A 67929-nucleotide genomic window follows, 5' to 3' on the forward strand; every position below is an offset into this window, starting at 1 on the left:
AGCATCTTCACACTTATATACGCAGAGGCACACATGCACTGCACCTCTATCACATGCATGCACACGCCAAACTGCATTATAAATGGACCATGTCCTGTTTTTTTCTTCTGCTCTTTGTTCTCTTGACTTCCCCTCATCATCAACTCCTCCATTTAACACAGCGAGGATATTGTGCTCTGTGAAGAGAGGTTGATGGTCCAGTGCTTCTTCTGAGGCTGTGCCAGACAAAATGGGGTGGGTGTTTGCTGTCTAGAACCACGAAGACGTCATGCCGAACCAGCTTCACACAAAAACCCAGAGCCCCTTCTGTCTGTTGGCGTAGCACCCTGCCACACCTTTATGAGAGACAGAAAACAACATGACACACATAGATGCTTTAAAGCTGATCAGATAACATCTCACATGGGGATAAATGACGCTAAAGTGTCCTGTGGTCATGGTGACGGGGTTTATTCTGTTGTCGTCTTGCTCAATATTTTTATTATTCTTATGGAATTAATTGCAAGCTGACAGTGATGAATTTCCTTGTGTTGTCATTCATAATCTCATAATTAAAAACCTTTGCAAAATCTAATTCTGCAGTAAATTAATAGAAGTGTGCTGTGATTGGCTTCTCTTTAGTGGGCAGAGGAGACAACAACCACAGCAAAGTGGTGGTGGTGTCTGTGCTCGTTGGGGCTGTTTTGTGTGGACCGAGGTGACTATTTGCCCTCTTCCTCATCCTCAGAGATGGATGAGAACACTCAACCCTCTGGTCCTCCAAGCTTATGGCCGTGCACTAGGATTACCAAGGATACTTCTTGAGTGTTCCCTTATTCCATCCTTTTAAATGGGACCTCATCTCATCTCAGATGTTACCTGGTGTGTCTGTGCATTACGGCTGGTGTTTGCATTGGGCCACTTTATCATTCCTCGGGCCTTGGCTTTGTTTGAGGCCGTAATAGAAAACAATTCATCACAGTTGTCCGCCTTGCAGGACTTTCCACCCATTTATGGGACAGTGGGATGCAAACATGTCAGCGGATATTTAACAGCGGCTCTCGCTGTACCTGCCGTCTCCTGAATGATGGCGAAGCTGCTTAGTCACTTGAGCACCGGAGCAAATCTAACTAATGATCTTAGCTGTCAGAGATAAATTCCACCATCGGGCACCGGGCCCTGCCGCTGCCACTGCTGCGGCTGGCAGACTGTATCTCCCAGACACGCTGTCTCAAAGCCTGCTACTTGGTATCATCTCACACTGGCTGCGCTGAGAGCGCAACGGTGCCGCGGACCGGGATGAGTCACGACTCATCTCTTATCCGTTGGATCACAGGTAGTTCATCACGTGTGGAGCATATCAGCGTTTACACAGGCCGTCCGCAGCCGTCCAAATGAATGTGTGTTGCATTATTCACAGGTCACTGCACTGAGTCTGGGCCTGCTGCTGTTTCTACTGCACCACAGCCTCAGTCCTCGAGAGGTGTTCAGTCCACTCAGTTGCTGTTGACAGAGATGACGGTGGTAGCAGTGACATGCAGTGAATTGAAACAAAAAAAAATTCAAGATGGCTGCCTTACACGCAACCATCTGACATGATAAAGGGACAAACAAAGTGTGGAATTTTAACCAGAGTGAACATTTCAAAATATGTTTGCTTTTTACACAGATTCTTTTCTTGGCTTTTTGCTTTTATTTTTAGAATAACTGTTGGGTTTCCTGCAGATATTAAAAATGTCAAAAATCACTTGGCATACCTAAACATTGGCTTAACCCTTTAATGCCTGAAATAACATCTCCAGTAAATCCAGAGTGAGTGAGTGAGTGAGTGAGTGAGTGAGTGAGTGAGTGAGTGAGTGAGTGAGTGAGTGAGTGAGTTAGTTAGTTAGTGCTGATGCGCCCGTTTCAAAAGATTTGATATCACTGTGCTCTCAGATTGGGATTTTTATCTGTGTCAAACTATGACATTTATAATTTGGACGAAAATCCTGCTTTAAAACATTTCCAAGAATAAAGAACTCTTATATGTGTTTGGTACACATAGTACTGATACTACAACTGTGACGAGCCTGAAATCAAAATGCACGGAGATACCGAACAACTAACTGGAGTTGTAGTATTTCAAATGTGATCCAAGTTGAACAAACTAGTAAAATTGTAGTGAACAAAAAGAAAGCCTATGTTCAGAGTGATAAGTGAGTTATTTTGGGACCTTATATTAGCTCAACCCAACAAGAAAGTTACAATTGTATACTGTATGGGAGGAAATGGTCAAATTGCTCACAGAAATATAAATACAAAGGGCATACAGAATTATCACAAGTAGCCACAAAACTATCAGGAAAATCCTAATTTACAAAACAATACACACAAACTGATGAGAAGTTGGCACAAAGTAACCAAAACAGAGGCCAATACCACACCAAATATGCATAATTATCCACCAAAAGATGTACAATGACCACAAGAAGACCAAAAAACAGCAACACACAGTCAGATATTAAAGAAAACATTACTTTTTTATTGTTAATCTCGCAGCCACGGGCGGATATCATGATCAGATAAAACTGATATTACTGTAATTTGATTTTAGGGGATCAAACAAGAGACATCATAGCAGTCTGGCTGTCCGGGAAACCGCCCAATATAGACATGGACTCTGGTTATAAACCCCATACAGCCACTGGTGTTCAGTCAAGTGATCGAGTCGTGCCAAACCTCCAGTCCGAATCGCACCAGTTAATTTACATGTTGTGAAGGGAAAACTGCTGACATTGATATTCATCAGTGGATATTTTACCCAATAGACAATAGAGACCAATAACAATAACAGATCAGACCATATGATGATCTCTAAGATCATAAACTGTAAGGACATTCACAGCTTTCCTATCAGTGCAGATGCTGTGGTGTTAATATAATTGACTAATATCTGCATGTGTGTGAGATTACTTTACAATACAACACATTTTCTGTTTTCCACTTCTTTTCAGTTGAACTTTTTTGATCTAGTCTGTGAAGTTGCACCTGCATCTCTCCCTCTCTCAACATCTGGTTTCTTTTACACACATGCACACATATAAGTGTGTAATAGTGTGCAGTGTCCTTTTTCTTTCTTTCTTTCTTTCTTTCTTTCTTTCTTTCTTTCTTTCTTTCTTTCTTTCTTTCTTTCTTTCTTTCTTTCTTTCTTTTGTATGCGTGCACGGACACACACACACACACACACACACACACACACACACACACACACACACACACACACACACACACACACACACACACACACACACACACACACACACACACACACACACACACACACACACACACACACACACACGCGTTTTCTCTTTCTCTGTAATTACAGGCTTCTTATCTACTTCCTACGTTATGTGCTGCAGCCATTGGCCTCCTCCATGTTTCCTCCTCTACCATTTTAGTGTCACAGATCTTCCGCTGCATCTCCCTCTAAGAGAAACACAGGAACCGAAACACACAATATGCTTTTTAACATAGAGAAAGCGAGAAAGCGAGAAAATGTAGGCTTTGGCAAGGATGGTGAGTTGGTGTATAAGTGTTTGTGTGCGTCCAGGAGTTGTAAAGTTTGATTTAATTATTCATGTGGAAGCAGTAACATTGCTTCCCAAACTAACAAATGAAACTCCATCTTGCCAAGGAACTCACACAGGTCACAGCAACCAATTACTTAATGAAAATGATCAGGTTTCTAATGCAGCCTTGGCTGGAGCTCGACTCCAAATTCCTGCAGTACTTCACATCACTATTAAACAGTGTCCCTCCGTTTTCTTCCAGGGAATAGGTAAAGTGCGCCACCACTGCAGTCTTTAAACCCATCAAAAGTCCAAAAGGCTGAGCCAGCTTTAAGGAAGGATTATTACTTATTAGGAATGGCTGATGTATGATGTAAAAGTTGGCGCCCGAGCTCCGTCATCTCTTTCCCCTCCTGTCTCTTCAGCTAAGTTCCAACTTCTCCACCGTGTACTCAAATTTTATGTTTGTGTTCCTTGTGTCGTTTTTTTAAACCCTTCAAAAGTATGTAAAAGTATTGATAAGGACATCAAGTATGGGTCACTGCATTGAAAGACATGCCATTTTTTGCACACATTTGAAAAAAATCCACGCTAGAGAAGCTTTGCATTAAAATGGGGGTGCAAACTTTCAACTCTTGTTAGTTAGATAGTTAGTTAGTTAGTTAGTTTCTTCCTTCCTTCCTTCCTTCCTTCCTTCCTTCCTTCCTTCCTTCCTTCCCTTCTTTCTGTCTTTCTTTCTTTTTCCTATGGTTTGAGTCGATTTTTGAACAGTGGCCAACTGTATTAAAAGGCTTCCTTGCAAACTAGAATAAGTCATGCTTGACCATTTATTGTTTTTCTTCCATATTAAATAATGTGATGCCTCTGTCCTTTAGCTATTATGGTCTTTATATACTGAAATCCGAACTTTCCATCACTACCTTTGGAAGAAAACTTTATTTGATTATATGGACATATAATCGTCTTTCATAGAGGATTATAAAGTACATTTAATCCAACTTTTCAATTATTACATGCATGTAATGATACTCCAGTAGTGAAGAATGGATAGTCTTCACTCCAGGAGCAGGATTTGATGGACAGCTGTCTGTCCTCTGGCTGCTTGACTTGATCTATTTTGATAATGTGCGTCTTCGCTCCCTCCGTGCTCCCAGCCTCCCTCTGTCTCCATCTAGCCTGCTTCCAGGCTGCTGTGACAGGAAAGTCTTCACCATCTTACCCAGAGAGATGCAGCAGCGGCAGGCAGCGGATCTCTCACAGCAGGCTGCGCGCCGAGCGCACACTCTGCATGCAGCAGCCTTTCAAAATATTTCTGCCTGGTAATACAAAACCAGGCATATCAATTATTAAAAAACCTTATACTGCAAGGCTTTAGCTGCGTGTCATGAGGTAATCCTTGCAGTCCTTTAGATTGCATGACTTTCTACTGCTGCGGGCCAACAAGTGGAAGTGTGTCTTGCATATAGAGCTTTTTTTAAAAAAAAAAAAATTTTATTCTTCCTCCTGTGGCTTTTAAAGTGCTGACACTTTGGGGTTTTTCAACAAGAGAGAAAAGTAATCATTCAGAGTCGGCCTTGAAGAATAGTGAGAATGTATTTGGGCGCAGCCTCATGTTTGACAGGCCAGGGGATCTGTTGAGGTGACGTAGCAGTAAAAGTGATTTCTGATTATGCAGGGTGGTTATGGCAACATCGGCAAACTGGATGTATTAGGTCCGCAGTGGATTAAGATGATCGACCATGCGCGCAAGATTGAAACACCTTCCTGCTTCTCGTGTAATCCCAACACCCTGAAGGAGCGATCGATCCGCTGCAACCTGTGCGCATGGCAGGCAATGGACCGATATTGAGTCGAAGGCGGTGTTTTGGCTGCACAGTGACGTTTTAAGGCAGGTCCTGGTCAAACCTACCAATGATACAAGTCGGTCCTATTCTGCTGGGACTGATCGCAATGAACGGGTGTCGGAGCTCTGCACGGCAAAGGAGCAACCACAGCGAGACGAGGCGATCAGGGGGATGCGGCATCGGTACGCGGGAGCTGTCCATCAGCACCAGAGCCCCGACGACAAGCAAGCGAGCAGCAAGCAGAGCCGAGAGCAAGTCGCTCCTGTTTTCAGCCTGCCGCCCCCGCCCTCTTCTCACCACCGAGACCGCACTCCGACCACCGCCGCTCACCGCCAGAGCCTCCAGGAGCTCCCCTGTGTGAGCCAGCCCTCACGGAGACCTGTTCGCAGCGGCGACCCTCTGCCTCTGGCGAGCTACGACACCATCCAGCGACCTTCACACCGGGGCGCTGAACCCGGCACCGGGCAGCCGGCGCACCTGCAGCAGGATCCCTGGGCCCCGGCCGGCTCTCACCAGCAGCCGCCGCCACCGCAATCAGAGAAACAGCCCGTTTTTCCGAGCTGCCACTGCAGTTTTTCTGAGCAGGAGGCGAGCCTTTCTCAAAATCAGCCCCATCCTGTCGACCGTCTCCCACCGCAGCCCTCCCCACTTTACCCACCGCCTATACCGCCGCCGCCAGCATCGTCCTCCTCTCTGCTCTTCTCCCGGGAGTCTAAAAGGGAGAATCGCCTCCGGAGGAGCGACAGTAATTACCAACAGGCGAGCATCGTGGAACGCTGCAGGGGAGGAGGAGGAGCAGGAGCGCACCGAGACCACAGGCAGTTGTTGCAGCAGCAGCAGCAGCAGCAGCAGCAACAGCAACAGCAGCAGCAGCAGCAGCAGCAGCAGCAGCAGCAGCACTGTCATTTAAGACTCCAACAGAGGGACCCCTCCCCTGAAGGAATCCGTGCAAACTCCCAGAAAGGGCGCTCTTTAAATGTATGTGAGTCAACCGAGGCTAGGAGAACATTCGAGTCTCAGACTCAGAACCTGCAGCAGCAGCAGCAGCAGCAGCAGCAGCAGCAACAGATCCCTCAATTACGGGCGCAGCAACAGCTCCTGGTGGGGAGCAGCTTGCCTATCAACTACTGCGCCAGCGGCTCAGGAGAGCTATGTAGGACTCACCAGGCTCCACTGCTGCAACAGCAAGAGCAGCTGCAGCAGCAGCGGCAGCAGCAACAGCAGCAGCAGCAAGGCGCACCGGGGCTCTGTCCCCAGCGTCCGCAGCACTGTGAACAAGACCGCAATAAGTCTGGGAGGATCGCCGCGCCAAGCGACCAGGCGCAGCCACACGGCCACGACTCCCGTCTAACACAACAGGCATACGTGGGGAACTCGTCTGCGACTGGCAGCAACAGCAGCAAAGACAGCCCCAACTACGGCTCCAGCTATCACCTGTGGCCCGAGAGCCCGCATAAAGCAGAGGAGAGGATCCGCATCGACCCCCATAAGGTATATTTTTCCACATATTTTCTCATGTGATTAGTCTCCAATGACACCCACAAACTGGCCTTAACATTTTTACTCAATGACCACGCCTGTCATATGATTTGTCATAGAGCTTTTTTTTCCCCTTTGCTTATGTGCGCGCCCTCGCGCGCGCGCGTGTGTGTGTATGTAAAGGAGGGGGTATTTGAGTCGTCATTCAGTGTTTTGGTGGTAGCTTTGCCAAAACGCAACGATGGAACTATCATCGTGCATGTAAGCCCGGTCATTGATATTTCTTATCTAACCTGGTGTTTGTTTCATTTGGTCGTACCAGCACGCGCATGCAGTGCATGCATTACAGGAAGGAAAAAAAAAAAGAGAGAGAAAAAAACCTCGCGACGGTGGAGACATACGCATGCCCGCTCCCACGCGCGCACACACACCTGTTCCATGTTGCAGTGTTGTTTCAGGTGCTCCCACTGAACATCTTCTAATGACGCTGCGCGGAGACTGAATTAGAGAAGAAGCGTTTGTTGCTTCCACAGAACAGAGGGGTATCTGAGCGGGGAGGATTTTTTAATATTTTGCCTTCCAGACAAGCGACAGAGCGCCTCATCATATGATGAGGCCTGTACCTGCCAGTGTGAGCATCCCTACTCATCAAACTCACTTCATACAGTGATGTGTTTCAAGCTGTGCATGGAATGATGCCCTTTCCCTGCTAACAGGAGACACTCCACCATAGCAGACACGCAACACGTACAGTCCTTAAGTGACAGTGAAAACCTCACAAGGGCTTTTACATTTGACCAAAGGAAATCCAACGGAACACGTCGGATTCTTGTGACATATTCTAGAGGGGTAAAATGAGTAAATCCCGCCCTGTACAAAATTGAATCATAGGTGTGATGACAGGTGGAGAGGTGTGCATGTGTCAGCATGTGTTAAAAGAGAAAAACAAAGAAGAAAACGCTCTACCGGGGGAAATGTTAAGCAGTCTGCTTTCATTCTCAATCCAATGAGCTCTACTGTATTTTCACTGGCAATAAGTGATATGAGAAAGTGTTACTGAGCTCACCATGTACATTTTGTTCTATCTTTTTAGAGGTGATTGGTTCACATTCTACATAAGGATGGAGAGTAAATTGTTTCAGTATAATTGGAGTCGAAGAGATAAGAGATACTAGAAAAATACAGAATCAAATGGCAAGGATATTGCAGAAAAAAAACAAAACATCACAGCACGCTGAGTGCAAAACCACCAGCTATCCCCTATAAAGAATCTGTTTAGTGAAACATAGCTAATTATTACTCATACCGATGGACAGATGGGCATTTGAACAGATGTTTATTTTGGGTGTGAAAGCTGTATTTTGAATATTTTACAGGATGGATTGTTTCGTTGCCATTGTTATTGTTTTTCCCTCCCTCCGTGTTTCGCTCCCTGTGCAGTCAAGATGAAGTTTTTATGTCACCGGATGAGAAAATAAGAAAAGAACGGGAGGCATTGATGAAGGTGCAGCATCTAAATAAGAGCACTGGACTCCTTTTTAACATTCCACCACTGTTTTCAAGTGGCTGAGCTGGCACTCGGAGTAAAAGGTGACACATCGAACCACCTTGACATGCCCGCTCTGAACTTGGCACAATTCTGGAGCATCAGCAAAAAATCAAAATGACACAAGATAATAAAACTTTTTTTCCTCTTTTTGTAACTCAAAGCTTGTTTTAGCAGGTTTTGTTCCAAAGGCGTTGTAGAAACTTAAACAAAGATTTTTGTGGCAGATTCAAATATTATGCAAACTTACAGATGAAAATGAAAGGATGAGTTTATCATTTGCAGGCTTTACATTTGTTATTATTTGCTGTATATATTGAGCTAAAGGTAAAGATGTGGTGCAGGACTTTTGCTCTAGTGAGTTTAAAAATCAAAGAAAGCATGCTGCCTGTTAGGAATATGTCATACTGTTATCTCATAAATTACAGCCCATGTTGTCATAATTATAGTGTTATCATACCATTATGAAGAGCCTCAGATCAACTGGGAAATAGTCAGAATACATACTGTTTAAAGCAGTTGGAACTTTTAACAAGCTTTATAAATTAATGGAAGTTTTCTATTGTGTCTTTTCCAAGGTGATCTGATGGTTAAATTGAAATGAAAGACTGGAAAATGGTGTTGAGATGTCAGGCCACAGCAGCATATCAGTGATCCTGACAAACATCTTGTGAATTTCAAGCGGGATTATGATGGCAAACTCTTACACATGAACAAAATGGAGTTACTGCCTTTCCTTTGTGTAGCAGCTCAGTTGGCACTATGACCAAGACATTTATTTACCACAACTATTACATAAAGCTGTTTCAAACAAGAAACTGGAAATCTGAAGAGAGAGAGAAAAAAAAAAATCTTACGAGTCCTCCCGTGACACAGTGCCTGAGTATCAAACGTGCTTCACTCGCTCAGTTCTGGCTGTGCCAAGTATTTTGATACGGCGAGACATGCTTATCTATTCATGGATATTTGTGGGATCGTGGTTACATCTTATTGACTCGCCTTTAATGAGACAGCCCCCTACCCCCGCTCCCGTTTGAAATCCCTTAAACAAAACACTTGTGACAGAACAAGCCTGATAAAGTGTATACGATTACAGTATCCCACAGCACGCCCTGCAACTCAATAGCTAGCCCACTGAACTGATGGCAGGTAGTACGATATTGTGTCCTGCCTCAATAACATTGTGCTTTGAAAGGTGCATTGCTGCCTCTATTGTGATAGGCTGTGTAAGTACTCTAATGCCTGCCACTTACTGCTATGGTGATATCCCCTGCAGGGACACTGTCGTACATAAACACTGGTGGATTTGCTCTCGTTTAACAAGGCAGATTTTTGAGGATACACAGACGTCGTGTCTGTGATGAATCACGTTACACACGGGCAGATTTGATGCCAAATCTTAACTTTGAAAGTCAGGAAAATACGTGCAAAACATAAACGTAGAGACAAGAAATAAGCGGGCTCTTTACCCTTTGGCATGTTTATGATTTGAAGGGGAATCAGACAATTTGAATTTGAATCAAACTGTAGCGGTTTCACATGTGGTGATCTTCAGATTATATGACAGATATGTTTTCAATAAGTTTTGGCTTTGTTATAAATTGTTCAACATATATTATTACAATGAATAATGTAAAATCATCCAACTGTTTTCTATACCAGCTTTATCTTACTTAGGGCCATGTGGCGCGAGAACTGATCCAAGCTGCACGCATGGGCGCACAAGTATAAGGGTGATCTCAGAGTTACCTTGAACCGCATGTATTTAGTTATATGTTGAGTTAAACATTTTGAGAAAACCCACTCATGCACATGCTAACTCTACACAGGAAAACTTGGAGCCTGGGATCGAACCAGGGTTTTACACAGTGAGGGCAAATGTGCTATGAAACGAAGTCATTCTGTTTAGAAAATTATGTTTTTTTTTTTTTTTTAATCCAATAAATAAAACCCCCAAATTATATTTGTAACTTAAGACAAATACAAACGAAATCAAGTCCCATCAAAAAGCCGGACTGAATAATTATATTGTGAATAACATAAATTATATTACATTTTAGAAATAATCCTAATATCTGGAACATTCAGCTCACAGCAAATGGAGAAAGCATATCTTCAGTTAAAAGAAGAATAAATGTGCCGTCTATCTCTACAACCTGTCACTTCGTTTGTGCAGTGCAACAGGCCTCTAAGCCGCTTTGCAGCAGCTCGGTGTGTTAATGTGTGTGTGTGTGTGTCGACGAGTGTCAGCCCACCTTTCGGGAGAACATAAGGTTGTATATGTCAGTGCAGAATGAATGGCTTCAAAGTGGAGCAAAGCTATTACGGTAAAGCATTTTGTGCAGCTCCTGCCAAACTGCAGTCCAACATGCGTATAATCACCCCATATGATCTGGGAAAGGTCAACTCAGCATATATCAAAGTGGCACTTGCAACCAACTTAATGTCTCGCCGATGCTGTCTGGAGGATTTAGCGTAGTTGAGTTTAGTGCTGGTTGTGAGTGGAAAAAAAAACAACCCTGTTTTTTAAATAGTAAATTAACTTGTTGGCAGTTTATTTTATTCACTGAAATCTCTGTGTTTAGTATTTTATTTTTATTCTTTTCCGTGGTTAGTTTCAAGTTGCGTAATTTACTTAAAGTGAGCCCTATCAGAGCACATGTGTCTTTTTAGCTGTCTTAATTGTCTAAATGAAGGAAAAAGCTGAGGTAATTGGGCTGCTGGCTCTCTTTAAAAGGAGGCAGTTTGTCTTATCAGTTGGGTGTTTGTGTTGGATCCATAATCACGCTGATGTAAAGTTGAATGCTGGAGCTTGGAACAATCATTGTAGACAGATCTGCTTACAGCAATATGATTTACAAGTGGGCCCGTGCCAGGAGAAACATTATGTTGATTTAAACTTTCTCTATCGGTCATCTCTCCGCTGATCTTACAGGGCCTCCGTTTTGTTTTTTCTCTCATTAGGCGTCCATGTTTCCACTGCCTTCTGCATTTGAGAATGCGAGGGCAGCCAACACCTTCAAAGTAAACACATCCCACTGAACAATTAAATGTCAGACAAGGGGCAGATCTCGGCTCACATCCTTCGTATGTGACGAAGGCGTGCCGCTGATGTAAATCTCTGATAACAAAGTCCATGTAGAGGTGTGAGCTCTAGGACCCTCTCAGTTTTGACTCCAGCCGGCAACGCGCAGGCTGTAAGTATGAACATGAAGCTCTTTTAATAATTGATTGCTGTTTTCCCTATTTTTATTTCTTTCTCCTTTTGATCTGCTGTGTTTAAGTGCTATGTTGCACCGCTGCTCTGAAATAGATTTGTGTTACCACGTGTGTTGCTATGGAGAGATCACCCTCTCTCACACTCTCTCTCTCTCTCTCTCTCTCTCTCTCTCTCTGGGGTGTTGAGTTTGGTCAAGGAACGATGTGTGGAACAAGATTATATTTTGGATTTACAAATCATTCTGTACTTCTACCTCTAACACGTTTAGAAGTACACACACACACACACACACACACACACACACACACACACACACACACACACACACACACACACACACACACACACACACACACACACACACACACACACACACGCCACCAGGCAGCCCTCACAAACACTGATATTACTGTAAGTGGTATTCAAATAGTGCTCCACTTGATATAGTTCACTCGCTTTGCGTTTCATTTGAGTGAGCCTGCACAAGGAGAGGTGTATTGAATTACTTGTGGTCCAGTTGAATACAAAGAGTGGAAAGAAAGCGTGTTGGGGGTTTCCTCAGTTGCTGCGAGCCTCGCCGCTTACTTACTCCAGACGTAGAGTCATAGCATGTTTTTACTCTGTCAGCAGTTCATGCGATTTGTAACTTGGCTGTTTGACCTTTTACAATGTTTCCCTTTTTCTAACGTGTGTTGTTTCATTTTTTAACTTTCTATAGCTTGCCAAGTCTCCACAATGGCTCTTTGCTTAATAAATGCCCGTAGTTCATTTATATGGTAATTCCTTCAAGATGCTGGCCAAGTGATGCCAGGCATATAATGTATCACTGCAATGCATATGCTTTATGGCTAATTAGGTTATTGATCTGAGGCTGTTCCTGCGTTAGGGCATGAGCACAACACAAAAGAGTATGTGAGTATGAGTAATGCAGCTGTAAGCAGATATTTGTCATTCATTATAGTGCTGGAGACACTCAGACATACAGTAATGGCTTCATATTGGTGTGCGCGCGCGTGTGTGTGTGTGTGCGTGTGTGTGTGTGTGTGTGTGTGTGTGTGTGTGTGTGCGTGTGTGTGTGTGTGTGTGTGTGCAGGTGCGCAAACATGCAAAAAAATTGTCGACATGCGAACTGACAGCCATTTCAAAATTGCCTGCTGGCTGTTTTCAAATATTTGTTGAACACAGTGTTTGGGGGCGTGGAGAGTGCAGTAATGAGATGTGAGACATGTGTGATTTCATCATACTTTTATCACACAATCGACTAACGCTTGGCTTACAGCCTGCCCTTTAAATTTCAAGCTTTGAAAGCCTCCCTTACCATTGTGAAATTTTGTACAGAGAGCGTTTGTTTTGTGTGGCAGTGTGTGTGCGGTACTCATGCATACAGTGTGTGTATGTTCATGATGATGATGATGATGATGAGGATGATGCAGTGCCACTCTCATTGGATATGCTGTTAGCTCTTTTTCTCATCAGGTCTTCCTATCCTCAGTTCAGAGTTTGACTGCTGATCCCCCGAGTAGCTGTACTACTTAATTTACTCAATCAGCCTCCTTTGGCCACTGATACATATTCAGCGAAGAATTAAAAGCCTTTAGATGATCTGCTGCTTGTGAGCCTTTCAGCTTTTTATAGAAAAAACAGTGTCGGTACTATTTATAAAGAATAAAGAAATGATCCCAGCATCTGATCAGAATGTATGTGTGTTTCTCTAATGTATGCAAATTACCACTGCATGTGCGTGTGTTCGTATCTCCAGCTATAGTGGCTCTTTGCCAGCACACAAGCTTTGCGAATCGAAACAGGACACGAGTTGAATGAAGCTGCTTTTCTCCGGCTTTGTCGGGCCGCCTTCGTTACCTCAAATCACCTAGCTGGAAAGAGTAAAAATAGCTATCAGTGACAATGCAGCAAAAGTGTGATCCGCCACCCGTCACCACACTGAAAGAGACAAGAGTGGCCGATTGTTGAGGGGTGTTCAAACATCCCATCTTTATGCTCATTGTGCCCCGAAAGGCTTTTACACTCTCTTTACACAATGTTGCTTTTTTTGTTTTCTTCTCGATGTGATTTTTTTTTTTCTCCAACACATTTTCTTTTCAACAGATGTTTTTGTTTCCCATGTAAAATATATTGTTATTCAGCATTTTGTGGAGCAAAGCCACCCCACTTTTAGAGTGAGCAGAAGAGAAGTCGTGTAAGACTGCAAGTGGAAAACCTCTGGGTAAACTTGTGTTTCTGGGTCTTTATCACCCTCCGAGGGTTCTCCAGCTTGGAGGGGAGCTTCGGCTGTATGAGGTGATGAGTTTTCCTCTCTCCTTCTCACCTTTAGGAATAACCGGGCAGTGTGGTGGCCTACAGATTAGATGAGCGAGCTTATGTTTGGAGTTTGCACAAAAAAAGCATGTAAAAGCAGTATGGTTTGTACCTTTGTATTCAGAGACCGTCAAAATATGTTTACTCCTTATGTATATTGGTTTTACTCCTTATGACACAGAGTTAAGAGTAATAAAAGCCAGATAGGTACCAGTTGATCGGAGAAGAAAGGATATTATGTGGATGGTTAAAACAAAGGATTTTTAAACAAGGAAACCATTGTTTGGTGCCTCACATGAAAAATGTCAGTTTATCTTGATTCTCATATATTGTATATACTTTATCTCAAAGTGAAGGCCTTGAGGCTTGTGAGACAAGCTTGCTAACTTTGTTGCTTTGAATGTCACTGCAGGTTCTTTCACCACCAAGTTGCAATTCAGCCACGACATTGTACAAAACGTCAAGTACAAAAACCAACTCGTGTAAAACGCTTCAAAAGATATCTTCTCAACCCTTCTCAAATCACACCAAAGTGTGGCTGGTTCACAGCATTAACCATCATGGTCATGTTGTTAATGCTGATCCTGTGGAGCAGTGGGACCTGTGTGTGTGTGCGTGCGTGCGTGCGTGCGTGTGTGTGTGTGTGTGTGTGTATCTACATTTGGTTACACTGTAATGTTTTAGCCAGTGTGGTATAAGTACGACAGGCTGCAGCGTTTCTCAGAAACAACCCGTGGATTTTCCGATGCAGGTAAAAATGCTTATATATACTATGATTCAGGGAGTCAGCGTAAATCATCCCGTAGCAATGTTTGAGGATTGTCACGGGTCCAGTTTTGGTGACTAACCTGCTGAGCATTATGCAAGATTGCTAAATGGTGCAGTAGCTGCAGACCAATAACATGTTTCATTAGATGTTTCGAGGTATGTCATCTGCTGCATGTGTTTTTTCTACCTGTATCAGCTGTTCATGATCATGTGGATGCGGCAGTCATGTCTGCAGCTGGGAAAGGTCACAATAAGTCTTTTTGGAAGACCTTCTGTAGGAATCCTCCACTGAATCACTGTAGGAAAGATTTGTTGTTTGAGACATAACATCTGGAACGATTCTGCAGCCGCACTAGTGTTTACACAGAAGTGTGTGTGTGTGTGTGTGCGTGTGCGTTTTCTGGGATTTATTCTGGAAGTCAACAGATAAGAAAAGATTTGAACATTATTGATACGAGGAAGCTGCAGCAGTTTTCCCTCCTCACAGACTCAGGTTGATTGTGGTTTCTGTGGTTCTCTGTGTGCTGCAGTTCTTTCATAGCTGCTTCAGCCTCCATTATCATCCTCCCTCTGACTGTTAACCCCTTAATCGTCCAACGGTCTGTGCGGTTCCCCTTTTGTCACTACCATTTTCTCTTTAACGCTTTCGTGAACAAATCGGCTTCCCAGCTCTCTCCTGTCTCTTTCTTTGAGAGTCCATTTTCAATCACTTGTTTCTGCTCCCTAGCCACCCCTTCTTCTCTGTCAGACTGAAAAAAAGCTTTTTTAAATAGAATCAATTTACACTAAAGGGCCCAGGGGGTATTAGAAAAGGCTGCACTTAATTTCGTAACCCAAAAAAAAGAAAAGAAAAAAAAAATTCACAAAGGAAAACTGCCGTAGCTTGAGGCCATTAACACAATTCTGGGAACTTTTATCTTGACTGTAGTACAGTATAGAGTGGGGTCTAGTTATGGTTCACCTCTCTGAAACTAGAGCAATAAAGTACAGTATGTATGTGTGCGTGCTCCAGCTTCTCTGGAAGGGTCTGTTGGTGAATATAAATGTGACGCTTTTCCTACCGGCCTCGGTTTCACTTCACCACAGGGAAAAAAAAGGAGAGGTAGTCCATTGCCAGATAAGGATATTCAATTAGCTGGAGTCAATGGAAGACCGCTGCAGCAGTCAGAGCGTGTTGGAGCCAGGCGACATACGGTAAGGGCTCTCTGTTAGAGTGGAGCAGCTATGAAACCTGATATCTGCTCATTTCATCTTGTCACTGTTTCAGTAACGTTCCTGCCGGAATGTCATGCAGGCGCATACGGTCTGCTTCGGTCGATATGATTTTTTCCCCGTTTCTACTCATCTCAGAGAGTAAATTGGAAACTATGCGAGAATAAACCTGTTTTCAGATCAACACAGGCTGGTTGTTATCGATGTGTATTTGCCCGAAGATTCACAAGCCAAAGCCTGTTAATGTTTTTCATCTGTGTTTAAAATGAATCCTTTACACAGAAGACGTGAGTTGAGGATTCATTTTGACCCAGAAATGTGAAGAAATGACACTTCCTCAGCTTCCCCATCACTCCGTCTTCCTGTCCCTTCTTGTCCTCTAGCTCCTCTTGTTGGCTTGTGTCCTCCTTCCATCATAAATCTCAAGGCGGATGTTTCCAGGCAACTCTCCAGTCAATCTTTACTGAGTTTGTTGTGCTATCGATCTGTCCTGTGCTATAGGTTGTCCTGGCTTCTCTCTTCACTATTGATGTTTTTGCCTCAGGGAAAGAAAGAATCTGCCTGTGCCTGAATTTACCGTGTGCTCGTTTTCAAATGACTTACAGTCACCTCACAAATGAAAATAGACATCGCCAGGCGTTGGCGTTTATACATTGACAGTGTTGTTGGCTCACATAGTGTCGACTGTAGTTTGATAAGAGGTGGAGGCGGAGACTGAAGGAATGTAGTTTAGGTTATAAGACGGGCTGAAACCACTTGAATGGTTGATCAGGCCAGTCATTCACTGGATGTTTCACGTTTGCATAAACTCTGCATATATTGGGTTTCCAGTAAGAATATTTCATCTTCTTTAATAAAAGACATAACCATCTAAGAGAGGGGTGTCCAACCTCGGTCCTCGAGGTTTAGCTCTCTCCCAGTTGCAACACACCTGATTGCAATGAGGGGCTCGTTATTGGGCTCTTTCACAACCTTGGTGATGACATCATCATTAGATTCAGGGATGCTTGAAGCAGGGAGGAACTAAAACATGCAGGACAGGGTCCCTTGAGGACCGAGGTTGGGCGCCCCGGATTTAAGAAATAACATTTCAGTCCAGTATAGGGATTCATTTCAAGACTTGAACGAGGACAATCTTCTGCTCCTCTTGCTCACGTTTTTTGTTTTTTTTCTTTTTCTCTTGATCAAAACAAGTGAAAATAACAAGCGAAAATGTCATTGCTGTTAAATTATAATGAGAAGGAGAAGCTTCTGTGCTGTTACAGAACAATGCATAACAATAGGAACCATTTTATTCTGTTTCCTAGGGCTATGTAGACATTTTATAGATTATATTATAGATCAATTACACTTGTTCAATTGTGTTTTTAACTTGTTAATACCAAACCTTTTTTTTTTATGTTTGAACGTGAGTATTTTATACCGGTCTTATTCTGATCTGTGGAGTCTTTTATTCAATTCGTAGTGTGTGTGTGTGTGTGTGTGTGTGTGTGTGTGTGTGTGTGTGTGTGTGTGTGTGTGTGTCATAAAGTCTCTCAACACTGTCATCTAAACATGACAAATGGGTTAAAGCAATGGCTACATGGATTTTGGTATTCTGCATTTCATTTAGTTGTGTTTGTAAGTAAGCGAAACTGGCATTATATATTCTCCTAGCTGAGGTTCTCATGTTTATCACGGAGTCAAATCATATGTCAAAAATGCTTACACTTACAATGCCATCTTTGTACATAAATGGATGCATTTGCAACTTTGTGAAGATGATGGATTATGTATTTTGAGTTGAGGTAAACTGACCTTCACTAAGTAGCTACTTCACAAACAGTCACTTAAAAGAACCAGGCTGTACTTTTGAGTGACATTTGTTTGAACACCAGAAGTGTAATTCCAAAACAGACTAGTGTTGTTTTATATACAAAAATACTTTTGCATTTGCACATCTTAAAATAAATATTTCCAGCTTTTGCATAATTAAAATAGGTTTCAAGTAACATTCTTGTTTTACTGTTTGTGCAATGACTGCTGTGGTGTTATCTTATTGATAATCTTAATAAAAAGGCAGATTTGTTTAATTAGTTGTCTAGTGGCTTTCAAAGGGATCTATTTGAGGAACCCCCAAAAGTCCTCTTCAGACACTTTTCTCTTCATTGTGCCTCGAACAATAAAATAAAAAATGTTCTTCTTTCATCCAGTAGTTTAAGTGTCGGAGGTTTTCATCTTCCACTCTCAAGGTTGATGGTTCCACCCCAGCCAACTCACTCTGTCTGCTGTTTATGTGTCATTGGGTAAGACATTAAACCCCAGATTGCTGCCAGGAGAGGTTAGACGCCTTGCTTGGCACCCAGTTCCATTGTTGTGTGCGTGAATGGGCGAATGTGACAGTCCCACCTTGAGACCGCTGAAGTGGTGAAAATCCATCGACCTGCCAGGCCAGAAACTTACATGGGAGGACTCACAAGAAATATTTCGAGGGTAGCATTGCGGTAGCCATTGTGGTCCTCTAGGAGGACACTAACATGGTCCTCTGAGCACACATAAGGTGAAACAGACAATCTTCTATGGTTTTAATGAGCTTGTGTATGTTCCCTGCTGGTATTTTGGATAAATAAGAAGAGAGATGCTGGCAGTGAGGGACCATTTAGGTCATAAATCAGCCAATGAGATAATGTTACATGATGTCAACACAGTACTCTCTCTCTCTCACACACACACACACACACACACACACACACACACACACACACACACACACACACACACACACACACACACACACACACACACACACACACACACACACACACACACACACACACACACACACACACACACGTGAGCGAAAGCTTGGAAAGTTAATTGTAACTGTAATAAACAGTGAAGTGGCGACTGTCAAAACTTGACCAGACCGTTTGTAAATATTTTCTCTCTCTCTCTCTCTCTCTCTCTCTCTCTCTCTCTCTCACTCTCTCGCTCTCTCTCTCTCTCTATATATATATATATATATATACGTTAAAACATTTTTGAATATTACAGTTAAAGATTACTTGATTTAACTGTTCATTTAATCGTGGTTATCTCCTTTTTAACTGCATGAAACTGAAAGTCAGATTTGGGCTGAGGCTGAAAAAAACTGAAAAAGAAAAAAACAAAAAACGCTAAATGATCTGTCACAAAGTCTAGTGTGTGGGACAAATAGGATCAACTGGAGAGATTAAGAAGAAGGGGTGCAACTCAGAACATACATCCCAATAAAGTCCGCAGAAAGAAGTCGTGGAGGGGCAGCTGAGGGAATGCTTGGCACCAACATGACTGCTTCTTTTAAAAACAGATCCATCATAAACAACACAAATGTTTCCTGACACGGTAAATCTCATTGCACATTGGTGTACACGCACTTCATTGATTGCTTACCGTGTGCAAAATCAAGTTCATATTGGAAATTAAATTCTGGTTTTGTTTAATGTGCCTGGGCTTTGTTCTTGGTCTATGGGCTTAAAAGAGTTAAAGAATGTTAAGAAATTGATAAAAGTTGATATCAATTTACTTTTTTTCATGTTACAGGTTGCATTTAACTCTGATGATCTGAGCTGAACCTCTTTACAAAGTTGACAACAGAATCTTGGGGACAAATGTATTTCAGGTTGTAGTTATATAAATAGTTTAAGGGACTAAATGAGGTTTATTCCCAGTGTGAAGCTTGTGTTCAGATTTGCAGGGTGAATCTGTTTATGGGATCAGGCTGGATAAAATCCTTTTGAAACGCAGAACTCATTTTAAAACTTCAAAGTGAAATCCAGAATTGAAATTTATCATTTCATTTATGAAGCGTCATCATCACTGGAGTCCCAAGCACATAGAAAATAGTCTGTGCATTAACATGAGCATGTGCCTGGAGGCTCCTGTTACGTAGATCTGCTCCAGTTTCTTTTGTTGTTTGAGCTCATTCACTGGTAACGTCAGAATGATGCGTTGGATGCTGCTGAGTATAACCCGGCTAAAATGTTTTCATACTAATTCAAACGGTGTGTTTATTCTCAGTAAATTTGGAGTAGAGTCAGTGTGTAATATGCTGTTATCGTCAGTAGAAATAGTTTGAATTCCTCACCTTTTGTCTAATTTGAATTAATTCCAAAATCGTTGTTTTCATCTTTCTAAACACAACACGCACACAAAAAAAATGAAGGATTGCTCTTTGAATGAATAGATGAAATACAAATCTTTATTTTTCACATAATCAAAATGTAACAAAGAAATTGTGAATGTAAATGTAAAGTTTTGTGAAAGATGAAGCTTGGCTGAAGCTTGGTTTTGGAAACTTGTCTGTGGTCTAAATTGCTGATCTCATGTACAGTGTGCTGTTGCTATATTCAGCCACCCCAACTGCTGCATGCAAGAGTAACACTTCTCAAAGAAAGTAACGTCTACTCTCAGGAATTAATCAGAATTTCATCTCTGCATAGGTGAGAGTCAGAGCCTGCTGTGGAATATCAGGTGCTTTAGTTTCACATAGCAGCCTCATAGGATAGCATATTCCCCTCTCGGTTGTGATACCTTTAGGGAATGGCCAAATGGTTGTCCTCGCCTTGGCCCACACAGCAGGTGCTCACTAGATGCGATATCCCACTCAGCGAGGCTCTGGGGAATCGGCCATGTGGCAGCTGTGCTTGCCGATCCTTACATGGAAGATTCATAATGGCGACTATCATCTGATCTGAGGTACTTAAACTATCAGTGTTCTGCCCACGCTTGCCCACCTGAAAGCTGTGCATCCACTTACTGCTGTTTAGAACATCTAAAAAGCCCCCCCCTCTCCACCGGTAGGCTCTGACTCTTATATCCCCTGGGGGGTGAAGTTAATGCCCCTCTGCCCCTTAAAACAGTGTTTTATATGCATTTGTTTTCCAATTAATCAAATTCTCAGATGTTTTATTTGTATTGTTTTATATTTTATTATGTATTCTCTAATATTACTGTCATCTATCTATCTATCTATCTATCTATCTATCTATCTATCTATCTATCTATCTATCTATCTATCTATCTATCTATCTATCTATCTATCTATCTATCTATCTATCTATCTATCTATCTATCTATCTATCTATCTATCTATCTATCTATCTATCTATCTATCTATCTATCTATTTTTGTTTCTTTGTTTCTTTGTTTCTTTCTTACCAATCTTATTTCAAGTAATAGTAGCTCCCAAAAAACCTTTAAAAATAATCATTCAGTAAATCTAGAGTAGAGTCAGTGTGTTATGCTGTTATCTTCAGTAGAAATAGTTTGAATGCACTCACCCTTTGTCTAATATGAATGATTTCCCAAATCTTGGTTTTCATATTTGTAAAAACAAAACAAACAAAATCTGAAGGAGGATTTCAATTTGAATGAATATATAAGGTACAAATCTTTATTTTTCACATAATCAAAATGCGACAAAGAAATGTTGAATGTGAATGTGGAGGTTTGTGAAAGAGGCAAATATGGCCTAAATCACTCAAAGCTTTTAGTTTGTGTTGGAATGTGTGAAGTACAGGATCTACCTCTTTGTAAGAAGGTTATGAGCACAAATCCAGCATTAATCAAGCAATCACTCATAAAGGGACAAGATTTAGAGGCAAATGGGGCAATACCGTTGATTAGCTGAAATCTAAAGGACAATTTCAAGTGCTAATTAGTTCAACAATGAATGCTCTCCCAGTCCTGTTTCCATGAACAATGTCGGATAACAAGGAGTAGGCTTTATGGAGGCATGGGACATTAACATCGACCCTGAGAACATCAGGCGGGACACATTCGTCTTATTTACCTTCATTCATCTCACCTGGAATTCAAACCACGGACAAGAAAAGTTCACTTTCTGAATGACATTTTCTCTGTTCTTTCAGTCTGTTACAAACATGTACTTGCCACCTTTCTGTAGTGATTCACACTCCTTGATCACAATGAGAACTTAGTGGTTCTAGTGCAGACTTGGTGGCCTTTCTGTGAAGTGTTTGCATGTTCTCTCTGTGCATACATTCATTGTTTTCTGCTTACTCCAGGTTGAAATCATACATAGGTAAACTGTACTAAGTTGTGCCGCAGATGTGAATGTGTGTCTCAAATCACTACAACCAGTTCATCAAAAGTGATTCATTCAGAAAGTTTTACAAAACTGATCAGAGCATGATTGGACTTCCAGTCCTGAATTTCCACTGACTGAACTTTAACAAAGTCCCACAACACAACTCTTATTTGTGATGTGGGAGACAAAGAAGGTTTCGCTTGGCTGGACAAAATATTTAAAAACCTTTTACTTTGAACATAAAAAAAAAATGCTTGGTTTAAAATGAAGCAATGCATATTATTGGAACATCACTATTTTTTTTTAAATTTTATTTATTGAAATTTCACAGGTAGAATTGTTCAGTTGTCATGGTCTGTGATCATTTTTTTCTTTTTTTTAGATAAGAAAACAAAAACAGCAAACTAATAAAAACAAAAAAGGAACAAGCATAACCAGACAAGATTACTTAAAAAAGAAGTGAAAAGACTGAAGTGGAAGTAAGTAAAAGAAAAAACAAACAAACAAAACAAAACAAAACAAAACAAAACGTAAAAAGAACAAAAAAACCACACGCACGCACGCACGCACGCACGCACGCACGCACGCACGCACGCACACACACACACGCACACAAAAACAACAAAAAAAAATCTCCCAAAACATCAAAATCCATCCCTATGCCTAAGGGATCCCTATCCCTAAACATACAGGGGAGGGGGTTTGGTGTCTGCTCATAGTAGTCATTGTCTGCTCAATTAGTTGTCAGATTCTATGGCCCCGTTTACACGACAACGTTTCACATGACAACGCCTAATCCGTAAAAAAAAAGAAAAAAGGAGTGTGTTTACGCTGCAGCAGTGGACACAGGGACAACGATGTAGTTAGTATGCCGGGCCACAGGAGGGCGCTGGCTTGATTTTGTTATGAAACTACACAGACGTGTGTGCAGAGAACAACACACTATAAACGTGAAAAAAATGGAGAGAACACGACATCCGCATGGACTGATGACGCATCGGATGCTATCAGCGGTGAGTCTCAACTGTTAAACTACTGATCTGGACAATAAAACTAGAATACGGACCGTGAGTCGTACCACTACCTGCCGCCATGTTTGTTTACACCTGGATGAGCAGAAGGAAGGGGAGAGATATGCGCATGCGTAAGACCACTCCGTAGCTTCTGTCTCTGCAGGAGGGAATAGTGACCGTGAAAGAATCGTTCCACCTTGGGATCTGGATTAAAAACTTTGCGGATACAGTGGATCCACACACCGGTGTCGTGTAAACAGACCCCCCAAAAAGGAAGGAAGTTTTGCGGATACGCACGTATGTGTTGTCGTGTAACCGGGGCCATCATTATTTTACACTGATTATAGCATTGGAATTAAATAACTGCATTAGCTCCAAAGTATTATTTAGGCCATTATAGGAGAGTGATAGTTTCTGTTTAAGCCTACCAGGATAAGGTGTGGTACACATATGCACACCTTTTTAAATAGGATGAATGAATAAAAGAACATGCAACATCAAAATTAATATGTTGTTAGTGTTTTTGTTTTTTTTGTCCCTGTGTTGGTTTGTATAAAAAAACAGTAGTGATTGTATTTTTTTTTTTAAATTTCTGCATAAAATCCAGTATCCACAAATGTGAGGGTTCATGTTCAGTTTTACATACACTGAACGACTTAACTGAACATGCAGTGTCTCTTGTCTTCGGCTCTTATTAACAGGGTATTGCAGGTATCACGACATGCGGAGTGAGTGGAGTGCATCTCTGCACATTTACCTGCCTGAGAGCTCAGCTGAACAGGGAGATTCGTTCTGGAACGAAACAGCACTGACTCATGCATCACTGAGCTATGCTTAAGAAGCTCTCTTGCATATAAACACGGCTACACTTTCTTTCACTATTGTGTCATTTATGAGTGTTGTTTTTGTTGGGTTTTTTTCTTGCCAGAAGTGAATGTACAAAACACTTAAAGAGTTCTGAGTGGCCCTGCAAGCCCATTTTCTTTGGGCATCCATCTTTAGTTAAGTGACATTTACCAGTCGTGAGTCCTGCAGATGCCTTCATTTTAATCATTTAATGACCACATTTCAATGACACTGTGGCTTCATTAGAAAACACTGCCACAACTCAGCCATCATGTGAAGAGATTGATGTGGGTCTATTTTTGTCAGAAGTTTTGCTTGTGGTGATTGGATGATGAATGGGCTTTAATGGGAATGTCGTGTATTTTGTAACCCTTTTGTCTGATTGCTATTATTCAAGAGCTTTCAATGTCTGACATGGGGGTCACTTCCCTCAGACAAAGCTGAGCCTCCTGCTCCTTTCCTCAATCTTCTTATGCTTCATTGGGAATGTGAACAGGAGCATCTTAAGCCTTGGTCTGTTTACATTTCGTCATCCTGGCAGCAATGTACATCTGCTTCGTTAGCTTTATGATGTTGATTTCTGGATATGTTGAAATGGAAACAAGAGAAAATGATGATATACGCAGCCTGTGATGGTCACGTATCATGTCTGCTTATTCAAATTGTTCTCTGTTACGAATCTTTGTACGAATACAGGTGTGTGGTTTAAATATTCCCTTAACTGTAATAGTTCGGAAAATCATACATCAGCCTTTCTTTGAGACAACATGAAAGAGTTCCGGGAGAAGAAAAAAGGCTATAAATTACTGTTCTACATAATTAAATTACCAGGATTTGCTTGTCAATAGAAGGTAGCTTTATTTCTTTGTTTAAGTTGTGAAGCACAGTTTCAGGAGACAGGCCCCTCAAGACATTACAGGATGCAGGGGGTTGTTAAGTTTGTGATATTATTGGGAGGCAGTGGTTCTGTTGGTAGATCAGGTTATCTTCCAATCGCAAGGGTCTCTTCCATCAACTTACGCCGTAGATATATTTTTACTTGTGTCTTTCTTTTTTTTTTTTTGTGACTCCTCAATTCCACATTTCCATCTCGCCAAGCTTTCTGAGAATCCATGATCATCATAGGTGTCTTTCTTTATTTTCAATGAGTCTTTCAAAAATTGTTGTCCTCACAATGGTTGCATTTTATCTGTCACCGATGGCTTTTATGAATGGGTTAATAGTGTATACTGCTTATAGTGTATACTGATTACCGAAGCAATGAAAAAATGCACCTCTCTGTCAGTGGAGTAATTAAGATGTGAAAAGAAAAAAAAAGAAGTCTTCATTTCCCTTAGTTGGGAAATATGCAACTATAGTTTGGGTCATCTGAGAAGGAAAATTAATAAATTGCAGTTGAAGTGTTTTTGTAACACATCACACAACACATCTGAACAAAAAGTGGAAGCTGTTAAATAAACACCAAGGAGTTAAGTCATAAGTATTAAGTTAAAAAAAATCTTTTACCATTGAAGTATACAGAAAGTAATCCTGTAAAAACTGTACTTATAAGTTCATAACGAGACTAAATGTGGTTATTTTAGTTTCACTTTTATCTTGAATGCACTGCAGTTTATGTGGGTCAATGTGATTTCCATACAGCCAGTTTAAGGTGCAATTTGTTCACCATTATATTGGGATCAGCCCATCCTTTATGGTCTCGCCTCAATCTACAAATCAAGTTTCTAACAACCCTCGCCTTTAATTTGCTGGAAATTAAAATTGTTCCTAATGAGGCAGTAGGCGTCCCGGAGGGAAAGTAACCCCCGCATCAGTTCTAGCCCCAATCTCCCCAGGACCTAGTTTGGAAGACACACACTCATGCCTGCACATGCGAAATAACCTTGTTGGGTCCTAATTATAAAAGCATTGTGTGTCTGTTCAGCATGGTGCATTATTAGTCTGAACAATAACATGTTCCCACCGGCACGTACCTGTGTCCTTCTGTGTCCACTGAGGTTTGCTCTTGTTTTTGGTTAATTTTTGAAACGAAAAGAAGAAAAAGAGGGCCAGTGTGGAAGGGAACAAGGCTGAGTAATTGTCTCCATTATCAAAACTACCATCTTCTTTTAACTGCAGGTTGTGTGAAGAGTGACTGTGACACATATTTCCTTTGATACTAGACGTCTATAGTAACTGTAGCCACATACCCGGCATTAATCATGCATTATTCGCTTGCTGTGAGGAGAGAAGCTTTCCTGTTTTTAATCTGATGTGCGAACAGTTGTAATATCCTCCTCCTCATTCTCCTTACTTTGCTTTTCTCTTCTATTACAGTATATTTTTATGTAAATAAACAACATCCAGCTAATTGTGGCCACATTATGTTTTAGATGATTCACAGGAACAGTAAATGTGTTTTTTAAATGGCGCCAGCATGGAGCTTAATGCTCTGAGCCAGTGTGATTGTTCTGTATCCTATATGTGTTGTTTTTCTTGCCTCATTAAAGGTTATAGTATCCCAGAGGCAAGTGCAGTGGTAAACCTTAGGTTGTCACCCTTTATTGTGCATAGATTTTATGTCAACAAATAATAATGGCAAAGATTTCAACGGACCTGGACTGCACCGTTAACCTTCACAGTTTGTCTTCACTCAGTGGAATTTTATTCTTACTTTATGGTTTGAGATGGCGGTCGTGATGGGTGAGGTTTTTAAACACGGTTATATTTCAAACTGTGTGGGTATTTCATCTGGTGGCAGAGAGAGAGAGAGAGCGAGGGAGCGAGTGAGAGAGAGAGAGAGCGAGGGAGCGAGTGAGAGAGAGAGAGAGAGAGAGAGAGAGAGAGAGAGAGAGAGAGAGAGACAGAGAGACAGAGAGACAGAGAGAGCAGATGGGAGTGACTCGTTTTTATATATATATATATATATATATAGTTATGAGGATATTTGAGCACCTTGAGAAGCAAAGCTTGGTAGAAGCCAGTTTTCATTAGTCAAAAAAACAACAATGGTCTATTTTAATCGAGCAGACAAAGTCCCAGTCTCACGCTTTGAAATACAGTGAAATTCAAATTCAAACCAATGTCTAAGGTCAAAGATGAGGTCTTATTAACTATTGATTAGTCAAGATTATCCCTCAGCATTTATAGACATTAACGTTTATTAAAAGAGGAGAGTTTAAACATAACCAAATTGATGTTGGAAGGTTGACTAAGTGTTACCAGATGCTCTTAAATCTCCCACCCTCATGTAATGTAACTTACAATGAGCACATGTTATGAGTGATTGTCTAAATGGAATCATGTAGATTTGGGTTAGAAGCACTTAGAGTGCAGTGTCCTTATATGGCGAAATGTTAACATGTGAAAAAAAACACGTTAAAACTCCTGCTGCCAGCTGTTATAATATATACTATTACTAGACCTGAAATAAAATCTTGCCCCGCCAAGTATACTATAATACCATACCATAATATGTGACATAACTTCTGTCTGTTGAGCTTAGCAACACAATACATGTGGGATTATTGTGATGTGATTTTCAAGAACTCACAGACGATCTGTAAAATGGAAAATGAGGACAATAGTCTCTTTGCCTGCCTCCTTTTTTTTCAAAGGTCGCCACCAGGGGCTTTTCGATATATAAATACTTGGTGGGGCAAGACTTTACTTCAGGTATAGTGACACCACTGAATGCCAAAGGGAAGTGGGTGCACAACTGTTTTGCCACACCATTATGACAACAATAAAAGTGCTGATCCCGTGAGAAGGTTGTGCACCGGAATTAGGCGATCCCCCCAAAATTTTTTATTAAATTAAAACCAAAAAATAAAAAATCAAGGAATTGAACCCGGGTCTGCTGTTTCAAAGATGAAAGCATTCTAAAATGAAAGCATTTTAGAAGGCTTTGAAAGAAACCTAAAAAAAAAGAAAAAAAAGAAAAAATTACCTGACATGCTAACTACATTGTTTGTTTGTTTTTTTTTTTTGCATTTTTGCTGTTTCCGTGTAAACTGACATTGTTTTCAACATGCTGCTTTGTGAATTGTACAACTTTTCTGAAACAACATACAAACACAAAGCTTTCACTGAAATTGTTGTGTAAACGTGGCCTTAGAGGGACACAACCTGAGGATGGTAAAAATCACAGATCACATTAAGTCTCGTGTCACACTATTAATATTGAAAGCTGTATGCATGTAGGATGCTGTAGCGGCACAGCTACTTGACTCTAAAAATACGCCACAAGGACCTTGAATGGGCTGATGGATGTGATCTGCCAACTGTAAGAGATGTAAGCCATCACTTTGGCCTGTTGCAGCCTTCATAATGTTTCCCACTGAACAATATGCACAGCCAGACATGAGTAGTTGTGGGACTGAAAGTGTCTGAATAAATGCATGAAGGGAAAACACACTTGGCAATGTACATTTCATGCATTTCGGCACGTATACGAGATTCAGGGCTTGTCCCAGACATATATGAAATGCTCACTTCAGTGCACATCAAGCTGTTGTCCTTACATTTGCTGATCGCACCACTCGCACAGTCAGTGAGATCAGCTGGGGAGGAGTGAAGAGAGAGCAATGAGACGGGAAGCATCGCGCCGCAACATACATAAATGTGGTCTTACTCTGCAGCAACCAGAATCCTGAAAATAACACAGTACTGTCGCCTTTTTGCAGACTAACCTATTGGCCTAATAAACTATTCTAATATTCATGCATTTCAACAGTGTACAACTTGAAAAATGACAAAACAAATAACTCAATCCCCAAAAACTGAGAACCAGTCTCAGTACTCCGCGAAAGAATATCTGAATGATTGAATATTCAGGACCAGCCCGGCCGAGAAATTTCTGGGTGTTATGTGAAAATTTTAAACATGGCCTTTGATTTCAATTGCTGGGATTGCTGTGTCTTCATAAAACACTTTCCATAGTTCGAGCTTATCCCAGACAAGAGTAGAAGCAGCCATTATTTCACAACAGACATCCCGACAGAGATATAAGGGTGTGAAGTATAGTGCGATAAGACCGGGCTCAAAGAGGCTCACCTTTCCTGCAAGATGACAAGTTTTAAATGATGGTGTTATTTCTCAAACTTGGTACATGTGAGGTGGCAACTTGTTTTTTTGTACACTTGATGCTTCAATAAAATTAAGCATCACATGTCGTATGAGATGGAGGGTTTTTCTTAATGAATGTGGGGGCTGCTGCAGCCACTGGTTTTCCCCTCCCTCTGTCTTTACCAGACCTGAGTAATGATCCGCATGCTGGTCAGGGATGGACGGAAGAGCCCCTGATGCCTACTGGCCTGTCAGAGAAATGTGACAGTGTCTCGTGTGCCGGGACAAACTGGAGAGTGTAGCCTGCAGCTCTCAATCACTCCGGGGGCTGGCAGAGACACCTCCAGGGAGCTGTCCTCCCTCTGTTTCATGTCTCTTTCTCCTTTCACCTCTCTATCCCTCATGTTGCCTCAGTTTCTGGATCCCTGCCTTGTTTTTGCTGCTTTCTTTCTCTTTTGTGATCTTTCATGTCAGCATCTGTCTGCCACTCATAGATTTCACGCACACTTTCTCCCCATGCTTGTCTCGCTGTGGCACGCTGTCTGCATCGATATCCGACCTAATCCAGAGTCTGGCTGAAGCTCAGCTTGTTCAGCAAGTTCACACACACGCACGCACGCACGCACACACACACACACACACACACACACACACACACACACACACACACACACACACACACACACACACACACACACACACACACACACACACACACACACACACACAAAGTCAAACTTTGGAACACCGTTCCACTTTTAGAGTATTTAAACCATCCAAACTGAATCACAGTATCCCAGAACAACCCTAAAAAAAAGAGGATTTCTATTAGATTTGAGCCGGCTGAAAAGTGAGACAGTGAGAGAGAGAGACAGGGAGAGAGAAGCAAGACGGAGAGTTGCCTTAATTTAAATTGTTCTGCACTGAGGCTTTTCAATTTGATTATGAGTCTCCATTTCATACAGCCTGGATGCACCGTGCTATTCAGAATGAAATTGAGCCGTTTGTTGGCTGGACAGGCAGCCTCCCTGTGTCCCTTCTGTGGAGGCACCAGGGACGACAAGGGCAGGCTGGCCCACCGTACCCTTCCACCACGCTGGTTTAGTCTGGTTGCAAGGGAAATGCATAAAGCTAAGAAGCTTGGGTAGCTGGCTAAGTGGGCGAGAGTATGGAATTGATTGAGTGCTTTGAGGTTTTGAAAAGTGATGTGAGGACTGCTGTAAAGTCTGTGAAGGACTCTTTCGTCACACAGAGGAAAAGTCAGGCATGGATTTCATACTTTGTAAGTTGTGTCTCTCGTCTTTTCCTAATTTTTCCTCGGCCAATGCCAGCTCTTACTACTTGAGCATAGAAATGCAGAAAGTTATGGGATCACACAAAGAGACTGCTGTCCACGTTTGGGTCTGTCCTGACCTGGTTGAGTGATGAACGATCACCGGTAACGAGGTAACTAAAGCTGAGCTTGTAACAGCAACCCTGCACTCTCAGCGTTCCTCAGTAATCCCGCTCATTTGCCTTATTGAAACAAGCCTTCCTGGGCTGTTCTCCTTTTACGTCTCAAGCTCCGGGGTAAGTTCCATGACTGTCACAGCATGGCTATATTACTCTGATGTATTGTTTTGTAATTAGGCATTGGAAACCAAATTACAGGTCCATTTGGGGTGTTATTTTTCAATGTGTCTGATCTAATACCTGAGGGTTTCTCAGGAATAAAGAAACGAGATCTTAACCCAAAGATAATTTTCGACTTTGTCCATTTTATAATCATATTTGAAAACGTCTGAAGGCAAGATGTTGTCAGGTCTCTGCGTCTGCCGCTGTGCGTCTCACCTCATGTTTCCTATTAGCCAATGGCCTTCTCCCTCTGTGTGCACCCATCGTTGAATTCCACCTGTGTCCACCCCTTCCCAGTGTATTTAAGACTCCTGTTCTCTGTGTAGGTTCATTTCGTCAACCTGTCTCGTCCATGTCCCTGTCCCAGCTCCCCAGTGTTACCCGTTTGGTTTTTGGACTTTTATTTCTTAAAAAAACTCAGTTTTTTGTACTACCTAACGAGTCTGTGTTTGGGTCCACCTGCAATCCCTGACAGATTTAGATATTGTAAAGCAGCTTTTAACAGGTGACTTCAGATTGAAATAATTGAGGCAAGCAGTAGTGTGTTTGACCAGTCAAGTGATTGACTCATTGGTCAAATTTTGTCATACCAATGAATCCACGTTTTGAACAAACATAAGCTGGTGTGTTCCAATGTCATTTTTTCTTAAGAACATTAAATCTTTTGACTATTCAATTGGATGGTACTGTATAGTGGTTAATACATGCTATATATTCTACTGACATCCTATGTTGTGAAGTGTGCATACATCACAGATAGTGGAGTCACTGCATTGCTAAGGTGTGTCCACTGTAATAGTGATTGGTGCCAAATTAAAGAAACAAACAAAGTGTTTCAGTAATGTGTTTTCAGTGCCTGTTGACGTTGAGCTTCCAAGTTTCTTAAGCTCTCTGGGAGAGATAAACACCAGTCTTTCAAAAAATATTCTCTCTTTTTGTTTGTTGATTACTGTGGTGGAGAGTACCCTCCAACCTGTGCATTGGACGGGGGTATCGTACCATCTCATGTCAGCAGAAAGCCCCCCCCCGTAACAAAACAAGGCCATTGGAGTTTCTTCCTTCAACCTGTCACTGGGAATTTATCATATTTTTTAAATAAAAAAAGAAAAAAAGTTTTAATTTGATCTTCTGGGATGTATTTTTTTAATCCGTATCTCAGAGCAACACTATACCAGAAATCTCAAAGTTCAGCTCAGTTGGTCCAATATTTAAATGAAATTATTTAATAAGAATTTAACATGAACTTTGCTCTTGGTGTTTGGATGTGTGTGACCTACAAATATAAATGGACTTCAACCACAGTAGTTTCTGACAATCCAGAGTCGAACTGTCCTCTCAAATCTCCAGTAAATTAGACCAAGCATTGTTCAAAGAAGTGTGTGTGTGTGTGTGTGTGTGTGTGTGTGTGTGTGTGTGTGTGTGTGTGTGTGTGTGTGTGTGTGTGTGTGTGTGTGTATATTTACATATCAAGCATCTCAGAGACTTTGACTTAGACTAAAAATACATCAAGCTCCAAACAGGACTTCAGAGTTCTTCACTTCATCCACAAAAGTAGGAACTTCTCTTTTGAAAATGAGTGACATTGTGTTGTGACACTCAAAAACCAAAAGAAATAATCACATTTTACAGCGGCTCAGTCCCCGTTATAGTGAAGATCAAAAACATTCAAAAGACTGACAGGCTAATCATTTGTTGATAAAACAAGCCTTTGGGAACACTGACTGAAACACAGTCACAATTGTTAAGACACAGCTTGTAGTTGGTTGAGATTGTGTTCAGATTATTTATCAGGATATTTGGCCGCTTAAAATCTTCCATCTTAAAATCTCTATCCATTCTTCCATAGTGCTTCCGACTTGGGGTCAACTTATTGTTACAGGTCACTGGAGACATTGGTATACTCTGAACAGGTCACCAGTCCATGGCAGGGAAAACACAGACAAATAGTCTCAATCCCACTTAAACATTTGAAAGTTAACATTAGATGTATATTTTGGGACTGTGGGAAGAGAGCAGACTGCCTGCAGAGGACTCCAAACTGGGAATCGAAATAGGGTCCTTGCAAAACGAGGCAAGACTGCTGACTACTACACCAATATGGAACCTGACCAGTTGGGATAAAAAAAAGGCCACCCTATTGAAAACAATGGCAACATGTTCAAACAAAGCATTTGCATTGATTGTAATAATTCTGATTTGATTTGTAGATTTCTTACACACACAGATTCTTCACTTCATTTGTTATGAATTAAGAGCGAATAATTACATTCCTCTTTGGGAATGACAGATGTCGCCTTTCTGATCAGAACCTCTGACATCGAGTGTCTGCTCTTGTCTTTGAAGTGTTCCGTGTCATCACGTCAAGCTCTGAAGAGCTCTTTAACCACTCCAAAATATCTCCAAATAATCAGACAGAAATCATTCTGCTGCGAAGAGAATCATCTACCAGTTGTGTCGATTTCAAACAACTGCTGGTTTGTCCTGGGTCGGCTTCCCAAGAGTGGATGTCTGAAGACAAACAAAGTGTCCTAACTCTCTCAGCGATTGAAGGTTAATTGAATGTGTCCACAATCAAATATAACAATAGAAACAAAGACCGGATCTTAAGGATTGATCTTAAGAGCATACAGTTTGTTTAAAGCTTTGATAAATGACTATAGTTAATAGTTAAACCAATAAAAATCAAAAATAAAATCAAAAATTTACACAGAACTGCCTCCGGCTTTGTATGGTGGTGAAATAATTATTGTTGTAGGGATTCTGATTATTGGTGCCAAAAAGTTGTAAATCACTAGATTTAATTATAAACTCAACACAACAAACTTTAATCCAGGCAGCCTCTATGGCAAAAGCATATTGTTATCTTAATTTGCTGGACTGAAATCAAATTAGGAACATTCTGATCTAATTTTATCCTCTCGCAAAGCAAAGAATCTCGACTATTGTTGACGTATCAGCATCTACAGTATTTCTGCAGCCTTTCCTGTCATTCAAACCTAAAGTTCACTCACTGCATAGTCTTCAAAAGTGTAGAGGGGTCCTAATGGCACAGATTAAAAAGCAATTTAATACAGAAAAGGGGATTAGAAACACTATGGGCTGCACTAATCCTTAACCTTTAGTCCTGTTCTCATGGAGCCACAATGCGCAAGACGATAGCATCACAGGACTGGAGTTAGTAAATTTCCATTAGGGCTGCCCTTCTGTATTCCCACCAGCACATTTAAAGGCATTAGGCATGCTTTGTCAAGGCTAATAAAAAGGGCCAATAGTGCTATCACATCCCCCTCCCCGACTTGTTTCTGAAAAAGCACTGTTCCATGTGAAGTTTTCATAACCCATTATGATAATCTTGGTGAGTCTCTGAAGGGCAGGGGATAGACAGGCAGATAGATGCTTGTGGGGGGACGGCTCTGCAGCCTCTGCATGGGCAGAACATTTTCTGTCTGCATTACTGGAGCAGAAACTCACTCCTATCTACCAAGAACAGCAGAAGTGATATATGACTCAGGGAAAGAAGAGACGTGTCTCTTGGCAGACAAATGTGCAGGTGATTAGAAAGCGAAGGAAGAATAATGTTGTTTTCTCCTATTCCACTGGATGTGCTGCAGGTTATTGGTGGGATGTCATACTTACTGTGTATGCCAACGTGCTTGTCTTAATGTGTACTTGCCCTTGACTTCATCTGACACGAGATATACAGTACGCTCTATCCTTTGAGTCTTTTGTTTTTCCCTTTAAAATAATGGGAAGCTCTTTGGTACGCCTGATTTGAGAGCGCCCACATTTTTGTCCTCTGTTATCTCTTTTGGGGCACAAGCTTCTCGTCTCTGCAGGGGGAAGAGCATTTGTCTGACAGGAAACAGGGTCATACCAACCATTAATCATTCATATCTGAATTTGTGCCGCGCAAAGATTCAATTTTCTGCACTTTGTAGGGTCCACTATTTGTTATATGGTTTTATTTATACATCAAACCCCATTCATAATTCATTTGTTTTTGAGCTACCAAGTTCTGATGCATTTTTCTGGGGGGAAATACTGCAACATACTGTATGTTATGCACCATCTTAAAAACCACCATAAAGGAGATTTTGACAGTTTTTCTAACAGAGGAATTCTGTTTTTCATCTTTTACAAAAAGGCTCAAATTGCTATTAATAAACATCCAGATCTCTGCTTAGAGGAAGAGATTCAGTATTTGGGGTTATCAAAGAAGAATTCTTCCATTTTTGATTCATACTGTATGTTTGGACACATGTCCTGCTGAGCACTAAATCTGTCCGCTTTTATAACCAAAATTGTTTTGCAAGATCCTTCCCTCTCTGTGCCCTCTCCAGAGCTACAGAGATGCTACTCCCACATCAATGCTCTATTTAAAGTCCAAACCCGTGTGTGTTTCTTCAGCCTACTGACAGTTTTTACACCCTTTTTTCTTGTTGTGATAGTATTGTGTTTCTTCTTTTCCTTCCTGTTCACAGGCCACTACTGAGCAGAAGAAGCTGAGCCATGCTGGATCCAAGCCCTCCCTCTCTGAGAGCTGTGGCCGACTCCCTCAGATAGCCATGAACACCTGCAAGTACAATGGCGGAGTGGTGAGACCACTGGTGGGCAGCCTGGCGTCCTCGTCGCGCCCCAACCTTGCGGAGCTCGACTCGGAGACGCAACCCTTGCAGACACTACACAGCTCTGGCCTGGAGGTGGTGGTGTCCAAGGGCAACGGCGGCGAAGACCCCAGCAAGGCATCCAACGAGAGCCTGGTCAGAGAGGGCAGCCGGCGCAGTGGAGGCAGGGCACCTCAGAAGAAGAACAGGGACATTGGCTATAAGCTCGGCCATCGGAGGGCGCTGTTCGAGAAACGGAAGCGGCTAAGTGATTACGCACTCATCTTTGGGATGTTTGGGATTGTTGTCATGGTGACAGAGACGGAGCTGTCATGGGGGGTTTACACTAAGGTGGGTTGTTGGTGTGTGTGATGCATGAGTGGGAGTGCTGTTTGTTGTCATCGCCATTGTTACGGTTTGAGTTGTGTGGGATTGGCAGCTGTCGGTTTTATGAAGAGTGATTATTAGCACAGACACTGACGTACATTATCTAACAAAGCTATTGGGGATATTGTTCAAACACAAATAAAAATACATGTCATGTGATCTGTGCAGTGACTAATAGTCGCTTTATTCTGTTAACACCGATTCTGCCTTTTCTACTTTTTCATTTAGTAATTTCAGTCAAATTTTAATTACGGCCTCTTGATTTTAACATACCGAAAGGACTGACCCCACTAATGGTGTTATTGTGGCATGGAGGATGGAGCACCGAGCCAAAAAGAGGATTAAAAAAAAAAAAGAGCCAAAGACATTAAGATATTAAGGAGAGATGAAGAGAGAGGTCTGTGAAAATGAAATGCAGCAATAAAGTTCTAGATGTCTCAGACTCTAACATTCAATAAAATCCTAGTGGAAATGATGCACAGGCCTCTGTAAAGAGGCACCCTTGAGCAAGGACAGGTAGTTTTGGCTGCAGGGTCACTTTGACCACCTCACCTTCCCTTGACTTTTCTATCAACCAGTCATTTCTGATGTGTCATACTTCAGGGAAGAGCATCCTTCACTCTTCACACTCAAGGCATTTCATGTCAGCGTTTACTGATGACACATGCTGTATGGCAATATATGAAAAGGGGTCTATCTCTGGAGTGAGCAAAAACTCAATGAGAATGAGTATTTTTCACGTTTAACTTTATAGAACAAGTACTAATCACTGTGGGTTGAAGCACAGCAAGGAAACTACATTGTGACGTATTAAGTTGTCATGAAATGCACAAAGCATATAGAAATTAAATTTACATTACAACTTGTGTTTTCACTGTCCAATGGATGTTTATCAATTTGTCAATATCTCTTTTCTTGAGCTAGTGAACAATATTATTGTTTCTCCAGCCTGTATTTGACATACACATTATATAAACATGCATGTAAAATATGAGCGGAGACAGACTTTGGTCCTAGTGATCCTACTTTGGATAAAGCAAGTATAGCCGATGGATAAATGAATGTAAAGATGGTTTGCTAACAGCTAATTATACTTCACACAATAGTGAATGATTTCAGGCACAACTATTGAGGTGAACTTCGTGGCTCATCTGCCTAACCAAAGGTTAAAGAGTAAGAAACATTGCTGAGTCGGTTTTTCATCGCTGCAGGTTTCTAGCTGCATTTGTAAAGGCCTTGTAATTGCTGCAAAATTCATTTTAGGTGTGTTTTGACTTCCCCTGGTTTATTTTACTCTTCTACAAAATGGGACTAGGGAGTTCCCTGAGGTGAACTGAGGATTCAAACTGTGACAAAATGAGGTCAAACCACAACAGGAAAACAAGTAATACGACTCAGAGGTTTGTGGTGCACCGCTAGACAAAAGATTACCGTGCTAATAATCTTTTTGTAAACCACTAAAACAGGTTTTGATTATTTTACAAGCTTCCTCTTGTGAAAGCATGTTTTTGCCGTGTGTTTGCTGCCAGTCTTCAAATGATGCTTTTCATGGAGGGATTTTTAAAACATTGATTCTTTCATTGATTTCAGTGAAGTTCAGTCTTGACAATGTTTACTGACTCAAACAAACCTTTAAAGTTTTGGGTGTAAAAGCTTTTACTGAGTCTCACGAAAATCCCCAGCAATTCTGTGGAGCAGCTGCGAGCGGCGGGCTCACAAGCCTGCTAGTAGTTCCTTTCACTTCGATTTTCTTCCGCCTGATTCTTCTGCATTTCTAAACGTGCTTTTGATTACATATGTGTGAGTGCGTCTGCAAGATATAGTGAGTTAGTGGGGCAATCTATAGGATGATTTATGGGGTTTTAAGAAAGTCAATAGATTTGTCTGTGACTGTTACTGAGTGGGCCTCAGTCCATTCATCAAGCTGCCCTCAGCTGGAATGGAAATGACCTGCCGCCTCTGAGTGGCACCGCACCCCTCCCACATCACACCGGCAGCATGTGCTTAGGGATGGTCCTTTTTCCAGCTCACGTCACATCACAGAGCAGACACTCGAGGCTCAGTCAAGGTTTTCTGAGCCCTGAAGGAGAGAAATGCGTTAAGAGGCAGTGAGCTCTGGGACTGAAAAATCCTTGAACCTCTGGCAGGTGGATTAATTGGTTTACTCAATGTTATTTCACCAGAGACTTCTCAAAACAATTTAAGACATTAGAATGTCTTGAGAACATGTGGCCGACCTGAGGGGCAAAGCAATCTAGTTGACAGCTAAAAATAAATTTTTAATGTGGACCAACAAAGGACGGAGTATTATTAACGAGCTCTGACTGTCATCTGACTGATGATTATCAACAATATTTCAACTCTGTGTTTTTAGCATTTGTTGTTATTGCAATGGAAAGCATATCATCGTTAGCCTACTGCGGAGCAGCATTTTAACAGCGCGGTTGTTAAATCGATTTATCAGCTGGCATTTTATCAACATAGAGAGGGGATTTGAGTAGTACAGGATTTCATTTCCGAGATCTATGGCCCCCGTTTACGTACACACGCACACAATCACACCCATGAACAGCCGTGCGATGCAAACATCCAGCTGGTCTATTTATCACGGGCAATGCTCCGTGTGGTGGCCCCCCCTTTGTTAATGCTAGTGTTGCCTTTTTTTTGGCACCTACCATTAAGTGGAAAGTCCTCCTGTTAGTGCTGGGGTTTGATTAATTGGTAGTTTAGATTATAGGGAACAGAGTCCGTAGATAATTTCAGGTTGCACCTACACCTACATTGTTTGTGTGTAAAATCCCAATACGCGCTCTGTGGTTAAACCTAAACTCAATAATATGTGTGTGCAAGTGTGCATGTGTGCATGTGTGCAGATGCACATGCTTTACTGTCGATGTGCACACATGGTTATTTTTTCTAATATATTTTTTTAATGTCCTTTTGTCTTACCGCAGGAATCTTCATACTCATTTGCACTGAAATGCCTTATCAGCCTTTCCACTGTTATATTGCTTGGACTTATAATAATGTACCATGCCCGGGAAATCCAGGTGAGTTTGCTGCTGGGAAAAAAATGCTTTATTTGGGTTATTATATAAGAGAGATGATGATAACATCACTGTGGAAAGAAGGAAAGAAACAGGGCTATTGGGGGGGATAAAAAGGTTTACTACGAGAAAGAAATGTAAAATATTTGATCAATTAGGCTTGGAAGAATCAAAACTTGGCTATCCCACAGATTACATACAAAAGAAACATGACTTTTTGTTGGACTACTAAGAATGAGACAATGTATTGTAGTATTGTTTTCATTAATTATTTACTTGTTGAGACAAAATGCAAAGAGAAAAGTATGGTGGGACGGGAGGTCAGGGGGATCCCATTTTCAAAGAGGACTTTTTTTTCTTTACAAGCTGAAAATAAATTCAATTCAATTCAACTTTATTTATATAGCACCAAATACAACACAGTCATTTCTAGGTGCTTTTAACAGAGAAAAGAGAAAAACCCAACAGGTTATGATTAAAAGAAATAAATACAGGCTGAAACTAGGATTTCATTAAAACATGTGTTTTTAGAACCAAATGTTTCTCCAGCTAGCGTCAGACAAGTTCAAATGATTAAATAAGATTAATTCCAAAAACAGAGGTGTAGATTGTATATACAGAATTTAAAAAAACCCCGTTGAAATTCATAACTTCCTACTCGTAGGAAGAATTCTGATTTAATGATAAACTGTGAAATCAACATGTCCTTTTCCCTCGTCTGTTTTGCTTCAGCTGTTTATGGTCGACAATGGTGCGGACGATTGGAGGATAGCCATGACTTATGAGCGAATCTTCTTTATCGTGCTGGAGCTGCTGGTGTGTGCCATCCATCCCATCCCGGGTCAGTACGTCTTCACGTGGACGGCGCGGCTGGCCTTTACCTACACGCCGTCGGTGGCTGATGCGGACGTGGACATCATCCTCTCCATCCCCATGTTCCTGAGACTCTACCTGATCGGCAGGGTCATGTTACTCCACAGCAAGCTGTTCACGGACGCTTCGTCCCGCAGCATCGGCGCCCTCAACAAGATCAACTTCAACACACGCTTTGTCATGAAGACCCTCATGACCATCTGTCCAGGAACTGTTCTGCTGGTGTTCAGTATATCCTCCTGGATCATTGCTGCATGGACTGTGCGTGTCTGCGAGAGGTAAACACGGGGTTGTGAATAATGGATGTTGTTGGGTTCAAACTGACAAACAAAATGGCCGAGGCACCAGTGTGCATTCTGGATTACGAGACACCTTTTCTTCTATCACTTTTGTCTCTGTTGTTGTCCCATGCTTCTCAGTGTCGCTTTGTTTTCTGTCGCTCACCTGCAACCATCCACAGAAAAATGCTGAGTCAACAGAACAGGTTACATGTAGATACTCTACACATGCGTGCAGGGAAGCATACATCGATATTCCCACATACTGTACCACTGCTTGAGTCTTTAAAAACACCACGACATACGTTTCATTAGCGCAGCACTCGCTTCACGACTTCTCACTCCTTCTTTTTATTGCTATTTTAGATGGCTTGTCCATAATTCATGAGTGTCTAATTGTTTGTTTGCTGAATGGTTTGTTTTGGTAATGCAGAGCAGCCCCCAGGATCCCCTAACCCGTTTTCTACCCAAGACTGCGCATCGGGCTTGGTCTCAAGGGGGCAGCAATGATTCTCACTGAAAATGAAAGAGGCAGGGAGGAATGAAAAGCTTTCTCTTTCTTTCTCGTTTTGCATTTGCATAGGGAAATGAGCCGTTAATGCTAGCTTTGATGTTTTAAAGTCATTTTTTGCATACTTGGTGTGGAAGGGGGACTTGACTAGGGCGGGTGGAGGGCAGAAGATCTATAGCGGCAAAGCTTTTCGGACCCAATATGCTACTGTACGTACTACATCGTAAAAGTGGAGCATCAGGTCAGAGGAAAGCTTTTCTTTCACCCTTTTGGCCAGGTCCTGGCGACAGATTCATAATATTCTCCCTTTGCCTGCTTTTACTAAGGACCCCCTCCCCATTCCTCCCTGTATCCCTCCTCTTAACTCCCCCCATGTTAACATGTCACTAACCTCCCCTTTTCACTCCTGACCCTGGATCCCGTCAGACCTTCAGCACCTCCAAAAGATTGGCTGATGGACTTAAACCTTATGAAGGGAATCAGCCCATTTGACATAATAAAGTATAACAGGCGTGAGAGTGTAGAACCAATACGGTGGCAGGTTTTAATCTCTTTTAGGCCTCGTGGCCTTAAAGTCAACTATCCGACGGGCTAAACTGGCTGAAAAGTTGCCTTATTATCATCAGTTGGGCCTATTAACTCAAAAAACAGGAATGCAAAGAAACAGTAGCAATGAACATGTGAAAACTGCACATGCCAAACTCAGTATATGCTGGGTTCAGTCTGGAACTCAGAATCTATGTAGACTTTCCATGATTGGTGCATGTTTAGACATTTAGCTTCAGTTTCAGGATGACGTGTCCATTTTGGCAGATTTTTGTTTGTACGTTATGTGCGTTACTTTGGATGGGCGCATGCACGCACATGTGAATGTGTGCGTGCATGTGTGCGTGTGTGTGTTTGTATAATGTTTTGTTGTACTTTCTATTTCCCCACTATGCTGCTCCATAGGGATACCATGTGAGTCCTCGTTCTCTAGCCGTGGAAAAACCAACTTACCATTTTTTCACTGAGCTGGCGCCACTGCTGCCTTGAGTCGGGTTGGAGGGCGGGGGTGGTAGTGGGGAGAATGGGCAGCCCCGCTGAAACAAATTCACAGATGAGTCCTTTTCAAACTTGGAAGGGCCAAAACAGAATGAGGATGTAGGCCCTGGAGGTGGCGTCAAAGTGCCGCCATTCTTCTGCTGAGAAACCAGATTTTTAGTGGCTGTAGGAGCACAGCAGAGATCGACGGTGTGAACAGCACTTTGAAGCAAGCGTCTCTTTGCTCACGGTTGTGCGTCAGGTTGGTAGAAGCTGGAGGAAGAGGAGGAGGAGGAGGAGATTTGTACTAAAATGGAGCAACTCCTTCAAGTCTCCTTCACGAGTCTGCCAGAGGGCAATTTGTCTTTTCTCATTTTTTTCCCTCTCCCTCTCCTTATGCAATTGTTATAGATCCATAGTCTTTTTAGCTGCAACTCCAAAGATTTTTGAGGAGCAAAAGCCTTTCTGTCCTTTGTGTTCACACATTACCATCTCATTATGTGTCTCCCTTTACAAAATTAATTGAACAGTGTTATAATGGTTTCCCGCAGACTTTTGTTGCTTCTACCTAAAAGAGCTTTCTCTGAAGATGAAGACAGTTTGTTTTTTTGTCTCCAAAAGAGGGTCTGGGCATCCAAGAAGAGAACAATTTTGTGTAGTAGATGTGGTACTAGTGAAGGTCAGTATGATCCGGAGTGTGGATAACTATTTAGCACAGCGTTCGATACATATACGTAAGTAGTCTTTAAAGTTAGGAAGGTAAATGAGAGCATTGTTCTCCCTCGCTGCACACTTAAACGGAGACACCTTTGAAACAGGAGTTTTTTGTTCTGTGTTGAATGCAGTGTCTATAGTTTTCGTTTGCATCCATAAGCCTATTGTCACCCCCTTCCCTCTTCCTTTAGTAAACACTGAAACCGCATGCAAGTGTTCATGTTTACTTTTCAATCCCATCATTTCAATTTACCAAAATAAAACAACCAAAAAAAAACAAAGAAATGGAGAAAATAAAGAGGCGCTTGTTTCCTAAAGTGCTGTGTGTGACTTGTATCTCCCGTTAAATGCGCCGTTACACTGTCACATTGACCACGCTCCTGGCTAAATCAAAGGGCAGTACGGTGTGAGATTGGACGAACACGGCGTCTACCTGGAAAATGCCTAGATGGGGGGAATGAAAGACACACAACCAGGGAGACAGAGACGGGTGGAGGGAGGGTGGAGATGGGGAAAAATGGTAATGTTACAGTACATGGATTGAACACTGGTCACTGCCCCCCTTTTCCCTTCGTTCTTGATACAGCCAATCTTCAGAGCTAACCTACCTCAACTAAGCTCCTTAACTAAGCTCTTTTGGCTTCTCCCTCACTACCAAAAAGCTCCCTCCCTCTCTCTCTCTCTCTTACTCCTGACTGATCCTGTGATCCTGTGCAGATCTCCTACTGTACCCATCTAACGTGGCATGCTTTGCAGTTTCTCCTCATCCACTACTGATTCCCTGTCCCTTTGCCTTTCTTTATCCATAACAAGCAGGCCTAATCCAGCTCAAACTCCGTTACACACTTGCATGCATGCCTTGCCTGTCTCCCTGGTTTTCTCGCTCCTTTTTTCCCTCTTTAACTGTTATCTAATTCTCTTCCTCTCCTGTTGTGACTCTGTTATCTCAAACAAAATGCTTTATTTTGAGGTGATGCTAGGCCGCCGTTTCTCACCCTGCTCTATCCAGAATACCTGTAGGCTATGTCAAACACAGGCTCTCGGAAAGTTTAGCCGACTTTCCCTCCGAGCGCAGCAGCAGATTATCAGGCTTGAGTTACGAGTCGGCTACACCTCCACCCAAAGTCGGACATCCAGATTGTGTCATCGCTTAGCCACAAGATACAAACAGGCGAGGCAAGAACAAGCTGTCCGAATGTCTAACCAGGGAAATTCACACCGGTGCAACTTGAACTTTCTAACACCAACCGCAGGTTCACATGAAATATTCAGGTCGATTCTACAACTTTACTGTTTCAAGCCCCCTGGTGCAAATCGCCCCAGACAATACAGAAACGTCATTGTTTGTTTTAAGTTACTGTTGATTAAAATAGGAAATGACAGACAATGCATGTTTGATTTCAAGAGAGATGCAAACTTGTTGAATTGAAGTTGAAGTCTACAGTCAAAATGTATAGATGATAGTCACAGTCACCAAGCAAGTCTGAAAAATAGTCTAACTCAACAAGTATGAACATCAGATGTCTGAGTGAAAACTTTTCTTACTGCTTCTCATATTGGGTGTATAGAATATTTAGACAGAAAGAAAGAACAATGAAAACTGGCATTCTCAGAGAATAACAGTCCGAATAAAAGTGATACAAGGCTACAGAGCTTTTCACTGTCACCAAATTCACAGGAGAGAGGAAAAATCTCCTCGGTGTGAAATGTTTTTTTTTTAGATAATGCCCAGTCCTCGTATGGTTGCTGATAGCTCAGAAGCTACAAAACATATCAGCCTAACGAGGGATGTGAACATGCTTCTTGTTGTAAGACACATACAATCTTGAAGCAATATTGTTCCTTGTTTGAAAACAGCTTAAGATAATGGCTACTGTCACTGTTTTACTGAAGCACGCCAATGCACTTGAGCAATTACTTTATCTTCCTGCAGGTCTGTTATGACCGGCACTTGTTTACAGTTCAAAACTCAAAACTCTCTGATTCTGAAGAATCGCTTAGCTTCACTGACTCACTGATGAGACTTGTGCTCTCTGGTAACTCCGTAGTGAGATTTGATGTATCATAGGAAAGTAAAGAAATAGTTAGAAAATGAGCAACAGCTTGATTTAAGTTGGTGTTTGTTTGGGACCCCTGGTTGTGGGTGAACAGGCAGTTAATTCTAAAATGCACGATCATCCTTTAAAGCCAGACGTGGTGCTGTGGGCAGGATTACAGCACATTCTGTGATGTGCTGAGTGCATTGGGAAGACTGGGAAGAGGAAAGAAAATGCTGAGGTGTGCTGAGCTGGCAGTGGAGCTGGTGTTTAAAGACTTAGATGTGTATGTGTGTCCTGAAGGTCGGATGTCCTATATCGTGCAACAAATGGAGCATTATATTTCTGGAAGAGGAATACCTTTTTTATGAAATGATGTGGGGACTATGTGGAGCTTGTTTTTAGTTCAGACTCATCCAATCTGCACTGGAGAACAACTATAGTGTCAATTCACTGCACAGTTTCTTTTCTTTCTTTTCTTTTTTTTTTTGGAGGTGTCTCTGGCCTAATTCGATGAACTGTCTGTAATAGGACACCTTCTATCTGATAACCTCCCCAGACACATAAGGACTGAAACATTGAGATTAAAGGCCTCTTGAACAGCACTCCTGTCTGGTCGGCTTGTAGATGTGGAAGGACGCTGGCAGGAGGTCAGAGAGAGGTCTGACTTTAAAACCCTATGCTTAATAATTCTGATAAGCTCTAATATTAGCTGACTTATTTTACAATATACAAAAATAATAATAACCGAGAAGACATGTCAGCTCTGTTGTCAGTTTTTTTCTTTTGGTCGATCTATAGATGAGGCACAAACACACAAGATGTATCAAAGCTGGACCAGTGTCACAAGCCGAGTCATGCAGGAAGCCTCCGGTTGGTTTAGTTTGTGTTAATTGGCAAAAGCACAATTACAACACAACTTGTGAGACTGCCACTCCTCCATGTTTGGTTTTCAGACGAAGAGTCACTGTGACATTGAGCCCCTTGGCTGCCTGGGTGTGTTTAAGAATTCACTGAACGGAGCTGAACTCAGGCACAAAGCCAGGAGATGAAGATGGCTGCACATTTTTTGTACTCTGCATGTTTTATATTTTATAAGTACATCTCCTTTACCTATAGTGAATGTAAGCTTTTTTTCTTTTTTTTTCGCAGCTGACTTACAAGGAAACAGTACAGGTAAAAAAGTCAGTATTTCACATTAGGGAGGTCTCTGAAGGAGGAGCCCGTACAGCATTTAGAATTATGGACCCCTCCAAAATCATATTGTGGCGCTGCCACATTGCAGTGAATTTCAGACTGGCGACCTGTCTAAGGTGTATCCTACCCTCGCCCAGAGTGAGCTGGGACCGGCTCCGGCACCCCGAGACCCTGAACAGGAGAAGCGGGAAAGAAGATGGATGGATGGAGGGACAGATAGAAATCATTCATGAGGCACAAGAGGATAAGTGAGGGAATTAAAAGTGAACTATGTCCTGAAGTAGATATAACTGTGTCCTGCAAATTCCATGGCAACTCGCTCGATACTTGTTAAGACCTTTTAGTTTTAACTGCAACAAAAGTACCTGATCAGAAAAGTTAGATTAAACTGGAATGATTTTGTTTGTTCGTGAATGTTTTCATACAAATGGATGACTGTCTTGTTTGCACCAAATGATTTTACACTCTGTACGGAGTCCACTGTACATCTGCTGGCTTTAACAACAGACCACTATTTTACTCAGCTGTGATTCGCAACATCACACCACCTTCTTATTGCATCAAATAACTGAATAACTCGTTTAAAGAGAAAAGTAAACATTGGTGGAACAAGAACATCCTGAAATAGAATATCCTCTGGTGCCTGCATCGTTTAGGTTAATTTATCTCTAAAAAGACTTTCACTATAACCAGGTGGGGACTTTTAAAGGGTCGGGGGCTTCTATGTCTTCCATCCTTCTCTTTTCTATTTTTCTTTTTTTTAAATTTTCTTTTTTTTTTTTAGCATCACTGCTTTTTTTCTTCTTTTATAATTATGAACTATTTATTGCATTTCTTGGATACAATCCTAAATAATTGTATCTGGAGCTTATTGTTGATGATTGTGAGAAATTATTGGCATTTCTGTCTTCTCGCTTCAAAGTACAAGACCATACACACAAGATAAAATAGATGCAGTCCACTTGGAGGTTGCTGCTGCTGCTGCTTGCTCCCTACCCTGCTTTGCACATTGGCTGTTCTGTAGAAAAACTGTTTGCTTTTTTTTTTTTTTTTTTTTTCAATTAGGTCATCATTTGTGTTTAATCTGCTCATGTTTACTGCAACTAACACTCTGCCAGAGGAACATCCCGACATATTTGTCCCCGTGCAATCGCAGCCAGTGCTCCAACTCATTTCTATCAGTAAGACGAGCACTTCAAGCAGAGAAATCTTTTTAATTTGGGCTTGTCTGCTGCAGAAGGGGGATTGAGGCTGTGCCGCTACTGTATGCAGGCGATAGCTGCAGAATGTTAAGCAGAAGCTTTCCAGTGTGAAGGAAATCCTCTGCCGTGCTGGAGGAGCTGCCCAGTGGAGGAGTGTACACACTCAGGCAGGATTGTGGTCCTCTGATAGGAACTTTGAAATGTAATTAATTGTGAAGAAAACTGGTTTTACATATCTTTCCTCGTTTTAAAGCACGTGTTTGTTTATTGGGGGCTCAGAATACAGTAGTAAAACTCAATAATATCCTGCTTTCTTCACATTGATATCCAGGTAATGCTTTGCAGATTTCCTTCCTGTGAAGAGGATTCAGTTGTAAGAATGACAAGTTTTTGTAAATGTAAATGCGGATAACACAATTTCTCTTGAACGTAAGATTGAAGCACAGTTACACCCATATTTAATGTGTTTAGTGCTTTTATGTCAGAATTATCACACATAGTTGTGTTTTTAATCCAAAATTCTAATTAATGTTGACAGTTTGCTTGTGTGTGTGTGTGCAAGCTTTCATGTGCACCCGTGCGTGCATGGGCGCATGCGTGTGTGAGTCCATGGATAATGATAAAGGAAAGTGTGGCTCATTCACGCTGGTTCAATCTTTACTTTGTGTATATATATATATAGAGGATTTGTGTTCTTTTGCTGTGACTGATGTAATTCTTACAAACTTATTTGAGATCATAAGACAACAAACCAATTGACTGGAAAATTCATTACTAGTTTATGAAATGCACATTAGGATGGATGTTGGGAACGGGCCAGATGTGTTGCTGGACAATGAAGTTGCTGAGAAGCTGCTGTCAGTGTTACTGTCTCTTTTTGGTGTTGTTGACCTGTTTCGCTGATAGTGGGAACTTTAGACTCTATCCACCCCGTGTCCTTCGTACATTTTAATCTCTCCTCTCACTCATCAAAGAAGTGCAGCTTTCATTCAGATGTAATTTAGAATATTACTTGGATCGGTATTGGCTGAACCCTGAAATGTTTGAGTAATTGATTGGGGAATAAAGCGTTTGCTGTGAGTGTCTGTCAGGGAGAATTTTACAGTGGGGAATAAAACGAACTGCTCATGACATTATATACCTCTTGTCCTGGAATAGGTTGAAAGTGGTGCCAGCTCTTCTCCATGCTATTCCAAAACGTGACACAGTATATTGAGAGCCTTAAAACGCTATCGATTAGCTCCCCCGTTCTGCCTCTGTCTCTGTTCCCGTGCTGCTGTCTCCGGCTATTTTTCAGAGCCGAGAACGAGTATGCGCGATGGAAACGTAAAGTCACACACACACACACACACACACTGTTAAAAAAAAAAAAAAAGTAGCTTGTCAAACAGGAGACAATGGCACTTTCTGGACTTTTTTTTAGCATATTCATGGGACAGCCAAACAATTGAGGAAAGCCCACTGTATTACAGTGTAATACCTCACTCCCTGTGCTGAAAGGTGCAGCACATTTCTGCCTGCCTTGAAGACATGACTCACTCTCCGCACCCCTTGATGACAAGATGAATGAAATTAACATACTAGTCACTTGTAATTACAATATTTAGCCAGCTGATCAAGTTTAGCCCCCTGGCAGCGATCAAAGGGCAGCTGGTGAAGTGTTGGGATGCAGGTAAAAGAGACAGCGGTGTCAAATTCAATGAGCTTCTTCTTTTGTTACTCATCCAATCCTTTACCGCACAGTTTACAAATGAAAGCCTGTCCAAGAAGACATGCATTCCCCCTCCACCTGCTAAGACTGCAGCGTTTGTCAGAGGTGGTTTACATTTCCTAATAAAGCCCAGGTTTTCTCATTGCTTCCTGCTCTCAATATACTGGCTTTGAAGCATGCAGGATGCAGACATCTTTTTTCTTCCTGCATGGTACCGTACAGACTGCTTCTCTGCATGTCATTTAAAAAGCTTGAATCCCACAGACCACACACGTTTTGACATTTTGTGGGACAAAAATGCTCACAGCTACGACCCCCCCCCCCCCCCCCCCCCCCCCCCCCCCTTCCTTTCCCCTGACTTTAAGCATGGATAGAAACTTGAGAGTGGGACTCCTAAGAACTGCAGAAGGCATGATTCTCTAATCTATGATATTTGATAGCAATGACCTGTCTTGGAGGAGAAGGGGGATTTTTTTTTTTTCTTTCTTTTAAACGGCACTGCTTGTTTTTTTTCCCCCAGAGGAAACTCACCTTTAAGATACAGTCAGTACTTGTGCACTCATTAGAGGAGATTGTTCTGGTCATTTCGAGGCCACACGCTGGGTCGCTCCTGGATAGCTCAAACTCATTGGAAATTCATGATTGGCTCGGCCAGAATCCATCTCAGAAAAGCCTTGACAAAATCCCAGGAAATTAGACTCAATCTACATTGTCTTGTCATAAGGATGTTAGTGAGATGTTGTATCAGAGTGCTTAATGAATATTTAATTTTTACCTCCACAATGAATTCTTATCTGATCTCCTCCTAGACAGCCCATTGGGAATAATCAGGCGAGTTGAATGAGGGTGGGTGGATGAGGCAGATTTGCCTCTGTGATGGACTTTTGTCTTGCTGAAAAAAGGTATGGGAATGTCATCCTCAATGCAGCTTTGTACGTCGTCTTCTCTTCTCAATATGAAAGTGTCTTTTGCATACACATGAGGGGCCTTTGGACTGACAATTCAAGCATGGCTGTCAGCTATTTTCAGCAAACAGCATGTTTGAAGTGACGATTAGCATTGCCAAACCTCTTTTTTTTCTGTGTGGAAAGATTTGCAACAAACTGTGACAAAAAAAAAAGAAAAACGTCATTAGCAGTTTTTGCATTTTTGAAAGAACCGATGTACAGTACATGTGTTGAGCTGTCAAAATGGGTTTGACCTGTGTTGCTAAGTTTTGTTTTGTTTTTTTTGCTAAGGTGCGACCAGAGTAAGTGATCTGGCCTTCAGACCCTTTTTTATAATTATTATTTTTTTTATGTCCCTTCACATCCTTCATGTTAACATCGACATGCACTAACAATAAGATACATTCCCGAAGAGCATTTCACTAGACTTGAATAAAAAGTGACACATTTGCTTGTATTTCCCACCGATTAGTAAATGTTTTCCAGAGAAAATGTAATAACAGCCTGAGAACTGCAAAATGTAATATTCCTCCATTGTTGTTACGGAGAATACAGATTGATCTTTTCATTTCTATCCTCTGCCAAGGTGGCATTTGTAGCTCAGACATCTTACCTGAAGTCATGACTTCTTTCTCCCATTGGACCCCCCCCCCCCCCCCCCCCCCCCCCCCACACACACACACACACACACACCACCCCACCACACCCACCCACCCCCACACCCCCACACACACACACACACACGTCCCCTCCCCCCACCTACACCCCCCCCCCCCCCCTTTGGTTTGGATCACACGGCACCATGTCGGTCTTCAGCATGCTCGCAGCCCGGAGAACGTGTTCACTCTTGCTGACTGTGTGTCTCCCACCTCTGCTTGTCTTCGTTACTTCAGGTATCATGACAAACAGGAAGTGACCAGTAACTTCCTGGGAGCCATGTGGCTCATCTCGATAACCTTCCTCTCAATTGGCTACGGGGACATGGTACCACACACGTACTGTGGGAAAGGCGTGTGTCTGCTTACAGGGATCATGGTAAGTTCCTCTTGTCTTCACTCAGATAATGCAAGTTTTACCTGAACTGCTCTGCACACCGAACTTAATACTATTATCAACAAGAGTTACTTTAAGGAAAGAAATCACCATTAAACAAATACTAATTTGGATATTTACAGCACTAAAACATCAAATGATTAAAAGTTATAAAACATCAGGCACCCTGCCTGATGTCATGGTGGCCCCCCCTTTTGTTTCTAAAACGACCCTAAATCATCAATATTATTCAAATTTTGAAGAATTTCAAAATCTCGGTCACGAACAGAGACCCTGATAAATACAGTGGTCATAATGCTATGGCTGATGTTAACAGTGCCACTTTCAACGAGTCCTCCTTTAAAATATGTGTCACGATGCACACCTCTACTCCCGCTCGCCCTCCTCTTCACTCTCTGGCTTTCGTCACAGCAGCAGCCGAGCAGCTCTGACTTCACTTGACACCACTGAGGATCACTTTATATCGGCGAAGAAGAACAGTGGGCTGCTGCTGCGGAAATGACTTGACCGTTTATATGTTAAACTGAGGATTATTCTTTATATATTCAGGAAAGAAGTGACGACTCCTCAAGGATGCACAGCAATGCGATGTGCCTTATGCTGAAAATTTAGAAAAGGCCAAAATAAAATCCAAACAATCAGAGCTACACTTTTTATACCCATTCACTGTGAAGCAATGAAGGGTTGGTTTTTTTTTTCATATTGAACCTGCATGACCTCTTTTGAAACACTATTTCATGATTAACTCGGAAGTCTTGAGCTCCTAGAAACTTGATGTCACTCAAAATTGCCGTAATTTTGGTGAAAAATAAAGAACAAATAACTGGTTTATCTTATTTTTGCTCGTTCTCGGCGGCATAAGCCACGAAACTTCCTCCCAGACTTTTTGTCTGTAAACAGTTATGATGATCACTCAATGTGTTATCAGCAGAAAAACACAGTAACTGATAAAGTTCTTGTTTCTTGTTTGTTATTGTCATGTGAATAAATTTATTAATTCGGAAAAAAAAAAAAAGACCTTCCCAGCTCGTGAATGTCCCAGCTTCACAGCAATATGGTCATTTCAGCAGGAACAAGGAAAAATGCCAAATGGAAATAACCCAACTTCTGAAGCATGCAGCTTTAATATGAGAACAAGAAACAGCTGTTTGTCAACACGGAAGGAGCAAAAAAAAAAAATTGACACTACATTATCAAGTTCACAATGTCAACATTATCTATAGATGTCCTTTTTATCATGCGTATGCTGTAGTAACTGGAGTAGTGGCTTACCTGTGAATTCGCTTCACAGAGCTCTACAAAACATGTGTATATTATCTAAACCCTGTCTTTATTCCAAGTTATTCATGAACCACCATTATACATAAACACAACAACAACTCCTCCCAAATGAATACTCAAATCCCAAAAATCCACATTGCATCCTTTCTAAAAAAAACCACTTCACACATTTCAGATATAAAACAAAACTTAATGTTACACAAACTTTAGCACTATAAACTAACCCTAACCCTAAAAATACCCTCAGTTTCAGTGAGTTGCTTAATACAGGTAATGTTCATATTGGTTGTTTTGTCACTACTTTCCATCTTTACTGAGCTTAAGTTTTGTATGAAAACAAATCAAAGTCTGTATTAGAAGCCTGGCTTAGATTTAATTCACATTAATTACAGAGATAGAAACGAAATGGAACAGCGACTATCCCACGTATAAATCTCTCCCTCTCTGTTTGCTCACTATTTACTTACTGTTACATGCACTTATTGAGCCCACTGAAACAATCAAAGATTTGTCGCCGTTTCACAAACAGACGGAAGCCCTTTACTGAGTCATGTGACTTTAGAAATCAGCCACTCCTCATCGTTCATCTCATTCATCTTCACAGTGTAAAAACCAAAAACATTCCTCAGCACATGTCTCAGAGCTTGTCTGGCCCTGTCTCATCACAACAGGGAGCTGGTTGCACTGCACTGGTGGTTGCAGTGGTGGCCAGAAAGCTGGAGCTGACCAAGGCTGAAAAACATGTCCACAACTTCATGATGGACACACAACTCTGCAAACGAGTGAGTCACACTGTTACAGCATCATGCTTGTTCCTTGCAGTGTATTTAACTGGGGGGTAAAAAAAAATGCAAACAGATTAGTTTCTAACTCATCTTAAAAATGTTTTGCATTACTATCCGTGCCTTCTCCAAAGGCAGTAAACATGGCTCGGTTGGTGTCATGTGTCGTGTAAAAGAGGCCAATAAACAACATGGAAAGGCCAAGAACATCAATTGCCCTCTTTTACCGACATGTCCTGTATACGTTTATACACACACACACACACACACACACACACACACACACACACACACACACACACACACACACACACACACACACACACACACACACACACACACACACACTGGAACTACAAGATTGTGTTTTGGTTAACCTTTAGTAAGCCAAGTAAAGATACTATTTTTTCCTGTTTCTAACTAATTGAAATGATGTGTTAATGACACATAATGCTTCAGAATGCATGATTCAGACATTGTGCTAAAGAATGAGATCAGTGACGCTTTTGTAGAAGTTCTTGTAATAACAGAAAAATGCCTTTTGTGTGACTCTTTTATTTTGTTTGATGAGTGGATGGATGCTTTTAATTTAAAATGTAATTATAAAATTGAGGGGAAATAAGTTTAAGTTATGTAAAGACCACATCACATAACAGGTCATAGGATTCTAAAATTTAAAAAAATATATATTTCCCTTATAAAGATTTCAGTCAGATTCAGTCTTACTTTTTGGCATCTTGTTTCATACAATACATTACTGCAAAGCCCAGGGTTTAATTTGTCATACACCGGAGAGGAATATCTGTGGTCAACATGTCCACTACAGAAGACACAAGTCAATGGGTCAGAAGAAATTGACCCTGAGTATGTACATACTTGTACATTTGTTGTGTTCTCTCAGTTAAAAGCATCTAGAAATGACTGTTCAAGTTGAGTAATTGTAGTACTGTGTTTATCAGTGTGGAGCAATGACAGAGATCATGATTCAACTTGTGTCATCATTTTTAGTCAGAAACTTACTTAAAAAAAAACTAAAAATAGAAAACAGATAATAACTTAGGTGGACTTCATATAGAACACTACTATTCACATTTAAATACCGTAAATCCATGTAATTACATGTAGAGTTCATTTCCACTCTCTCAATGTGAACCATGGTGAAAATGTCTGGCTAGATAATAAAGATTGGAACTACGACAGGGAGAGGACAAAATGTTCAAGTAAAATACAGACACATGGAAGATTTACTCAAGTGTTGCATAAAATATAAACCCGTCCAGAATTAATCTGTGAAAATACCAAAATATAACATAAATAAAGACTTTGTGGAAATGTTCAAACAAATGAATTTCTCTTCATAATATCAGTGGAAAACATTTGATTGGTAATAATCTTTTCTCATTTTGTACTGTCATAAACATAAGTAGCAAATCTGCTGAGTCATTAAAAAAAAAAAAAAGCTTTTTAAAGTCATCTGCGTTGGCTCACACTTTTATCACTCACTTCTAGTTGTATACTGCTTCTTTTCATTTTTTTTAAATGTACTTGGTGATTTGCTGCAGTTGCAGGTCTCTCTGCTTTGTGCCATGTGGGGATAAAAATAATGATAAGAGGCAGCCACGTCCCATAACTTTCTCAACATTGCTTCACAGGTAAAGAACACAGCTGCCAATGTACTCAGGGAAACATGGCTCATTTACAAACACACCAAGATGGTCAAGAAGATAGATCACGCCAAGGTGCGGAAACACCAGCGCAAGTTTCTCCAAGCCATTCACCAGTAAGTCCTGCGCTACGCGTGACCTCCGTCATGTGACTGTGAATCCTCCACGTCCAGCCAACAAAAGGGAAATCTTAAAAAAAATATATATTTAAAAAAAGACAACATGTAGTTACAATTATTTAAGTCGTTGTTTATATTTAGGCTGTATTCTGAGTTGCTTTGTTATTGTATTAATAAAATGTAGCTTGTTGGTATTATAATACTTTATCCTTACAATTCACCTGATTGGTATGCTCACACAAAGTCACACACTCAAACGTAGGCTCACCAAACTCACAGACACACAATGCAAACTAGTGAAATGGTCCTTCTTAATCCCCTCCTCCGACCCCTCCTCCTCCCCGTCCCCCTCTCCCCCGACCCTCTTTTACCCCGTGCTTACAGTGAGAAGTGTAATGGTTTCACTCGTTTCGTGAATGTTGTGGGGTTAAAACTCTGTACTGTGTTCTGTCTTTGTTTTGCTCTATCACTGCAGAGCTCAGAAGTAAGTTGAGTCTTCTATGTATCCTCCTCCTACTGTTTCCTCAACATCCTCCTCCTCCTCCTCCTCCTCCTCCTCCTCCTCCTCCTCCTCTCCATGTCTGCGTTTGACATGCATGAAAAAAAAGCATTTGTTACCGAAAAAGAAAAAAAAAAAAAAAAGCTGGATGCTGACTTGTTTTTTTTTTTTGTTGGTATTTTTCTTTACCTTAATGTTCCATTTACTTCCCTCTCCCTCCCATTCTCCCTTGAATGGAATGAAAGAAGAGCATCAACATTTTCCCACACGTGTCAGTAGTTTTCAAGGGTCTTGTCTGGAGTGAAAGAAAAAAAAGAAAAGCATTTTGTCCAGAATGAGCTTGAGGCTTTGTTGGCCTGGCTCGCTGTTCATGATCATCTACGATGTAGTGTATCAATGTTGCCCATGATTAATATAGCTGCTCTGCGGGCTATATTAACCTGCATCCACAGAACTCATGCTACACTCCTGATGACATAAGAGCACACTGGGTAATGAGGTTGAAATGATTGCTGGTGATTTATCCTTTGTGTCCTTTCTAATATGACGTCAGATTTGTACACGATACCGATGACAAAGCAGAGAAAGTCATACACATTGGTTTATGTCTGCAGGATAGAAATTGTCCTCATATTGTGTCACACTAATCAGTAGTGCTTTTAGCTTTTAGCCCCTTTTCTTCGACAGCCATAAGAGATAACAAATCGGAGCAAACAGACACACACAAGTTGAGACGGTTTCCCACAGAGACGGCGCCGTAAGCGAGCAGGCTCACTCCGCTCTGATATACTGATTTGCACATGAATAAATGCCCTTGGATGTCATCCTGTCTCATAATTTGCAGAACAGGTAAATTCGTCCCCTCTCACACTCACACACAACAATGACACATTATTCACATCAGCTTAAACAGCTCTGACTTCGCCTTAATGTATTTGATTAGTGATAAGGAGGCACAGTGTTGATGGCATCACAAAACATGTCCACCGTATCGCTGCGTACGTTATGCAAAATGTCTGTGTGGCCTTATGTTCAGCAGTGTCATCAGACAGTTTATTTCTTGCAAGCTCCATCTTTTATCTGTGGCATCTGCACACATACACACGTCGGCTCATGCACATGTCGCTGACACACACATAAAGTCTCTGCGTTTCATTGTGCACAAAGTCGGTCATAGTCACTGCACGCTTAACTGAATGACCAGTGTGTATAAATGAAGTCCTACCACTGAGATGTGTGCAGCACTGACAAGGGGCATGCCATCTTTTTCCTTTTTTTAACATCTTACTTTTGGATGGAAAGAGATGGGAATGTTTTGATTTCAAACAGGTTTTGAGGTTTTATTGTATGGAAGCATATTGCATTCTTCATGGAAAAAGTCCAAATATTAACAAAATGTTCTTTTTTTTCTAAATGAGGCCTTTTTTTCCACTCTCAGTCAAAAACAGATTTTTTTTTTTGAGGTTGTTACAAAATCATCTCTTCGTATCAAGGCTATTTCTCATTACAACATAAATAATTGCTGCTGCCTCCAGCTTAAAGCAATGTTCTATAGTCAGATCAAGATCTTGTTATGACCATAAAAAAAAAAGAAAGAGCTTGAACATGATAAAAACAGCCTGCGTCTTTTCCAAAATGAGTGTGGTATGCTTCTGTAATTTTGCATGTTTTGGTTGGTATTGTATTGACCAAGACCAGGAATGCTTATATGTATATATATACATATATATTTCTGCGTATGTATACATATAGATATGTAAATATTCATACGATGCATGTCTTTTATTTTTCCAATGCCATCAATGAGAAATCAGTCCTGATAAAAGATGTGTTGTTCCTCCTCTTCCTCCTTCTGTCCTCTCTATTGATCTTCTCTGTCCCCTTATGACTCAAACAACCCACCTCTCTATGCTCTACTCCTGCAAAATGTCCTCCTCCCATGTCCTTCCTTATTCCCTCCTCCTCCTCTTTTTCTCCTTCGTCCTCCTTCCCTCCTTTTCCTGTTTACGCCTCCCTGTGCCCTCACTCAGACTGCGCAGTGTGAAGATGGAGCAGAGGAAACTCAATGATCAGGCTAACACCTTGGTGGACCTGGCAAAGGTACGTATTCAGAGAATTACATTCAAGTTTTCACTCAAGCAGTAAACTTATGAGCTGCTGTGGTAACGTTTTGTCATGTTACATGAAAGAGGCCACTCATAAACCCACAGAGGGCTCGTACTGGACTGCAGCTTGTTCTATCTATGTGGAGTACATTTTAGCATATCACAATATCTTATATTCTTGTTCAGCAAACATAACGACAACCTAAGAAAGAGGACAATGTTGTGTTACAAAATTGTGAAACTCACAAAGTACAAATACTCACATTATTGTAATTAGGTAATAATGTAGGGTATAATGTAAAATACAATCTATATCAATTATTCTACTTCACAAAATCAACGTTCACTACTAATTTTGCCCGGAATTTTAATTATTATATCCAAACCTTTAAATCAGAATTTAGTTTCCACAAATTTTTTTTTTTTAAAGAGAAGGTTTATTGATATGTATTTAAATGTCCTTACAAAACAAATGATAGAATTATAGAATAATTCTATATAGAATATTATAATGAAATTGTATAAACAAAAAAAAAATTATAATAGGGACAAAATATATGCAAGATACTATACAAATATAATGTAGGCAGAATAAAAGTAACATAACACATACAAAACATACTATACCAAAGATAAAATGATAAATACACAAAATAAACAGCAGGGATATTTTCACTCTTTGCACAGCCTGTATGAGTTCTACATTCCGTTGTTAAAGTACATATATTTTTTGATGAATCGTTAATATGAAATAATTATTTGTCTGTCAAGCAAACTGATCAAACTGCACATGCAATCAGATTTTCGGGCCGTATGGTTCAGAACAATCTGCTCTGTGTGAAGAACAAATTCAGGAGCTTGACGAACCTGAGTTTACACAGTAAACAGTATCTGCCTGAGAGACGGTGAAGGCAGCTGACCCACCCCAGCTGAGGAAGAGGTTCAAAGGGAGGTGCATGACTACTGCTTCATTTGATGTGGATGGCATTTGAACTTCCGTGTGTATTTTTCGAAGGCCAGCCCCTTTAATGTGTGTTTACCTGCCCTCACTGGGCTCAATGGTCAGATCTATCTGTGCACGCCTGACGGCAGTTCAACAGCACTCTTTTCAAGCTCCACATATAAGCAACCCTTTGATTTCTTGATTACACATCAAACAGAGCATGTCTGCTTCCTCAGATGTACACATGACTAAAGCATGTAAAGGTATTTTTTGGACACTGCTGGTAACTACTGCATGAATTTCACAATAGAAAATGGATATGCATATCAGTGGTGGAAGGACAAATACTTAGTTTCACTACTTAACAGAAACCTGCATCTTTTTCTGTTTGATTTGTCTGAGAGAGTTTATGGGTTTCCTTGCATGATTGTTAAACCCTTCCTCTTATGTCTTGACAAACGTGGCTTAAAAAAACCAGAGCATGAGACGTGATCACACAGAAAAACTAAATTTAACAGGGAGAACGATTAGCCACATAGTTGAAAATTAACCAGAGAATATCAATAACAGAGTAAAAGCAGCAGGACAATCCTCTTCTCAACTTTATTTATATGAAATGTTTATAGCAACCAATAACACCCGACCGACACAACCGATAACATTCAATGAGCTATTTTCTTACTTTCATTATATATATATATATATATATATATATATATATATATATATGTGTGTGTGTGTGTGTGTGTGTGTGTGTGTGTGTGTGTGTGTGTGTGTGTGTGTGTGTGTATACACTATATATACACACACACACACACGCACACACATTTTATTTTTACAGTAAGAAATTGTGATAGTTTCATCACGAGAACATCTTGCAGATAGCTTTTGCTCCCACTGCATCCACTGCAGAACAATAAGTGCCTAAATAATGGAGACACATTTCATTATATGAATTAGTTGTGTCAAGTAAATCCATAAAGCATTAAAGACCTTCGCTGGCTATAAAAGGACCGGGAAGCTGGTTGCTAAATCTATGGGCAGATAAAATCTATGCTGACTCGCCGGAGCTATACAGTCTCGCCTCGCACTGCTTCCTGTCATTATTTCATTCCGAGTAGGTAAGACACAGATTGTCTAGGCATTGAATTTACCGGAGCCTTTTCCCTTGCAAAGCATTACACAGTATACATTTCAAATTTTTCTTGTTGTAACTTTTGTAAATATTAATTTGTAACCGTTCTTAATGGGGTTTTTCCTGTTATGCCCTCCCTCTCCTCCTCCGTCCTCCTGTTCGTTCTCCTCCCAAAACACATTTAATTCTCTCCATCATTAGACCCAGAATGTGATGTATGACCTGGTGTCAGAGCTGCAGGAGCGCAGTGAGGAACTGGACAAGCGCATCGGCACTTTGGAGGACAAGCTAGACTCGGTGACGGGCAGCCTGCAGGCGCTGCCCTGCCTCATCTCCCAAGCCATAACCCAGCAGCAGCAGGACTTCCTGGACGGCTTTGTTCACCGCTTTCGGCCCGCCTCGCTAGCCTCGGAGCGCTCCGAACGCTCCGAGCGATCCTGGACTTCCACCGCCCGTAGGCGGCGCTCACCCTCCACAGCACCGCACACCTCCTCCGATAGTGGATAACCTTGACAAACCCTCTTTAATCATCTCCGGGCTCCACCTTTCCCCAAACCAACGCATCACCTCGATCTGTCCCATCCAAAGCCGTCTCTGTATCTGCTGGTGAGTCCATGTCTGGACTAATAACGAACCCATCTCTTGACCCTCCCAACCCGATCTCTGCCCTCCCTCTCTCCCTCTCGCCCACCCTCTCCCTCTCTCCACCATACCCGACAAAAATTTCAAAAACCAATTTCTCTGTGACTGAGCCTCTCAGCGCAGGCTGGATTACAGCTACTCGTAAAGAACGGCGAACAAAGACTTAAGTCAAGAAAAAAACACAAACGCATCCGAAAAAAGAAAAAGAGAAAAAAAAAAATCAAACTGAAAAACCGAGATAAAGTAGAGATATGGTTTATGTTTTAGCCATTGTATGGCTGTTCAAGTTAGCTTTTTTGTAAAAGCCCTTGTATAGTTAAAAAATGACTGAGTTCAGGGTCGCTGGGGTGAGAGCTGGCTATCACACCGGAGAGTCCTTAACCATGAGGGGGGGAAGTTTGTCTGCGGAGCCGAGGGCCTCGGCTCACCTGCTGGCCCTCCGAGGCCATGGAGGACATCTGCCCACCCATCTGTCCGTCTACTTGTTTGTTCGGAGAGGAGAGCAAAACCAACCATTGGATTTCCCTTTCTAAAGACTAGTGTCATGGACTCTTTCCCATTGGTTAGGGTGAAAGCTTTAGGAGAGGCTATGGAAGCTTTGACTTTCAGGTCAGGATTTGAAAATGCACTAAAGAGGGAGGGGAAATTGTCACACAAAAGAATAACAAAGGGAATGCATATGGCATTACTACTGGGTAGGAAAAATTTACACAATTGCCAACTTCAAGGTATCAGCTTCCTTGTTCTTACCAAGGGAAAAAAATGAGAGCGACTATCTTTTTTAGTTACATATTGACATGTGATTTTTCAGTGCCTGAATGTATAAATAGTAGAGGGTTATTTAATTACTAATTTCAGAGCTTTTTTACGATGTTAACAGTCTGAATACAGCATTGCATTCCTTTTTCAGATACATTCCTCTCCAAAAATTTTAAGAAAATGTCTTAATGTAATGCATAACATTGCCTCCATTGTACCGCAACTCTAAATGTTTTGAAAACTATTTTTTTTTTCTATTTATACTAACACAATGAGAAAAAGTACAGAGAGCAAGCAACAGTGAGGCAGCGTGAGAAAGTATCTGTGAGTGTGTTTGTCAGAGAAACAAGTTCACTTTTAGCTCAATGCTGCACACTCATACACACAACAATGAAATATGTAGTAGTCTACCTTTTCTCACCACCACTAATTAGAGCTTCCTGTGGTCTTTGGTAAATGGCATGGCTTGAGGTCTGCTGACATGCGACCACATGGGCACACATCACCGGTTGAACTGAGAAAACTAACCTGGCTCTTTTGCATGGTTCAGTGCAAAAATGATAACGGATCAAAATCTTCCTCGGTCGGCTTGATTTACTTACAATGATATTGATTTCTTATGTTTACTTTTATCTGTTTGCTACTCTTCTTTTTGATTTTTTTTACAGATTTTTACCAATTTCCTTTTTTTCTTTTTTGAATAGGATGCCCAGAGTTTTTAGAGTTGCAGAAGCAGGAGAGTTGCAGTTATGTGATTCTGTATTATATTTCCTGTTTAAAATATGCAGCGAGGAAAAAACCCTAATTCTGAAGAATCCTGAAAGGATACAATAAAAGTGCTGAAGAAACGTTAATGGTTACAGAAGAGTAAATTGATCCCTCAAAGATTGACAGACAGAGTTCAGCCCAGTCTCCACAACAAGGTTGGACATTGTATATAGTATTGTTCATACTTCAGTAAGTACTTCAATCTTCAAGATCTCTGAATGAAAAATATGCTGATACGACTACTTGGTAAAGAAAGATTATGAAAGTTCTTTCCCTAGTAGATAAACAGTTCCTACTATGTTTAAGTCCATACGTCCACAATCAGCAGGCTCTATTCATCTTTTAGACCGCTTCATCCGCGATAAGTTGGGCTGGTGTTGGAGCCGATCCCAGCTTACTGCGGGGGAAGGCGGGATACACCCTGGACATGTTGCCAGTACATCACAAGATAAACACAGAGACCACACGCACACATTCACACCTGCAATTTCACTCAAACTTGGCTCACGAAACGCTGGAACTAATCCCAGGCAGCACAGGTTGAAAGGCAGCATACAACCTGGACTGCCTGAACAACGCACACATGCACACATACTTACATACTTACACATACGTCCAGTTTAAGTCTCTTTGCCACACCCATGTTCTCTGTGTCATCTGTTTTACATTTCTGTCATAATTACAATCTTCAACAGTGGGTGCCTTCTGTCTTAGTTGGAGATTGAATTCCTATTTTATAGCATTCTTCATTTGCAGAAATATAATATATCAATGCCTTCTGTTGGAGACTCGGCTGAGCTGTTGTTACTTTGGATAACCTGTGTTTTCTTTCCTGCTGAGTATCTGTCTGTGATCACTCTGTCTGTACTGTAAATATGAAATTAGCTTTAGCTCGTCTTTGCGAGCTGATTAGCTTTAGCATCGTGGTCCCCATGACACTGTAACATTTTATTTTGACCCTCTGGTTTTACTACCCGTGTTGCAACAGCTAACAGCCGGGCTCAACCCAGGGCTAAGCAAACTAACTCCTGCATTTGTTCAATTTAGAGAACATTTTGCAGTTTTATGGGAGCCACAGTGACTTGCTGACCAGCTGGCCAAGCTCGCGATTGCTACATATTTACTGTACGGACCAATGACGGTATGATGTAAATCATCATATAATCTGTGCTACAGACCTGCATGTGCTCTCTGCAGGAGATCATCATCAACCCTGTTTGGTCTTCCTAAATAGGTGCAAAGACAGATAAGAAGGCTTGGTTAATACCATTGACAATGACATGCAATATGTGTTTTTTTTAGACAGGTAATTGGGATCTTCTCAAAGCACATGCAAACAATAGAACAAGGAAGCAAGTTAGTGGGGTAGCATTATTAATAGCAGTTTGAATGGTAGATACTCATAAAAAGATGTTGAATTGCCCCTTAAACAAATGAGAAAATAAACGAGATTGTTTTTGTTTTAATGATTTCCTAGTAGCTTCAGAATGAACTGGTGTGAGTCAAACCTTGTGAGGTGGTGAAAAAGTCTACTCACTCTCCCACAGGCTTTGGACTGACCAGAGAGCACTTCATCTAAGAACATATTCAGTTTGCCACAAGTAGAACTTAATCAAGCATGAATATTAGCTATTTTCTTTTCAACTTGGGTTGATAAAGCATGATTCTTTACTGCCCCCACCTCTCGCCACCTGTCATACAGTGCTACAGTCTATCCTGTTGGTTGGGACGGATCCATCACACCATTAGAGTCTAAGTTTCAATCAGTGTCATCTAGCGAGTCAGGCCGGCTAATGGGAGACTATCTGCATGATTACGACCTCACCTGCCATTTTGAATCTGAGGTTTCCACCTCTTCATTACGTCTGAGGTCTAGCGTCACGTTTGTCATCTGTCACCATTAAGATCCTCAGTCCCCAATACACAGAATGGCTTCCCAAATGGCCCGCAACGGAGGCCGTCAAGCGGTATGAAACAGGAAAAAACAGGAAGACGGGGGGAGGCAGAGGGAACCTCAGGTCATGTCCCATTTTGCACTCGGTGTGTACTATTCAGTTACACCAGGAAGGATCACACATGCTGGAGTGTCGTCCCTAGAGGGAGGTTGCAGTGCTGGTGTTAAGGACTTTATTCTTCATCAGGCAGCAGAAACAGAGGGAGAGGGTTAAGTTAAAAAAAAAGGATAGCCCATTTACTGACAGACGCTCTGGCCTGCAGGGTTGTGAACAGCAAGGGTGGGTGTCCTGTAAATATGACCTCATTGTAGACGTCACCAATTAAACAGGACAAATGGTAAACTGCAGGGGTGAAGGTAGCTGGGTGCAATTCACAGCATGTTGTATGTGTGCTTTTGAAAAACTAGGAAGGACACAAATAGTTGGAAGTTCTGGCAACTCCAAAATAATTTTTCTTATTTTCTTTTTTGGCAAAAGGGGGAAGAACAATCCAGGTTTGTTGTCTTTTACTTTGTTGTAATAGTTCATCTTCTCCTTATCCTCTCATCAACAAAGTCCTGCTAAAAACACAATTCCAATACTTAATGAACCAATTTTGTTCTTCAATAAAAATTAAAAAATATATATATTTTGTGGAGAAATGAGGGACATTCATGATGTTTTTTCTGATGATGGTAGATGAGTCAAAGTGATAAACGCATCCCAGAGTCTTTTTATCCTGAGGCGTAGGCTTTCCTCATAGAGCAGGCATCTAAACACACTTCTGATGAACAAAAACAGAGTGAAAAAAACCCAAACTGAAACAAATGTAACCCAATCATTGTTCTGTGTACACTGCCACATGATGCATAATGTACGTAGTAGCACTGGAATAAATCAACTTTTAATGGATGGCAAATGGGTTTAACATGTTCTCTGTATGCTGTTCACTGTTACTTCATTTTGCAGGTGAACTTTTGTCCTAGCAAAGGAGACACCAAGGTCAAACCATTAAAGACTATCTTCAGCTATGAACATCACTCTCTTTTTCTTTTTAAACAGAAGATGTATGCTGCATTTTCTTTTCTTTAAATCCACCCTTTTATAACACTTTGTCCAATTTAGGGTCGCTGGTCTCTGGAGCCAATGCGGGCTGACTAGGATCAACAGCAGATAAACCGTGGACATGTCATCATGACAGGGCAAACACACAGATGCAGAAAACCACTCAGGGGCTATTTAGAGTCACCAGTTCACCTCAAACACATGTTGTTGGACTGTGGGAAATAACCGAGTACCCGGAGAAAGCTTGCCACAGCACAGGTAGAACATGCAAACTCCTAAACAAAATAAGCAAGGATTTTCTTGCGATGAGGCAAGAGTACCAACCACTATGCTATTTCTAAATTATTTTCTATTAAACCTTCCTAAATTAAGTTGAAATTTTCTCATTCAAGTGTCACCCCACAAGGGAGGGAAATGGCAGCAGCTTCATACCAACTATCACACAGAGAAAAACCGGATTATCATATGTATTGACACATACAGACGTCACATTTCGCCCCGTAAAACTGTGAGGCATGGGCGTCCTAGGGGGCTGTCCTAAAACATGATTACAGGAGGATGCATTGACATAAACATAAACAGCACTCCAGAGGACACACAGCTGCTGAGGCACTGTTCCAAGGTGAACTATGGGCTGTACACAACTCACACACTTGCACACAGAGCCATTAATGTTCAAATAACAAGCTACTATTCATGTCCACATGCACAAACAAGGCTCAGCCTGGCTAATTACCACCAATTCAGGAGGGACTTGGCAGTAGACCGATATCCCGCAAGAGTGGCAGAGTCAGTCACCCTGCAGTTGTTGCTACACAACCCCAAAGACATGCAGCAGTGGAAACATGGGGGACAGCTGCTGTGCTCTTCCACAATCCAATGAGTAATTAAAAGATGGTGACTGTCATGTAACATGACGAACATCATCTACGACTTTGATTGTACATTAATAGATCAAAATGTTGCTTCACAGAGGCAGATACACACCTCCACAAAAGGCAAGCCTTCCATCATTTTCTCCTCTAAAAATATCACTTAATGAGCACAGTTATTTCATCCTGCTACTTTCATATTCTCGTGCATAAGTGAGAAAGACGAGCGGAAAAAAAGGAGGCATCAAATTACCAGCTTTTCCCCCTGGAGGGTACCGAGGACCAGCCCACAGAGAAAAGAGATGAGAAGGAAGCAGGTTTCAGAAAACTGAAGATGACCATTAGACACTGGAAGGACAGGAAGTGGAGTCCAGCATCCAGGATGCTGACGATCGTCCCACAGTATGAGAAGGTCCTTCAGGGACAGCTTGTGGCATTCAGGGGGGAGTATTTTATTAATTTATTGAATTTATTACGGTCTCCACTCTTCTCTCAGTTTGACCTGGGTGGAAGCGGCTCACTGCTGCATTATGCTTAATGCCCTTGCTTATCGCTTTCAGCTAACGTGGTTTAGCATACACTTGGGGAAATGAGAGAGAATAGAAGTATTGATTGTGGTTTTTCCTCCTTTCTAATGCTCAGTCGTGTTGTGGTGGAGAGAGAGTGTGAAGGGCCATTTGCTTCAGCATCCATCATTTCTCTCTGTTTCTGTCATTCTCTCTGTCTCACCTCATCTTTTTATCTATTTTCCTCTCTCAGAGATCTGAAGCAAAATAAAAGGATACAAATGAGTCTGTTTGTTGGAAACGGCCACAACATCCCAGCTTCATGTGCGTGCGTGCGTGCATGTGCACTCAGATAAACATTTCCCGCTCCCTGTGACTCTTGTATTAGTTTCTAATCTACTCAACAAAAGAATATTTATAAAGTTCTGATTTAAGATCCCACATTTTGAAAAAAATCCAACCTGAGCAGTCAACGATTCTTCAATGTGATGAAACAGTCTCATTGTTGTGAATCTAGTAGATCCAGATCTGCAAGTAATTGAAGTGATTTAACACACCAACGAAATGGGCAATGTTTTGGAAATACAAAAATGCATTATTACTACCAGCTCATTTTTATGACATTTATCTAATGAAGACCTTTTAAAAATGTGTATTTGAAGAAAATTAATACTGTATGATTTGTGAACAATTAGAAGAATCACTAACGAGAATACATAACTTTTTTTAAATCTGATAATGCACTCAAATATCTACAGTTAATGCACAGTAAGTTATGAATGTAACCTGTATGACACAACATATTATCTTTCTCATAAATCTAGGTTTTTTTTCACATTTGTTTTTTCTCATTTTTTCTCAGGTACTTGTCTGTAGTGCAGGATATAATATTTTGTAAATTGTATTAGTTGAAATTATGTGTTTATGCCACATCAAAACATACAAAATCTGATTAAGAATATATTTCAAATTTTCAACACAAACAGGAACAAAACAAAACCAGAAAATATCTATGCTTTTCAGGTCTGATATATGAGCTCTTTACCCTTCCATAGATGAGCTTTCATTGTTCTGCATGTTACTCGCAGCTGAGCAGGCACCTGCGCCGGCAACAGAGGAAACGCACGGCAGCACCAGATGAGGAGGCCCCGGGCCACAAGGCCACTGGTGGGACTCACCACTCACTTGAGAGGGCTGCATTATGCATTTATAGCACTGTATTGCCCATGTGCACCAGTGTGTGTGTGTGTGTGTGTGTGTGTGTGTGTGTGTGTGTGTGTGTGTGTGTGTGTGTGTGTGTGTGTGTGTGTGTGTGTGTGTGTGTGTGTGTGTGTGTGTGTGTGTGAGTAAGGGTTGCGGGGGGGGGGGGGGGGGGGGGGGGGGGTAGGCTACAGATGTCCTTGCCCCGAGCTTTCTCTATGTGAAAATCTGCACTTGTTTTGAAAGAATCGTTGGCACTGAGAAAAATGGTATTACAGTACAGTGTGTGAGTCCCCAAGTAACATGTGGACAGTTTAGAACATTGTTACTGTGAGGGGGAAGTGTTGTTGGATGCATCACCATCACATTTTACAGTTCGATCTTTAGAAACATGACTACAACTCAATGTATCGTAGATAGATAGATAGATAGATAGATAGATAGATAGATAGATAGATAGATAGATAGATAGATAGATAGATAGATAGATAGATAGATAGATAGATAGATAGATAGATAGATAGATAGATAGATAGATAGATAGCACATGTAATAGAGACATCAATTTACCTCAAATGTGTATATTTTCAGAATTGGGTAACAAATCCAAGCACACACACACACACACACACACACACACACACACACACACACACACACACACACACACACACACACACACACCGGGGAACATTTATCACAGAGAAAGACCCTCGAGTCCCATTTTGTCAGATATCAACTTAAAGAAAATCCAGAATGTTGCTACACAATGAAAACTAATACCTACATTATACCAAATCTCAAAATCAAAAGAAATGAATATTGAAGGCATGCGTATATGACTGAAGAAAAATGCCTGAAAGATGCTTATTTAAGGTGACAATCATTGAAGCAGATTTTAAAACAGTAAAAGCAAAAGACAAACATTAAGTAATGAGAACCATGACGGGGAAATGTAACAGACACAAAGCAAACGCAAAGGAGAGGCAGTGATGCTACAGGATCTTACTGCCCTCTAGTGCCCACTGCTCATTTCCGAGAGTGACACAATGTGAAACACAGAATGAATAATTCATAAAGGAAGGGATGATAAAGCAGTATTTTACAGATGTCAGATATGAGATTTCATTTTTAAAGTCCTGCTGATAACAAACACTTCACTATTTACCTTGTGAAAAAAAAAACTGCTGTTGTTGATAGACTGAAGTGTGATACATTAAGTACTGCTGAAGCAACAATCATTAGTGGATTATCCATTAATCCATATCGTATATATATATACCACCTTATCCCCCTCGAGGCAGCGGGGCACTGGGGCAGATCCCAGTAGACTATAGGTGAAGGTAGGATACAGCCTGGACTGGCCATCTGTCCTTTACAGGACAAACACAGAGAGAATGCCATACACTCACTTTCACTCCTCAAATGTGTGTTTTAGCATTTAAGGAGTTCCATGAAAGCACAAGGGGACGAGCAAACTCCCACAGAAAGGCCTCAAAGGTCAACCCGGACTCAAACCGGTGGAAGTGTTTAAAATAATTAGTGGATCGGATTTTTTAAAAACTTTT

At 41.3% G+C, this 67929-nt stretch overlaps 1 protein-coding gene across 1 annotated transcript; it reads left to right on the forward strand.

Annotated features, from left to right (window-relative positions):
• Window positions 1-5511: 5511 nt before the first annotated feature.
• On the forward strand, window positions 5512-59451 carry kcnn1a (potassium intermediate/small conductance calcium-activated channel, subfamily N, member 1a). Its single transcript, XM_080463826.1, has 9 exons — window positions 5512-6865; window positions 34986-35459; window positions 38450-38545; window positions 39275-39693; window positions 49928-50069; window positions 52040-52150; window positions 53803-53930; window positions 56463-56532; window positions 58817-59451. Exons 1-9 carry the CDS (start codon window positions 5546-5548, stop codon window positions 59120-59122), a joined length of 3066 nt encoding a protein of 1021 aa, XP_080319952.1. The 5' UTR covers window positions 5512-5545; the 3' UTR covers window positions 59123-59451.
• Window positions 59452-67929: the final 8478 nt, after the last annotated feature.

Source organism: Lipophrys pholis, assembly GCF_963383615.2.
Source record: "Lipophrys pholis genome assembly, chromosome: 1".
Lineage (NCBI taxonomy): Eukaryota > Metazoa > Chordata > Actinopteri > Blenniiformes > Blenniidae > Lipophrys > Lipophrys pholis.

Bases quoted from the DNA above. Each gene is read 5' to 3' on its own strand.
- kcnn1a (XM_080463826.1), top strand. From the start codon at position 5,546: ATGCGGCATCGGTACGCGGGAGCTGTCCATCAGCACCAGAGCCCCGAC. The intron at 38,546-39,274 runs GTGAGTTTGCTG...GTTTTGCTTCAG, and splicing joins ACCATGCCCGGGAAATCCAG to CTGTTTATGGTCGACAATGG. The intron at 50,070-52,039 runs GTAAGTTCCTCT...TCATCACAACAG, and splicing joins GTCTGCTTACAGGGATCATG to GGAGCTGGTTGCACTGCACT.